General features: G+C 44.2%; 1 protein-coding gene, 1 non-coding gene and 1 pseudogene across 7 annotated transcripts in view; 1 reads left to right on the top strand and 2 right to left on the bottom strand.

Annotated features, from left to right (window-relative positions):
* Positions 1 to 16,044, bottom strand: part of Carmil1 (capping protein regulator and myosin 1 linker 1) — a 267,034-nt gene extending 250,990 nt beyond the window's left edge. For all 6 annotated transcript variants that reach the window (XM_052156906.1, XM_052156907.1, XM_052156909.1 and 3 more), the window contains exons 1-2: positions 15,916 to 16,044; positions 11,716 to 11,813 (exon numbers count right to left, since the gene is read on the bottom strand). In XM_052156906.1, the coding sequence (XP_052012866.1) occupies positions 11,716 to 11,813; positions 15,916 to 15,955 (138 nt within the window). In that variant the 5' untranslated portion in view covers positions 15,956 to 16,044. The remainder of the gene's footprint in view (positions 1 to 11,715; positions 11,814 to 15,915) is intronic.
* A 29,553-nt stretch (positions 16,045 to 45,597) lies between these two features.
* On the bottom strand, positions 45,598 to 45,729 carry LOC127665311 (small nucleolar RNA SNORA17). Its single transcript, XR_007973361.1, has one exon. It is a non-coding gene; the product is annotated as a small nucleolar RNA SNORA17 (small nucleolar RNA).
* Positions 45,730 to 49,618: 3,889 nt separating this feature from the next.
* Positions 49,619 to 50,055, top strand: LOC127665143 (60S ribosomal protein L27a-like; annotated as a pseudogene).
* Positions 50,056 to 72,089: the final 22,034 nt, after the last annotated feature.

Genomic DNA, 72,089 nt, shown 5'->3' with positions numbered 1-72,089 from the left:
CTTACTGGCTTGCTTCCTCTGGCTTGCTCAGCCTGCTCTCTTATAGAACCCAAGAGCACCAGCCCAAAGGTGGAACCACCCACAAGGGGCCCTCACCACTTGATCACTAATTGAGAAAATGCCCCACAGCTGGATCTCATGGAGGCATTTCCCCAACTGAAGCTCCTTTCTCTGTGATAACTCCAACCTGTGTCAAGTTGACACACAAAACTAGCCAGTACAATTGACCCCTTGTCAACTTGACACACAAACACATCACTATTAAGCCTCAACCCTTACTTTCTTATTCATCCCCAAGATCTAAATTACTTTAAAAGTCCCACAGTCTTTACATATTAAAAGTTCAATCACCTTAAAATGTCCAATAGCTTTAAAATTCAAAGTCTTTTAAAAATTCAAAGTCTCTCAACTGCGGGCTCCACTAAAATACTTTCTTCCTTCAAGAGGGAAACATATCAGGGCACAGTCACAACCAAAAGCAAAACTCAAACTCCAATGGTTCAATGTCTGGGATCCAACTCACGATCTTCTGGACTCCTCCAAGGGCTTGGGTCACTTCTTCAGCTCTGCCCTTTGTAGCACACAGCTTGTCTTCTAGGCTTCAGCTGCCTGTACTCCACTGCTGCTGCTGTTCTTGGTAGTTATCACATGGTACTGGCATCTCCAAAACGCTGCTATCTTCCACTGTAATTAGGCTTCACCAATAGCCTCTCATAGGCTCTCATCAGGGTGACAAACCTCTGAGCATGTCCTATGCAGGACCCCTTCAAGTCCTGGGCCATCAATTGCAACTGAGGATGCACCTTCACCAATGGCCTTCCGTGGCCTCTCACTGTGCCAAGAGCCTCAGCTGTTCTTCATGACCCCTTCATGCCTTCAAAACCAGTACCATCTGGGTGACTCTTACACAGTACCAAGTCCAGCTACAGCACAAAACACAACTGTGGCTATCTCTGGAACACACTCTCTGTGCTCTCAGAAAACACTTCCAAGAAGATTTCATCTCAGTGATGCTGGTCTCTTCTTAATCACCGCTAATTTCTTAGCTCCAGCTAACCAGCATCAATAGTCCCAGTAACACAAAGGTTTGCTTTAGCGGTTCTGGTATCTTGTTACTTACAGCTGATTTTTTAGCCCCAGCTAACCAAAACCACAGAATCGTCACAATCAAAACATGGCTACTTTAAGAGTCTTTAATCTTCCCTCTGAAATTTCACAAGCCAGGCCTCCATCTTCTGCACTGTTCGTAACATTGTCTTCCAAGCTCCTACAGAACTTTCCACAGCTTTTCTAGCTCAAAGTTCCAAAGTCCTTCCACAATCCTCCCCAAAACATGGTCAGGTTGTCACAGGAATACCCCACTACGCTGGTACCAATTTGTCTTAGTCAGGGTTTCTATTCCTGCACAAACATCATGACCAAGAAGCAAGTTGGGGAGGAAAGGGTTTATTGAGCTTACACTTCCACATTGCAGTTCATCACTAAAGAAAGTCAGGACTGGAACTCAAGCAGGTCAGGAAGCAGGAGCTGATGCAGAGGCCATGGAAGGATGTTTCTTACTGGCTTGCTTCCCCTGGCTTGCTCAGCCTGCTCTCTTATAGAACCCAAGAGCACCAGCCCAAAAGTGGCACCACCCACAAAGGGCCCTCCCCTCTTGATCACTAATTGAGAAAATGCCCCACAGCTGGATCTCATGGAGGCACTTCCTCAACTGAAGCTCCTTTCTCTGTGATAACTCCAGCCTGTGTCAAGTTGACACACAAAACTAGCCAGTACAGTGGGTTTTTTGTTATTCCAGATAAATTTGAGAATTGCTTTTTCTAACTCTGTGAAGAACTGAGTTGGGATTTTGATGGGGATTGCATTGAATCTGTACATTGCATTTGGCAAGATGGCCATTTTAACTATATTAATAAAAAGAAATTTTCTAAATCATGTCCCTTCTACACAAATCCATAAACTTACTAATTTTATTTTCTTTTAAACTGACATCCTGGAGGAAGAACTGATTGAGTGTGTGTGTGTGTGTGTGTGTGTGTGTGTGTGTTCGGGCACATGCATGTGTGCCATCCACCTAGTTTTTGAGACAAAAATCTCTTATCTTGGAACTCCCAAGACAGGCTATGCTAGCTGGACAGTAAGCTCCAAGGAATCCCAGCCTCCTGCCCAGTGCTGGGATTGTAAAGCATGCTTTTTTCCTTTACCTAGCTGGGCTCTAGGGACCCAACTCCACCCTCATGTTTCCAAGCGCCGCATTTCTCAGACTGAGCTCTCTTCCCAGCTTGTTTGGGTTTTGCTTTGTTTGTTTTCTGTTGTTTTTTTTATTTGTTTGTAGTTTGCTTTGTTGTCTGACTTTAAGCTGTTATGTAGACTAGCCTCCAGCTCAGAGACCCTCCTGCCTCTACCTCCAGAGCACTGAGATTAAAGGCCGCGTGCCCACCCCACCTGGATTCTGAGACAGGGTCTATAGCCGACACTGAACTCCATTTTGCGGCTACAATCCAGAGTCCATATTTGTTGGGTCATAGGCGTTAAAGCCCATGTAAATTCTCAAGTTCTACTAACAGACAAAAGCGTTTTAGAAAGAGGGCCTTTGAGTTAAACCTGGGGCACACAAGAAATTAAATTGTCTCCAAGAAATTAATTTTAAAAAAGCTAAAGGCTAGAAACATAGCAACATAGCTCAGTTGATAGGATGCTAACAGGTACATTGTACAAAACCCTGGGTTTTCTCTCCAGTACCATGTAAATGCAAGGGAGTAGCACATGACTGTAACCACTCTAACCCCAGCATTGGGGAGACAGAGCAGTTCAAAGTCATCTTCAGCTACCCAGTGAGCTCCAGGTTAGCCTGGACCACATTAGCCTGTCTCAATAAATTAAATAAAATCCCAGTCTTGGTCCCGACCTGGAATCCCTGCACTTCAAAGGCTGGGACGGGAAGATTGTGCCCAATCTGGATTACATTGAAATCCAAACCAGCCTTGAAAAGCCTCTCTCTCTCTCTCTCTCTCTCTCTCTCTTGAAAGAAAGAAAGAAAGAAAGAAAACAAAACATTGTTTCAGTTTCCAATGTACTTAAACAACAGATGTAAACAGTGTTTCCAAGGAATAGAAACTGAAGGTACACTCTCATAGTGTCTTCTTGTTTCCCGTGCAACTACCTAGAAATGGGAGTTCTCCCATTCACTCCATATTTTGGTGAGCTTTCCTGGCCCTAGCGCAGTACAAAGCCCCTTTCATACCCGAAGCTCCTCACTCCGAGGTTGCCCTCCTCCCAGCTACGTTATGCCAGTTCCCAGGGAGGCCGAATCCCAGAAGCTGGAAAAACAGTATCTGTGTAACAATGAAAAGTTACACCAAGCTGTACGGGTCCAGCAGCTTCCTAGCCCAAGGTCATTTGACTCTTGCAGGCGGTGCTAACTACAGCAGAAACTGGGCCACTTGCAGACTCGGGTAGAATGTGAATGCAGCTCAGGTACCAGTTCACCCATGGGCAGAGCTGCATCCTAGGAAAGTATAACAGCCCCCTCCCCTACCCAGAGAGGAGAGGAGAGGAGAGGAGAGGAGAGGAGAGGCAGCCGCCAGGTGGGTACTGACCACAATTTTGGGTTCAGGAAAATTCTGAAGCACTCAGACACAGCTTCTTTTATTTTGAATTTCCCAGAACTTGTGCCAGGATCCTTGGCAGCAAGGACATGCCTCCGACACCCACCCCTGAGGATCAGTTCAATGTGACTGCTGTTTTCTAAAGCTCGGCTTTCTAGAGCTGTGTAACTTCACCCAGGCACTTTGAAAATCACCTGTGTGCTGAATTGTAAGCGACCCTGAAAAGCTGAGACTCCCTGTGGTACACAAAAGGGGCTGTTCAAATTACAGGACAACTGCCCCACAGCCTTGCAGAGGATCTAACTAAACCCAAGGCCATGCCACTCCCAACGGCTCTCTTCCAGAGCCATTGCAGTCTAGAGACATTAGATGCAAATTCCAGTCAAGTATCAAGCAGATATTTGACAGCAGGACTAAAATGTCAATACCCATAGTCAAATCATTGAGGTGTTCAGCACCTACCCCTACCTCCATCCTGCTTACCCAAAGAAGGTCCAGAGATCAAAAGATGGCTATCCCAAACACCATCCAGGCAGCGGGACTCTCTCCAGATCAACCAAACAAGGCCTTGAAGTGTGATGCAGGAGCAGATACTCCAAGGATACTTCAAGGATACTGGCAGGAGGCAGAGAGACAGCAGTACAGTGCAGGTTCACTCTTCAGAAGCTGCCTACAGACTTGCAAAACATACTCTTAAAACACCACTGTTTTATGAGTCCTGTGGAAAATTATGTGATTTGTTGTTGTTGTTATTATTGTTGTTGTTATTGTTGTTGTTGTTTTAATGTGTAGTAACCGCTGGCAACCTGACACCACTGAACAGCACAGAGAGAACACTCATGGAAGACTGAGTGTAGCCCAGGTTAGGAGCTGAGGAACAGGAGGGCTAGAGGGCAGGGATGGGAAAATATTAGGCCAGTCAGCCACAAAAACCACACGGCCAGGTGTAGGAGATCAGCACCTTCCACACTGGATTGTGTCACAGACTTAACAATACAGAGCACGTTAAGCCAGCAGATGCTTGCAAAGTGTATCAGATATTCCATTTTTGAGGAAAAAAGTTAAACAGGTAGGAGTTTGTGATTTGAGTCAATGACAACATTGTGATGTAAATATTTCAGGGAAACAGGTCATCCAAAAGAACACCCTCAAGCCCAGCCACAGTGCTGTACCCCCTTAAATCCTACCACCCAAAAATGAAAGGGAATCAGATCTGTGAGGTGGAGGCTACCCTCCACATAGCAAGTTCTAGGCCAGTCAGGGCTACATCGTGAGATTCAGACTAAGAAAGAAAAAAGAAAAAACAAAAACAACAACAACAAAAAAAAAATCATAGGATTCAAGATTTTAAAGAGGCCAAAGGATCATCAAAACTGAAAGGAAGCTAGGCTACATAGTGAGACCTGGTCACACACCCTAAAGGAATTTAATTTAAATAAACAAACAAACAACTTAGACTTAATCTAAGTAACCTAATAAAGCCATTCAAAGAGGCAGGGTATTATGTTTCACAAGAATAATCCTAGCAGTCAGGTGCTGACTCAAGGGTTCCTAAGCCGTGGGCTGCGCAGAGCATGAGAGGAAGGAGGGAAGGGGAAAGGAAGGGAAAGACAGAAGAAAAAGATGCTAAGAAGATTCATAACTGGCAGGCCAAGTACAATGCGTTCAAGAACTCCAGGTTAACTTTTTAAAATGAAAGAAGGATTTTTAAGAGTTTAAGACAGGCAGTCAGTCCATACATGTGCATGAATCTCCTCAGCACTGAGACGAAGCTGAGGGCCATTCACACAGCAAGTTCAAGATTAGCCTGCACTAGATGAGACTCTAGGTCAAAAAAAAAAAGGGGGGGGTGAGAACAAAGAAAGAGAGGGAAGGAGGTGGGAAAGGGAGTCTCGCTCCTAATCCACCTCCTCTCACAACATGGATGGAAGAACAACGGCTTCAAGAAGAACTTCTAGCCCCAAATCAAACAGAAAACAGCCAAGTGGAGCCCTGTACTGGACCTTCCTCCTGCTCGAAGCCGCCAGGCTTGTCACGCTCATGGCTTCCCTGGAGAGCCTCAAGCAGGTGTGGCAGGAAGACCTCAGAGGGGCCCTGCTCCCTCCTCAGAGTAGTCTGGAGGGTTTATTTATTTACTTGATTTTGGTTCATTTGTTTGTTTTCATTTCAATCATCGTTCATTAGAGGGAAAAAAAGATCCAGAGCATTCTATCCAGAGCACACTGACGGCTGCCAACAAGCTGGAGAAACTGGATGGGTCACATGTAGCAAGTAGGATGACAAAATGGCAAGGCTGCCCTGGGAAAGATGGCCAGGTTCTAAGAGACATGCAAACCAGAAACTAGGATCCTAGGCTTTTACCACAAGAAATACACACAAACTGTTTACACAAAAACTGTCGATGGGCAGCTACGTCCTTTTCATTCCAAATAGCCCAACACTGGAAATAACCCAAGAGTCCATTCACTATGAACATATAAACGCACATTCCCAAGGAACAGTCGCCTGAAAAAAAGGGTAAGGCTGACACAGAGCCATGATGTAAGCTGCCTCAAGAAAAGCCCGCCTCAGATGGCTCGTGGTGCGCGATTATTCCTGTACAGTTTTTTTCGGTCTCGTTCTGTTCTGAGAATGGGCTTAAACTCTAGGCCACAGTCCTTCATGAGTCGAAGGGATTACAGACCTGAGCTATGATGCCCAACAACATAACATTCTTGAAATGACGATACCATAGAAAGATTAAAGGCCTTAGCACTGAGAAGCAGGAGAATCACTGGTTCAAATCCAGCTCCTCCACTATACAGCAAGTTTGAAGACAGCCTTGGTTACCAGGAGGTATACCTGTGGAAGGATACTTGTAGTTCATACAGTCAGTCAATATCCAAATCTCAGTTGTGATATTATAGCATCTTGCCAGCTGGTCACAGAAGGTAAAGAGACCACTGTACAGTTGTTCTAAGTATATAGATCTAGAATTCTCTAGAAGTGAAAATTTTAGTTCAGTTAGCAAATGATTGAACAAGAGTCTAAGACAGACAGGGTCACCTGCTAAAAACAATTCCTAAAGACCAAAGAGACATCTCTGCAAGAAAAGGACTGGCTCTCCATCACGGCCACAGAGACCTAGTTCCCACCAGGACACTTGTGCTGAAGGACTGTCCTCTAGAGGAACACTCAGAACGAAAGCTCAACTACTGCAGCCTTTACACTTCCAAAGCCCTGGCCTATCCCACCCCAGCGCCCCAGTTTGGGTTCTCTGACCAAGTCTGAAGCCCTGGTCTACTTTATTCTTTAAAAAGGACACAGGTATACTAATCCCTCTGGGGCTGAAGAGATGGGTCAGTATTGAAAAGCACTGGCTATTCTTCTAAAGGACACAAGTTCAGTTCCCAGCACCCACATGGCTGTTTATAATATAGTCTCTAACCCCAGTTCTTGGGGATCTAATGTCCTTTTCTAATCTCTTCAGGTACCAGTTATGCATGTGGTACACACACACACACATGCAGGAAAAATACTCATGCATATTAAAAGACAGCAAAAATAAAAATAATTTTAAAATATTTTTTTCAGAAAGAAGTACATTAATGTCCCTGAAAGTCCAAAGTTGAGACCGATTTACTGTTAACAAATTGATTGCCAAATATATAAGAGCACAGAACTGCTTTCTCCCAAGACACCACAGTCTGTTGCTTTTTAGCGGCACCATTAATAAGGTGCCACCAACTCTGAATAAACTCTCTTGGCCTTACAAACAAATCTCTGCCCCTCAGAGGAAGCGTCAGGTACCAGGATTTAAGATTAACATGTTTTTGTCAGTAACAAAAGAGAATGCAGGGCCCCTTGGTTAGTGGAGCACAATATAAAGTATTAGGTTTCACAGTGTGCCTGCCAGTTTTTAAATACATGTGCTTAATCCCCAAAGCGAAGCCTATGAATCACTAACAGTTACAGTGCGGGCTTCATTCAAGAAAGCAATTGCCTGACATTGTTCTAAAGCTGCTAAGCCTTTACCACTGGAGAAACCAAGTGAGGCTCCTGGAGAGCAAGTGGTGGGGGGGAAAAAACAGGGTGAAAGGAGACCTGTCTGACCAGTCCTGATTTTCCAGATAAGAGAGAGAGCTGCAAGGAATTTACCACCAGACAGAGGTTTCTCTGTGCTCACTATGGCTTCCAGACACTCCAGAACGGTTCCCTTCTGTCCAGACGGCTCTCCACTCTAGTTGACCACCACCATAGGATTCACCTCTTTTTGAGGGGTAGGTTCCTCCCTACCCCTTCTGTGCGCTCTCTATCCCCATTCATTCCCGCAGAGCCCATGTCAAAGCCACGTCTGGTTACTGTTTGTAGAGTTAGTATAGGTACTTCCTCCTATATCAGACTGACAGCTGAGAGCCTGTAGAGAGACTGACTACACTCGACTTGTCAGCCCATGTACTCAGCTGGGTCAACCAAGCAAAGTCAGACATCATGGTTCTTCTAAATTCCCAATTTCTCCTGCCAGTGAAGTTAGCTGCCGCCAAACAAACAAAGCTATTTTCCTGTTATCTCAAGCCCAAGCATGGAAAGCCTCTGTGTACAGAAGGCCTGGGTTCAGATCCCTGCTCTATCACGAACTCACCAGATGACCCAAAGCAAATCACTTCACTCTCTCCAAATCTCAATAGTCACATCTGAAAATCAGACACACAAAAAGTGCCCCTACCTTACAGGGTCGTGACAGGAATGGGAGGGAATGCTCAAAGAGCACACGGAGCGCAGTCCTCCAAGACAGGAGCCACTCTGCTCATGGAAAGAAAGATGAAGACAAACACCTACCCAAAGATAAAGGAGAAGCAGGACACTTTCAGTCAGCTGTGAGAGCTCACACCTATAATCTCACAGCTCAGAAGGCTGAGGCAGGAGGATTTCTAAAAGAACAGCCTGAACTATGGAGACCCTGAAGGAAGGGAAGGGAAGGGGAGGGAAAAGAAGGGAGGGGAAGGGAGGGGAAGGGAGGGGATGGGAGGGGAGGGGAGAGGAGGGGAGAGGGGGGAGGGGAGGGGGGAGGGGAGAGGAGGGGAGGGGAAGGAAGGGAAGGGAAGGGGAGGGGAGGGGAGAGGAGGGGAGAGAAGAAAAGGGAAGGGAAGGTAGGGAAGGGAAGGGGAGGGGAGGGGAGAGGAGGGGAGAGAAGGAAAGGGAAGGGAAGAGAAGGGAAGGGAAGAGAAGGGAAGGGGAAAAGGAAAAGGAAAAGGAAAAGGAAAGGAAAAGGAAAAGGGAAGGGAAGGAAAGGAAAGAAAAGGAAAAACAGAAGACAAAGGGGAGAAGAAAAATAAGCATATGAGGCTGGGGAGATGGCTTAGTGGGTAGTACTTGCTTTGCAAACATGAGGGCCTAAGTTCAAATCCCCAACATTCATATAAAAAGCCAGGCATAGCTGTAACCCCACTGATGTAAGGCAGAGACAGAGGAATCCTGGGAGCTAGCTGGTCAACCAGCCTAGCAGAAATAGAGAGCTTCAGGTTCAGGTAACAAGGTAGAGAACGACAGAAGAAGACACCCAATGTCACCTTTCTCATGGGGCACCCCCCCCCCACACACACACACACGTGCATGCACCACACATGCTCAAAGAACTACACATGAAGAATTAAACTCATTAATAACCTGTTTCAGGCGATGGTAATTAGCTCAATTTCTCTATGTTGAAAACTCCAAAAACCAAAATGTGAAAAGTTATTTCCTGGATTATCTTGCTCAAAGTTAAAAGCCAGTCAAAGAAACCCAGAGCTTAAGTAAATAACAGCAGAGAGTCCAGGCCAAGTTTCTGGAAATCACGAAGATCTCACATTTGGGGAGGTAAATAATTAAATCCAAATCCTTCCGTAAGTTGATTACAAGTCTCATGAACTCCAGGAGAGTCAAAAACCTTTCAAATGAAGGACTCACCATCACTAACTGGTATCATGATACCAAACACCATTCTTCAGGTCATTGGAGCAAATAAGAGTTAATGTTTATGGTCTATTCTACAGAAACAAAACTTCATATGGAAACTAGGAGTATAACTCAGTGATAAAGCATTTGTCCAACATGGGTCAAGTCCAGAGTCAAAGATACCAGGCTTTCTGTAGCTCAATGGTAGATGGGTTTGATTCCTACCACAGGAAGGAATGGATGGAGGGAACCAAAAAATAAAGTTACTTCAACATACAAAAGAACCACATAATAGCAACATAGCTTCTCTTTGCACTATTCCTAAAAGGTAACGCAAAAGTGGTTGAACACTCTTAAGAAAAACACAATTTAAAGGAATATTACTATTTAAAGCTAAGTAAAATGGGACAGCCTCATCAATCATTTTCACTATTAATAACCCAAACCATGTGTCTACAGGAGCACATTTCAGAGCAGGGCAAAGGTCACCTGAGTTTCCCCATCTGGATGCTACAGCCACGTGACTAGTGTAACAGAGAACTAGCAGCCATCAGTCAGCAGCACCATCCTCGTATCCACTGGAGACAACCACATATCCTGAGTCAATCACTTCCTAAGATTCCTAAAACAGGTATTATCAGAAAACCACTACGCTTTTGCAGCCAGTTCCACTGAAGAAATGGAATATTGGAAATATTTTCTTTCAATGTCATTCTGCTCCAGATTTGTTCTAAAATACATGAAGAAAAAAAAACTTTTGAAGGGGATAGATAAATTAGCAATAGAGTCAAAACACTAAAATTATTAGAGCTAAATGACAAACTCACAGGATTTCATAAAATGCTCTACTTTTGCCTGTTTGCAGTTTGTCGTGGCAAAATGATAGTGGAAAATGTTCTTCCCATCTCGGTGTGACAGCGCATGCCTACAGTCCAAGTTCACAAAGGCTTGAAGCATGGGATTTCTGCAAGGATGGAGCCAGCCAGGGTACAGTGGTGAGGTTCTCACAAAGAGAAAAAGAAAAAGAAAAAACCTTCACTGGGAGGTGGGAGGTATTTTTCCTTTACCTTTTTTAGAGATTTATTTTATGCATATGAGTGTTTTCTGCGCATGTGTTTATGCACACCACATACATGTCTGGTGTCTGCAGAAGCCAGAAGAAGGCATTCGAGCCCCTGGATGTGCAGTTACAGGTGGTTCTGAGCTGCCACATGGGCACCCAGGTTTTCTGCAAGAACAACATGCACTCTCAACTACCTAGCCATCTCTCCAGATCCTTTTTTCTTTATCTTTTTTGAGATGATGTCTCACATGGTGGTCTAGGCTGGGCTAGAACTCACTATGTGACCCAGGATGGCTACAAACTCAAGACAATCCTCCTGTCTCAGCTTCCCAAATGCTGGGATTATAGATGTGAGTCAGAACACCCAGCTTCGCGCTGGCACTTAAAGTTAGACCTATTATACTCTCAGCCAAAGAAAAAGTGATGAAATACCACAAATCGCTTTGCACCTCTTGGTACTAGTCAGCTGCTGGTGGCCCCTGTGCTAAGAGAGTCTAAATCTTCATCGCCTAGTAACTCCCTCTGACAAACGGCAGAGGTGAAGCACCAAGTCCAGCACGGAAGACACCACACTTGGAAACAAGTGATTCCTCTAAAACAAAACTTCATATGGAAACTAGGGGTATAACTCAGTTGGATTTGTCCAACATGGGTCAAACCCAGAGTCAGAAATACCAGGCTTTCTGTAGCTCAATGGTAGATGGGTTCGATTCCTACCACAGAAAGGAATGGATGGAGGGAATCATCTCTTCCTCTCCAGGGAAGGCAACAGGTGCACTGTTCACACACTCAAGTCATTAGCCTCCGGGTGGCTTAATATCTGTAACACCTGAGAACGTTTTGTTAACCCAGTGAGAGAAGGCTGTCTTACATCCTCCAAGAGACTGTAGAAACAAAGTCACACGCATGGCCCTGATGAACGTTACAACTTCCAACAAGGAAAGAATTCAGTGAATCTTGGAAATCTGTCCTCAGACATTCGAAGAAAAAGATGGAACACCAGGAGAAAGGCTGCATGAAAAACTGGTGGAGAGGGAAGAAGGGAGAAGACGCTTCGGCTCATGAATGAACGAACGAACGAACGAACGAACGCACGCACGTCTCTGAAAGGGTGACCGGGCCACTCACCAGAACTTTGTTCTCCACTCTGTCGCCCTTCACTTCTATCTTCACTTTCTTCTTCACGGAGATTTTGATCTTTCTGCCAATAACATCTTTGATGCTTTCTAAAGGAAAGAAAGGGTTTCATTATAGTCTGCTTTAGCAAGAAAAGGGGACATTAGGGTAGCGTAGGCATTTGGAGGACAACCTGTAGCTGGTTTTGATATCAGTCCTTTCTATTTTGCTTGATTGACAAGTCTGATAATTGTCAGCCATTAGAAGGTTGTTGCTTTGAGACAAGAGTCTGGGAACCAAATCCAAGTGCTCTGGACTGCAGAGCCATCTCTCCAGTTCTCGGTATTACAGCTTTGATAGCAGTGGGCTGGGGTGTAGCTCAGTGGTCAGGCACTTGCATATGATGCTGAAGGCACTGATAACAACCCTGCAGACTCCAGCCCCCATTGGGCTCAATGGCCCCTGCCTACAGTCCCAAATCCTTGATGGGAAGAGGCAGACAAACCACTTCAGTCTAGTAATCCAACACAAGCCTGTGTGATAAAACAAGACGCTGTCTCAAATATCATTTTCCTGTTTATTTATGTACTTGTTTATTTATCTATTTTTGAGAAATCTCAACCTTTATTTGACATTGGGATGAACCTGGAGGCTTCTGGGAGATAAAAATGTCCTGTCAAGTAACCAATCGGACACTGAGACTACCCCAAATGGTTTGGTCAGAAAAGCGCTCTCCCCAATCATCAAAACACAATAGCACATGGTGCCAAGGTCATGGAGAAAGAGGAATTAGAGAGGAAAGATTTCAAAGTTTGGAAGAAAAGAGTCGTCTTTCTTGTGGCTCTAATGAGCTGCCCAACCTAAACATGTCCGGAATCAACTTCATCTCATCTTCAGTGGCCACTATGAAAGCTGGGCCTTGCTTTTCCCCAACCCTCTGAGAGGATGAGGTGTTAAGTTTCCCAAAATCTAATTGCTGTACAGATCCGGAGCATCAAGACCCTTGGCCTCGCTCCCTAAGCCTGCCCCTGGCCCCCTTCACCACGGTAGTCTTTGTGAACAGGCAGCTTGAGTTCACCTCTCCAGGTTGAAAGGATTGTCATTTGAGCAAGAGCTTGCAGTGTGTAAATCTCACATTCCCCAGCTCCTTTTCTCAGTACACACACAAGGGTCTGTGTCTCCCTGGATTTATATAAGTCCAGGAGTTTCTATGTATTCCTTTTTCTGGGATGGCTTTGTCCTAGTCTCCTGATAATATCCAACTTATCCTTCAGATCTCAGCTCCCCTATTCTCGGTTTTCATAGCTCTGTACTCTGTATTATAACTATCTTGGCTTATTCGGGGATTCAGTAAATATGAACGGTCCTCCTATCTCCCTGTTCTCTATAGTGGTTTACCATCTAGCAAAAGCCACTAGAGATACCACTAAATGAATCTTCACACAACACACCCACTCACAGACAGTACAGGACGTGGGGATTTGGGACAGGAGAACTTTGAGCTGAAGAGGTCTTCAGAAAACAGACTTCTGATTTCCACAGTGGGGTCTCCAATACAGCCTGCTGAGGTGTAGAATTTTTACTCTGTATAATGTAGATAGCTCAGTATATAAAGACTAAAGTATACTATGCTTGTAGAAAAGGTGAGAGAGGGAAAGGCTGGGAAGAAAGTGCAGCTCGAGCAACAGCAAGCAGCAGACTGGGGACAGGTACACGCAGGGAGGCTGGGGACAGGTACACGCAGGGAGGCTGGGGACAGGTACACGCAGGGAGGCTGGGGACTGGGTGTTCTCTGTCCAGCTACCATCTCATCAGAACCTAAAGCAGCACGGACTCCCCCACTAATAGACTTGTGGGAAACAGATCTCTGAAATTCACTTGCTATATCCAAAAGATAAAAGTAGCTTCTGGGTGGTGATAAGAGGCATGTGACAAGTATTCTTCTGGGTGGTGATAAGAGGCATGTGACAAGTATTCTTGTTCTTAGCCTCTTTTTCCTTTTTTCTTTTTCTTTGTTTGTCTATCTGCTTGTTGTTTTTGAGACATAGGTCTCTCTGTGTAGTCTTGGATAGCCTGGAAGTCATTATGTAGACCAAGTTAGCCTTGAGCTCACAGAGATCTCTAGCTTCTGCCTCTCTAGTGCTAGGATTAAAAGCCTGGGCTACTGTACCCCTCGCCCCCCCCCCACACACACACCTTCTGTTTTCTGTATTTAAAACTGTCCCATAAAAGCCAAGGATGGCCCACACATGTAAACCAGCATTCAAGAGACTGAGGCAAGAGCAAGAGTGAGAACAGTTTAAGGCCAGCCTCATCTAGTGAGTTGGCAGCCTATCCTGGGCTATAAGAATCCCTGTCTTTAAAACAAAAACAAAAACCTTTATCAGAAAGATACACAGTTTACAGGCCTTAAAGGAGAAGTTCAGGAAAAGGCAATGAGGCCTTTGCAGTCTGCATTCTTTAACTAATCAGTAGAATGCTTGTGAGCTCCGAGAACTAGAAGCCACAGCAGGTGAATCCCCACCAATGCCTAACTAGACAACATAAAGGCCTAGAAAAATGCTATTAGACAAATTGCAGAAGGACAGTGAAGAGACACACCAAATGCTTAGCCAGAGTGGTCCTGCCAGCCACTGTCCTTCCAAAATCACCATTATACAATACAACACAAAGGTTCCTTTCAAAAGAGGGGTCAAATTCACCTTTTAAACATACTGAAGTACTGAGAACCGCTCATAAACAGCAGTCTTTTTATTTCACTTTTTACACTTTATCTGGAGTCCAGATCACCTGAACTTCAGGTCCCAAGACAATGAATGCTATATGATTTTCTAAAAATCCACTACCCTTGGAGGCATCTTTGGATCCTCCAGTGTTAGTTTCGTGTTCAGACAGGGTGTTGGAAACACCCAGAACCGGATGGGGCACTCGCTGATGTCTCAGAAAGATTCTTTGGACTAAGGAGAAGGCCTGGAACAAAATGGGGTGGGGGTGGGGGGAGGTCGCGAATACCTCACTCCTTTGTTTTTGTTTTTTTTTAATTGTGGTGGCAGCGGCGGCGGCGGTGCGTTTTCAATTCAACAAAAGTAAAGCTCCACACAAATCCAGCAACTGCTTCTTCCCGCCAAGTTTTACCTGCAGAGTGAGCAGCTTTGTGAGGGGACATACCAAGCCCTCTCAAGTATCAATGCTGTGCCAGGCAACAGAGGGGCAAATTCCAGGCTATGGTGAGTCGGTGAGAACTTTCCCTCACCCAGGGCACCCCGGGATCATCAAGTGTGTGCCCAGCATGGTGCCTGGGGGGAGGGGGATTCCAGTCACTGGAGCTCAAAGCATGCCCATAAAGTCATGTTCACCTTAGTGCAAGTCAAAAGGCACTCCACAGGAGCATGAGCGCTGGTTCCCAGCACTCCTAGTCTATTTGTCTTCTGCCATTTAACCTTCCCAGATAAAGCTAAGCTCTGAGACTTAAATTCCAAGCAATGCTCTCTCAGCCCTCAGCTCTAAAAGAAGACAACCCCCTCCCCCAACTACAGCCTCAAGCAAACCAGTCGCCCGGCACAGGGTACCCCCCCCCCCCCACACACACACACACGTTCCCAAAGAGACTGAAGGTGGTCGGTAGGTTAATCATTATTAAAATGAGGCTTTTATCATTAACCCCCTATTTCCTGGACTGAGAAGGCATCAGCAGGGTAACCCTCTAGCTTCCAGCTCAACCCTCAAAGCCACGCCTTGTCAGACTGGGTCCTGACGCTGGACGGGCGCCTCCATCCCTGAAGCGGTCAGTGAGAGGGGCAGCGCCAAACGGGAATTTCCTGGAGGGTGCCTGAGGGGACCTATAATGCGGTCACCAGGCATCCTCTTGCTAGGCTTTCCCGGACTTTCCAGAGTTTGGGACCGCAGGATTGGCCACTGGAAGAGACGCCCCTCCAGCTCCATCTTCCGCCCACCTGACTCACCTGGTGGGGCAGAGCAGGGAGATCTGCGTGGAGCCCGCCAGGGCTCGAGATTCCTCCCCACTCCTTCTCTCTCTGCACCTAGCTTCTGCGGCCATCTGGCCAGCAAACTTCTAGGAGCCCCCCAGCGACCCTGCCCCACGCCACTTGCGCAGGAGAGCGCGGAGACTGCGGGAGGACAGAGGTGGGAAGGGAGGCGGAAAGGAGGTGTGCGCAGAGGAAGATGGCCAGTCGGCCACCGCGCCAGGCTTACCCATTAACTCCCGGGGAACATCGGAGCTCTCGTCGGTCATGGTTGCCCACTGGGCGCGGGGAGATCCTGGGTCCCACACTCTGACTCTCGGCCCCGCGCCCTTCCCCAGACCCTTTAATGTTTCCGCGAGGAAGCCGCAGCTTGCAAGGAAATAGTGGGCCGGCCGGAGCAGCGGGGCGTTGATCCAAGGTTGCCGCGCGCCCGCAGGACCAAAAAAAAAAAAAAAATCCTAAGAGTTGCAAATCCGAGCTGGCTCTGTGGCCGCCGCTACATGCCGCCTTCTCGGCTCGCAGCTCCAGGGGCCGAACGCAAGGCGGCTGCAGCACCGGCTTCTCCACGGACGGGCGCCGCGCAGCCCGGCCTCTGCGCCGCACCTTGGGCGTAGGTGAAGCGGAAGGCGAGGGTTGGGCCGCCCGGCTGGTCTCGGCCTCCTGCGGGCTGGGCTGGGCAGGGGCGGGCCGGCTCGGCTCTCCTCCTTCCCCTTCTCCCGCTCCTCCTCCTCTCCTTCACCCTCTCCTGCTCCTCCTCCTGGTCCCCCTGCGTCTCCTCCCCGCCTCGCGAGAGCGGCCTCCGCACGGGTCCCCGGCCGGCCTCCGGGCCTGGGCGCACGGTGCCCGGCGCGGGGCACAGCCCGGGGACCGATGCGGTGCTCCGCTGCGGTGGCTGCTGCCTTGACTGCTGCGGCGGCGCAGGGCTCGGCGCCCCTCCTCGCAGCCTCGCTCCGGTGCGGCAGACGCTTGCGTCTGGAGAGGAACAGACCGAGCAGTTGAGAGAGCCCGAGAGCCATCTACTGGCTGCCAGCGTGGAAGGCCCGGGCTGCGCCGGGGGTTTATCCCCCAAATCCCGTCAGGCCAATGTACCCTGAGGCCCAGAGCTGCAGAGCCCCCTGCACGGAAGCTAGTGATTCCTGAGATCCTATCGTGCACTTCTGGATTTCAGGCCCCGCTGAGCGCTGTGTCCTCGCACCCTCATTATTAATTCCCCATCTATGTTGATTAAGAGCTACATGCAATCAATAGACAACCGTAAGATGAAAAAACAGGGCCTCTTTGGAAAATGCCTTCTGATGGCGAGCGATCCTGACTCCTTAAGCTTGGGGTAAATCAGACAACTAGACATGGTTCCCAAAAACTGGAATATTCCGACTGCTAAATATAATTCTACCTGACCTAACCCATCCACCTACCCAGAGGAAAGGACCTCAGATTCTGGAGTACTTCTGTGCACTTCCATCAGCCACAGAGAATGCCCCAGACTGACCAATCAGATTCCTGCTTTAAAGGGCTAAAAAGAGGAAGAGAGGAGAAGAAGGGAAATTGCTGCCGTTTAGCAATTTAATTTGTGTTATCCTCGTTGTGTTGGTTGGTTGGTTGGTTGGTTGGTTGGTTGGTTGGTTGGTTGGTTTTTGAGACAGAATCTCACTATGTGACCCAAGTTTGCCTGGAACTTGCTGTCTATACCAAGCTTGTCCAGTCTACAAAGCAAAGCTCTGCCTCCAATTCTTTCAGGATTGTTTAGTCTGTTGTTGGTTTGGTTTGGTTTGGTTTGGTTTGGTTTGGTTTGGTTTGGTTTGGTTTGGTTTTCTTTCTTTTTTTTAAGTGTCTCAGTGGCAGCCTAGGCCACAGTCTTCCTGCTTCAGCATCCAGGGTGCCAGGACTCGTGTTGTGTGCTGTGAGGCTGAGATGGTACTCTGGTTTGGACCTAGCTTTTCTAAGAACAATGTTTAGTTTTACTCTGCCCGTTTCCTCTGGAGTGTTGTTGGCGGGGCTCTTTCCTTGGGAAGACTGTAAACAAACACCCTCCTTACAGGGCTCCAACCACAGGCTTCCATTTCATCAAAGTCCATCTTGAAGAACCAGTGTGGTTACTCGACACAGAACACGGTTGAGGGGGTTCCATACAGGAGTGTGGGTGATCCTAAAGCAGTCACATACCCTTACACGGATGAAGATTTCCTCACAGCTATACAAATGGAGCCCCACTTTCAGCTGGGAATCCACATTTTATATACCCTAGCACTTCCAAGACTACAAGGCCACAGGCAATTAGAGCCAAATCTCATCCCACTGTCTCAGACGTGTACAAGAAAGCAGCTGGAATCTCAAAGTAAGATACTACTGGCTCTCCCAACCCTTCCTTCAACAGTCAACAGATTTCTTACATGTAATTGACCACTTTTCTTATGAAAATAGTGGGGTTTTTGCTGGGAAAGTACCTCTACAACAGATATTCTGCTGATGGCTGCCTCTTCCCACCTGGTTCACACCACTCCATCCTTGAATCAGGCAGCAAGACTCAATTTTTTTGTAATTTACTATTACTGTGTGTGCACATAGAGGCCAGCTGGAGGTTTGTGGAGGTCAGAGGACAACCCGTGGCATCAGTTTGATATCTCTATGGGTTCGTCCCAGAGATCAAACTCGGGTTTTCTGACAAAGGCCTTTACCAGTTGAGCCATCTCCCAGTCCCTGAGACTACTCTCTCCAAGACTCTCTCCAGTTGTCTGCTTCTTACTGTTTGTGTATCTTCTCGATAAAATTTCTTCAGGGCTTTTCAGATCTCCGAGACTTCTAAAACTAAAACATACTTATAACCACATACATACAAGGGCCTCTCTTTCTTCATGTGTCTTTGTCTAATTTTACTATTTAACCTTTAATCCTGGATAGGGGTAGGTGAAGGGAGAGTTGGTGGTTTCCTAACTGAACAGTAGGCACTGAAGGCAGGAAATGTAGGAAATATCTATGTGGGATATTCAATCTGGGGATTGAACCCAGGGCCTCTGGCACACTGCCGGAGGAGGCTCTGCGTTGGTGACCAGGGTGATGCAGATGACCAATAAACATCAGTGAACTTGAGCTTTCTACCTCAGACCGTTAACTCAGATAATAAAGTTGGCCATTTATTTAAATGACATATTTCCTCAATATATTCTACCTGCAGTAGGTGGAAATTACTACTCAAAACAGCCTCTCAAATACCTGTGGTATAACAGGCTTTTTTCTGGGACATACAAGTGAAATTTCAAAAGTAGCCCAGAAGGCTCCACACAATAGGGAGCTTGTGAAAATAAGAACAAAGACCGTTGTCCCTTTGGCCTGAGAGGTGCAAGGGGACGTGAAGGCTGAGTGGCAATCCTGCAGTACAGGACTCCTCCACTTTTTTATTTTGTTGATATTTTTGTGTTTAATAACATTTTTTTTGAGATTTCTTGTGTGTGTGTGTGTGTGTGTGTGTGTGTGAATGTATATATACTAGTGCACCAGTTGTGTGCAATGCCTGAAGAAGCCACAGAAGGTGTAAGACACCCAGCCACTGGTGCTGGATTTCTGGAGGGTTGTAAGCCTTCATGTAGGTGCTGGTGTATGAACTGTAGTACTACTACGTAAGAGTATCTACCTAGTGTTCTTAACTGATAAGTCACATTTGCACCCTTTTGGTGCTTTGAGACAAGGTGTTCCTGGTCTCAAAATTTACTTTGTAGCCAAGCGTGACCTTAAATTCTCAATCTCCCTGTCTACTTCTTGAATACTGAATTTATAGTCAAACACCATCCTGCCTGGTTCTATGGTGTTGAGGCTAGAACTCAAGGCTTCTACCTCTTAGGCAAGCATACCACCATCAAAGCCACATTCACAGGCCCCTAAACTTTGTTTTTCATTTTCTGAGATAGAGTCTTACTCTGTAGGCCAATTTAACCTGGAACTCATTATCTAGCCAAAGCTAGGCCTCATGGTAATCTTTCTCATGGTAATCTTTCTATCTCCACGTGCCCCCTGCTCTGGTTACAGGCAGAAGATACCCGGTCCAGCTCTGTGCTTGAACGTTTCAAAAATGATGTGTAGCCCATGCTAGCTTCAGACTCACGGTAGTTCTCCTCCAGAAGTCCCCTACGCTGGTCTGATAGAAGTGTGCCATCACATCCTGCATCCCCCTCTTTCCCATGCTGTACACTGACCCCAGATCTTTGTTTGCTGCACAAGTGCCCCTTCACGGGACATCAACCGCATCTCACTTTAAGATGTTAAACACAGTACGGGAAGTTTACCACATAATGGATGACAAGATTAATTTTGGGAAATGGTGTGTGTGTTATTTTAAATTCAAACATTAGCATCTGTGTCACTATAGCATATTTTTGCTTTTCATTATGATGAGAAAATACAATCTGAATAAAGTAGCTGCCAAAAGTCTGTAATGCATTTTATCGTGTCTTGCGATCATTTAGACCGATTTTTGTCTAGTGATCAAGCCTGTGGTGACAAAACAAACCACAATGGGGAGATCACCATGCTAACAGAACGCCAACTTAGCCAAGCTACTCTTTGATCTTGCCTAAGACGGTGAGAACCAATAGCATTTCCATAAAAAACTGTGGGGGGTGGGGCACCATGGGCTCCAAGGACTGAAGTCAGGTCATCCAGAGTGGCAGCAGACACCTGCATCCATGGACTCATCTCATCACCCCAGTGTGGTGGTTTGCATATGCTTGGCCCAGGAAGTGGCACTAATTGGAGGTGTGGACTTGTTGGAGGAAGTGTGTCACTGTGGGCATGGGCATTAAGACCCTCATCCTAGCTGCCTGGAAGCCAGTCTTCTACTCTCTGCCTTTGGATAAAGATGTAGAACTCTCAGCTCCTCCTGCGCCATGCCTGCCTGGACACTGCCATGCTCCCACCTTGATGATAATAGACTAATCCTCTGATCCCGTAAGCCATCCCCAATTAAATGTTGTCCTTATAAGAGTTGCCTTGGTCATGGTGTCTGTTTACAGCAGTGAAATCCTAACTAAGACACCCAGTTAACAGCATTTCACTTTCCGTGTAATTATGTGTATTTGTTTGTTTCCACCACTGAGGAAGCAAAGCAGACGGTGGCCAGGATTGGAAAGTGTCCTACCACTGAACTGTATCTCTGCCCCGGACCTTTTAATGATTGTAAGACAAATCTCCCACCCAAGAAACTACCATGCGTCAAGGGTCCTTCATAAAGAAGTATATAAAAAGGGACTGGGAGCCCACACCTATAATACTAATATTTGCAACACAACCCAGGAAGAGTTCAAAGCCAGATTTAACACTTAGTTCCAGGCCAGTGTTGGTTAGAATGAGACTCTCTCCTAAGATGAAATAAAAAGATAAAAATGTTCTCGGTGAGTTAATGGAGACCTTTCAAAAGTGTGTGGGGCCAGCCAACAGGGTAGCTAAGTGATGAGCCCTTGGCTGCCCCATGTCTAAAGGCCCGATTGAATCCCCAGCACAACCAAAAGAAAGAAAGAAAAAAAAAAAAGCCTGTGATTCGAACTAATTTGGAATGCCTTTAAGTTAAAGACTCAGTTTCCACACTGGGCTGTGGTTCAGCTTACAGAGTGCTTGCATAGCGTGCCCAGAGCCCCAGGGTTGGTCCGAAGCACCACATTCACTGGGCATGGTGGCACAAGCCTGGTCTGTAATTGAAGCACTCAGAAGGTGGGGACAGTAGCGTTCTAGCTCATTCTTAGGTATATAGCACATTCTAGGGTAGCATGGGCTACATGAATCAGGGTAGGGACAAATAGGAGGAGAGGAAAAGAAAGAAAAGGAAAGGGAAGAGAAAAACAGGAGGATACAGCTTCTTGTTTACTTAACATGGGAGACAGTGGGAGGTGAAGTCCTTTAAACAACACCCTTCAAAGTATTAATAAGTGAAATTATATAAAATCTGCCTTTTGCTTAGACAGTCCATGGGAGGGGCTGGGGTCATCTGAATAAGGATGTTGATGAAACCCCACAGCTAGGGTTGGTTTTCACTGTAGCTGGGTCTTGGACTCATGCATGTTCTTTTCCTTTTCTTGCTTGCACTTGACAGTTCCCTGACAATACTAACAAAACTACTAGTAGGGCTGGAGAGATGGCTTAGTGGTTAGGAACACTGGCTGCTCTTCTAGTTCTGCTCTCCTGAGTTCAGTTCCCAGCAACCACATTACAGATGACTGACAACCATCTGTAATGGGATCTGATGCCTTCTTCTGTTGTGTCAGAGACAGCATACTCATTAGATAGATAGATAGATAGATAGATAGATAGATAGATAGATAGATAGATAGAGATATACCAACAACAACAAAACACACATACTAAGTAGCAGCTCTCACTGAGCAGGAGGAAAACCAGCTCAGATGGCACTTCAATGGCCGTCATAGTGGTGTGACACAAAGAAGCCCTTCCTTATCGTAAGGGTAATGAAATGAGATACACTCCATAATTGTTGAAGACGATTAACATTGTGCTTCTTAGCCCCACTCCCAATACACATGCTCACCTTATCATTACATCTACACCACTGACAAGGCATGAGGGAGATGACCGTTTGGCACAGCTAGAAACTCGTAGGCAATTTGGTTCCATATAATAAACCTATCTGTATTATGGTATATTGAAAAATTTAGATTTGTAGAGAGACTTTTTCAAAGCCAGGATGCTCTTAAGAGTCAAATTTGAGTAGAGAACTTTAGATTTCCAGACCAGGGTTTGCTTCTCTACAGTATTTGTTCCCCTTCACTGAGTTCCTGGGCTTGACTCCCAGGGAAGTGTGGAGGTGACTGGGCTTGGCTCTGTAACTGGACGTTTAGAGCAGAAGTCTGGGCTCTGGCGTTTGCTCAATCTTGGCGTCAGTCCCAATGTACCAATAAAAGAGACCAGGCATGATGAAAAGCAAAGAAAGGAGATTAAATATGACCACGCTGGGAAGACAGGTCAATGGAGCCCAGTGACTTGGGGTACCCTAATCCTAACCCTACCCCACCACACCCTACACCCCACTCCACCCCACCCCACCCGTACTCCCACCCCAACTCACCTCCACACAGGGAGGCACTCCAGTGTAACCAAAAGTGCATCTCTACCTTCACTTCCTGTCTGTCTCCTTATTACAGCTCAGCTCAATCTTCTGCTGGGCGCTGTCTGCCTAACCTCTTATGCTTTTCAAAGCATAAGTCCTCTTGAGTCACCCTCGATTCCAAATCAAACAGGTCTAATTTGTGACATCTCTGTGACAAGGAATTAAAGCTAACTCCTAGCAGAGGACCTGCAGCACACATCATCCTCAAGATGAACACAATTCTCAAAACCCTGAAAGTCTGCTTTAAGACCTGGCTATACCACGCTTTAGCATATGACCAGAAAGATCCCACATCCATCTCTATATGTACTCAGCCACGTTCACTGCTTGCTTCCCTGCTCACAGTAGCTAGGAAATGGAAATAACCAAAGTGCCCTCAGCAGATAATGAGTGACTCCTGAGCATATACCCTGAGATGCTGTTCAGACATAAAGAAAAGTGAAATCATGAAAATTGCAGGTAAATGGGTGGAACGGGGACATATTATATTAAACCCAGTAAAACAGATGCCACATTCTCCTTCCTATTTGTGGTTACTAGCTCCAAATCTTCAAATATGCATATATAACCCCAGAAGACAGGAAAGTAAAATGGAACCATTGCAGAGTCTCAGGAAGCCAGAAAAGAATGCTGGATCCTCTCAAACTAGACTTACAGATGATCAGTCGCCTGGTAGGGATGCTGGGAGACAAACCCAGGTCCTCTTCCGGAGCGACAGGAGCTGTTAACAGCGGAACTGTCCCTCCAGCCCACATCAGTTCCTCTATCCATTCACCTGCTTGTGTATTGTAATTAGAGATAACATCTCCGTAGCCCAGCCTGGCCTAGAACTCACTCTGTCGTCAAGGATGACCTGGATTCTATGATCTTCCACCACCTAGGATTGCAGGTGTGTGACATCATGCTCAGGTGTGGTGGCACCCGGGATTTAATCTGGGACTTCTTTGTGCATTCTCGGCAAGCACTCTACCAGCCGAGCTGCATTCTCAGCTCCTCTTTCTCTATTTAAATAAACCTAAAGTTCAAGCCAGGTCTGGCGGCTCACCCTTGCAATATCAACACTCAAGAGACAGACAGAAAGAGTGCTTGAGTTCAAGACTGCCCTGTCTCAAAAAGACCAACATAGGGGCGGCAGGAGACATAGCTCAGCCTGTAAGTAAGTTATGCTCTTGTAGAGGTCCTGAGTTCACTTCCTGTCACCCACATCAGGCACACACCTACTTAAATGTCTAGCTCCTGGCCTCTGCAGACATCTGTACACATGTGCACACACACATACAAATCTTTTTATAAGACCAAGCCAAAGAAATAAACGTAACCTGCACGCTGATGACTCTGAAAATATCAGTTCTTCTTCCCAATGTAGCAACTTAGACTAGCTCTGGCTCTGCCTCTCCTTCCCTCCCTCTTTCTCTCTGTGTCATATCGCCTGGGATGGCTTTGTGTAACTCACTATGTAGCTAAGGATTATCTTTCTTTTAGCAGACGAGGCAGTTTATTAACTCTGAAAGCCTTTGTTCTAATGCTTCTTGTTGGCAACTGCCACCCGTCTTGCAGTCCTACCCAGATCTCTCTGTTCCTGAGGTGTTAGTTTGTAGCCCCCATCTTGGTTCTTTCAACCATTTTCAGCAACTCCAATATTTAGAGGAACCCTTGGGCCACACTCTTGGAGCCTCTACCGAAGTCTCTGTACCTAATGCTGTTTTTCTACCTGCCTCGATCTTGGTCATGACAACAACCCAGGCCCTGGTGGTACATGGGCTGTTTTGTGGAAGCACTCATGTGTAGAAACAATTATCATCGTAGGAAGCAAGCTTAACTGTGTCCATCCACTTCGGGGACTTTTTGAGGAAATCTGCTGGAGCCCTGAGGATTGATGTCCTTTCCAGTAACGCCAGCCATGCAGTGGTTTTTAGCTACCAGCCAGAGGACAGGACCAAGAATGATCAGCTGATCTTCCTGACTCTACTTCCCAAGTGCCAAGATTGCAGGCACCCCCATTGTGCTCAATCCGGACCATACTGGAGATTAAACCCAGGGCACTGGGCATGCTCAGTAAGCACACTGCTAACTTAGCTGCAGCCCAGAACCCCGATTTTCCGTATCAGTGGCTTTTCCTATTTCTGTATCAAGTATTCAACAAGATGCACCTTAAGAGAAAGAGTGTTGGTTTGAAGTTGGAAGTTACTGTCCATCTTGATGGGGAAGGCATGGAGGCAGGAATGTGACGTGGATAGTCATGGTATGTTGCTATTTAGGGAGTAGAAAATGGACAGGGAGTGGGGTTGGTCTATAAAACATCAAGTGACCAACTGGATCAACTTCCTCCCATAAAGCTCTACTTCCTAAAGTGTCCATGGCCTTCTAAAACAGTGTCATCAGCTGGAGATCAGCTGTTCAAACACTTGAACCTGTTAGGGACATTTCACATTCAAAACACAACAATTACAGAACTCGAGAACAACCTCAGGGTGAGATGGCAGCAGGACTCTAGGCTGGGCTAGATAAGAATCTGTCTCAAAAACTGAAAAAGAAAAACCCCAGGAACTAGAGCCATAAGTTATCTCTGAGTCCTGAGCCGGAAGCGGGTGTGAAGGCGTGAGGGGGTAAAGCTTATGGCAACACAGACTGGTTATTCAGTTCCTCGGCACCTCACACTGTCCCCTGCTGTTCATAGTTGCCTAACTTTGGGGGTGAACTCTAAAATGTTCTAACCCCAAAACGCCTAGTCAGAAGCAGGTGAGGTAAAGGCAAGAGGTTACACCACGTAAGGGGCAGGCTGGAAGAGCTGCTCTCCTGAGGGCTGGAGCATGGCTAAGTGGTTAAGACTGCCTGATGCTTTTCCAGAGGTCTGGCAGCGTACAGCTGCTTGAAACTCCAGGCCTCTCTAGCCTGGAGAGCTCCTCTTGATGCAGCCACCTGCACTCACGTGCACACACGCTCACTCGCAGATGCCCACAACTAAAAATAACCACGAAGTGCATTTGCTGAAGAGCACACGGTGACTTGAGCAGGGCGAGAGCCTGGGAGCTCTGCTTCTCTCTGGCTCCTCCCAGTCTCCAGTGAGCTGCTCCACTCTGCACAATTTGGGCCAATCACTCAAGCAAGTGTCTGTCCTCCTAACCGCCTCACCCCCCTCCCAGGGCACAAAATTAGCCACTGACATAAATCTGCAGTTAGCAAGAACAGTAAAAGCTGGCTGGGCAGGACCCCACCCCAGAGGAGGGAAGAGGACAATTATCTCAGGGGTGAGGTTGCACTGGGGCAGATATAATCACCTCCTCAGAACCAGCTTGACCTGAGCGCTGTGGGATCTTCTGAAACACCGGAGTGGAGACAGAGATGAAGCCAACCACGCCCCGACCAGGGCTCCAGACTCAGGAACACCTCTTGTCCTCCTGCCCTCCTCCTTCCTTTGCTTAAACACAAAGTGTGCGCACAACAAAGATCAACCCTAGTCGATGCCCCCTCTTCCCCTCATCTGTTCTTCTTCAACATGTGAATAAATCTCTCTGTTTTCTACCATGACTGTCTCTTTAATTGGCTGTCAGAATATGTGGCCCATTCAGCCTGCGAGGGCTTCAGTACCCAGAGCTTCTGCCCTAAAACTCCCAATTATGATACCATATGCAAAGGGCAGGGATTCAGAGAAATCTACTTCCAAATATAGACCCATACACCTCCAATGAGTGGTCGAGAATCAGCAACAAGGTTTATAACCTGAGACAGTGACTAAAGGACTCCTCCGGTAAGTTTTCCAGATGGGATTTCATGTAGCCCAAGCTCTTTAAGGAACCAAGGATGACCTGGAACTTGAATCCTCCCACATCCACGGGTTGCATGCCACCCTGCGCGGGGTTTACGGAGTGCTTCATATATGCAGCCAAGCATTCTTCAGAGCTTCATCCCCAGAACTTCTCCGCTAGGTTATTAATCATCCTTAAATGATTTTTACTTTTGTCTGTGGCACTGTGAATAAAGTCCACAGAAGAAAATACATGCCTACACAGAAGATTCTGCCAGGCTGACTAACTAGAGCTTCCTGAGTGTGGAGTGTTAGAACACTGTAGCTCTAAAGCAAAACTTATATTGAGCCATCACTAATCCCCTTAACAATCATTTATTACCTCCTTTCTGTACCAGACTTAACTTCCTTTTGACTGTTGGATAAAATATTAGGACTATTTTCTTAGCAGACTACTAGCTTCCACCAACCCCCAAACTAACATCACTAGATAATGTCATCTAGATGTAAAATTTATATAGCAAAGACACGTCCTCTTTGCTGTTACCCACCTTACTGCTGTTCCTACCAAAGCATCTGCTAAACAGTATGTTATGACTTTTTGTTCTTGTTCTCTGACTGCAGAAGTTCATATAACCATTTCTATGATCTGAAACCACCCAAGTCCTTGTTTCCAGGCCATGGTTTATTGTATTTGGCTCAGAATAAACTCTCTCTTACTCTGCTTGAGGGGATAACAATGTTTCACATCAACAGCTTTGACATCTGGGGACTGGCCAACAAAAAACCACCTGCTCCCCTCTGTTGACTCCTTGGCAAGTGCTGATCCTAGGTGTGGAACTTCAGAGCTACATGGCTATGCCTCGTTATGACGCACGTGCATCCAGGCAGACGTCCATGGAGACCTCTATCATGACATTCAGAGAGGACAACCAATCCCAGCAGGGGGCATGGGGTGAAGACACACAGAAGTGCAGAGAGCCTAAGAGTTTGTGGAGCAAAAGGAAGCTTCAAAGAGCTGGGTTGGGGAGAAGGGTGGGTCTGTCTGTGACAGATCAGAGATCAGTTCTCTCTCCCATCAAACATAGAAAACTAGTCATCAGAATTGGTGGCTCATGCCTGGAATTCTAGCACTCCAAAGGCTAAGGCAATAGAATTGTTCAGTTCAAGGTTCAGCCTAGGCTGCATGAAATCTTATCAAAACAAAAAAGAAAGGAAGCATACACACACACACACACACACACACACACACACACACTTGCTGAATGACTGCATACAGTTGTTTGTTGTGTCTATCACAGCCACAGAAAAGTTTCCAGTCATTTTCATTACTAAATGAAAAAACATTATTTTTATGCTTTTCTTTTAACTTAATAATTTTAAAATTTTAATTAAAATATAATTACACAATTCCCGCTCTCCCTCTCCTGCTCTTTCTTCTCTCCAATCCCTCAATAAAACCCTCTTTCAAATTTATGGCCTCTGTCTTTGGTTATACCACACACACACACACACACACACACACACACACACACACACACATACACACACAGAGAGAGAGAGAGAGAGAGAGAGAGAGAGAGAGAATCTGCAGGTTCAGCCTAGTGTTACTCAGATATATATGATTATATGATTTCGAGGTCTGACAACTTGATGCTGTGCAACCAATTAGGGAGCTCACACTTGAGGAAGATTAACTCTCCTCTCTGCAGTCCTTACATGCCTGTAGCTCTTTGTCTAGGGGTGGGATCCCATTAGATTTCCCTCACTCACTTTAGCACGACCATTGGTGTCATTGCTTAGGTCTTTGGACAGCCATATTGTTGAGGTATCATAAATTGTAAGGTACCAATGAAGACTGCTCAGATGGTTAAGCCAATACAAAGTCATTATTAGCTGGCCAGAGACTATACTGTTCAGGATCCCAGTGTAGCACTGAACCTTTCTCAGGGTGATCTTTTAAGCACAAGCCCCATATCCTGGGTTGGTGCATTTCGCTTAGCAAGAACAGTTAGCCACAAACAGAACTTCAGAAGACAACAAGCAAGTTTAGTGCTTTTGGGTACTTCCCCAGAACTATGGACTTTGATGGATTAAGTTTCTGTTTCATCTTGGCAGGTAGTACTGTCTACATGCCAAGTTTTATGGCCTGAGCAGTATTCTACAATGGAGTCGGTTGTACTCAGATCTGGGGCTCTGCAACACATGGATGCAGCATCCCTGTCCTTTCTAGGAGAAGACCCCATCTCAGGGCTGATTTCCTGGTCCTCTGCCTCTTCCAAGCATCCTGGCCCCTCTTCTGTGGTGTTCTCTGAGCCTTAGGTACAGAAGTTGTGTTGTAGATGTGTCCATTGAGGCAAGGCACCCCTGGGACAGTAGTTCTCTGCATTTTGATCACATGCGATTTCTGTGATGGTGTCTACCTGCTGCACAAAGAAGCTTCTTTGATGAGGGGAGGAGCCCTGTTTACCAGGTAACTGGAGCTGGGGAGCTGTGTTTGTTTTCGCTAGTCACTATCTGTGTGTTCTGTTTAACAGTTATGCTCCTACTCTGAGGGAAGGTATGGGCATCTTTACAGCAATGCTAAGAAATAGGTCTAGTGCCAGGCACACGGATGAGCAATCTTGCTCCTAGCACTTGGGATGCAGAAGCAGGTGGATTTTAGTGAGTTCCATGCCAGTCAGGGCTACACAGTGAGAGCCTGTTTAAAGAAACAAAAACTAACTAAATAAAAGGAATAAAGTCAACCTTAAACTAACCTGGCAGTAGTTTAGAAACAAAAAATCTTTTCAAATTTCCTGACTTAAACAAATCTAGTCACATGACAACTTTTTTACATTTATGTGTGTGTGTGTGTGTGTGTGTGTGTGTGTGTGTGTGCTTGTGTGCCACAACATTACCGCAGCAGTCAGAGGGCAGCTTCTGGGGATTGGTTCCCTTGACCAGGTAGGTCCTGGGGCTCAGACTCTGATCATCAGCCTTGGCAGCAAGGATGCTTACCTGCTGATCTGCATCTTGCTGAGTGAGAAGTTACCCTCAGAGCTGATACCTGAGACTCGTAAGACTCAGATGCTATCAGCAGTGTGTGCGAGTTTTCTTCCTCTTCATTTTTGATCATATGAACAATTATTAAAACGAGGCCATCGTTACAACAACCGATGTCTCCCATCATCATCAGTTCAGGCTGTGGCGATTTCTGTGCAAAAGCAATCTTTGCTGGGCTGGGGATGGAACTCAGTTGGTGCCGTGCTTGCCTAGCATGGAGGAAGGCCTGTGTTCGATCCCAGAACCTCCTGCAATCCTGGGACTGAGGAGGTGAAGGCGAGAGGGTAAGAAAGTCAGTATCATCCTTTCCTACAAAGCTTCTCTCTTGTTACCAGGGAGATGCTTGGTTGGCATCCCAGTTGGAACTGGTTTGCCTCTTTAACAGAATGCTTGGGATTCCTCTGACATCATCCACCCCTTAAAGTTTATATTTACTCCCGTGACGGAATCACTGTTTTCCCCGCCTCTCACCTCTGATTGTGTCCTCTATTCCCTCCACCCCCAATCTTTACAGGAAGTGAGCTAAGTTCACTCTGAGGCTTTCAAATTCTGGTTCGATTTAACTGAGTCATTTGGTAGTCCAACTGTGTTCTTTTTTTGTCCAAGAAACAATGAACTTGAGTCAAACCTAGTTTTCTAGTGGCTTCATGATTCTCTGGCTGTGTGACTACAAGCTTCATTTACAAGCCAGATACCCCCTGATCAACAGGACCACGGAGGATCCTGGAAGACCTTGGGTTAATGAGGGAGTGACAGCCTGAGTACTTCCAAATGTCCCGTGGAAAAAGCAAGCACTCCAATTCATTTCCAGCTCCTCCCCTTCTCCCACACGGTTGCCTAACGGCTTATGTAGGGACCTGTCACATTGGCTTTCTTGTGGTAGAAGTTGCTGGTGTCCTGCCAAGCAGTCTCCTTTCAGCGTCTGATTTGATTTCTTTTTTTGGCAGATTGACATTTTGTAAAATGTCAGGAGATCAGTATCAGTCATGCTAAATATTATGTCCTATCTGTGAGCCCGTTCCTTGTGATGAGAACTTTTGAGGCAATGACTCTCTCATCCCCAAGGCACTTGTAATTACACTTATAATTATGTTTCAGATGTGGAACTGTCACCCCCAAAACGTCCCTTGGACACATGAGCACTAATAAAGTAGTTTTGAGGACAGGTTCAGGGAAACAGAGGCAAGTGTTAATCCAAATTGCCACCATCTACTACTGCCATCTGCTGGTCTAACTGCTTACCTGCTGATCCGCATCTTGCTGAGTGAGGAGTAGCTGCACTCAAGCGGGTGCTGTGTGCAAAGATGAAGGCTAATGCCATGGGCGGGGATTGACTGCCAGAGGCTTCGTAGGCGCTCACTATTTGGAAAATGGACAAATAGAGATTTTGACAGCTTGAGAATGGGGGATCTCCCTGTGTTTCCCAGAAGAGTTTTGAACTCTTATATTCAGGGGGCCATCATGCTTTTAACATCCCACACAACAAGAGAATTTGTTGTTTGGAAACAGTCTTACTTTATAGCCTAGGCTGGCCTCAGACTTTTGCTGCTCCTCTTGCCTCAGCTTTTGAAGTGCTAGGATAGCAGGTGTGCGACAACACACACAGCTCTCACAAGTCTCCAAAGAATACTGGGACCTTTCCAGACAGAGCCATGCTTCTGTCTAAGGTCTGCCCGAGGTCTGTCTGCTTCATCAGCTGTGCTGCTCGCTCTGAACCCACAAGCACCCAATCACCGCTCACTGATGTAATGTGGTGTAAAGTTGAGAGCCCCACATACATAACATAGTTCATTTTTTAGTGTCTGTATATGCATATGTGCATGTGGCACATACATGGATCAGATGCCTATGCATGTCACGGTCAGAGGAAGATGTCAAGTGTCTCCTGTGTTGCTTTCCAGTTTGGTTTTGGAGACAGGAGCCCTCACTGAAGCTGGAGTTCATCCACCAGCCCAACTGGCTGGCCAAGGAGCCCTTAGAGGACTCGTGTTCACCTTATATTTGGTTGTGCAGCAGTTTCCTCTGAAATACAAACATCCTGCAGGGAAGCTCTTACAGTGGAAGGACTCGGTGGAAAGGAGCTTCAGGAAATTCCCGAGACGGACTAGATTCACTAGCCTCCACCCCACCAGAGTAAGCAACAAAATCTGAGAGTCCCTCTGGGAGTAGCCCAACAGAGCAGCGAAGATGCAGACAAGCCAAGCTGTAAAGAAGACCCTCAGATGACAGACCAGCTGCCCAGAGGAAGTGGAAACCGGCTGAGGTGCCTGGATGAAGCTTCGACCATCGGAGGCATTCTGGAGCCACTCTGGAACCTGTTGAACTGCCCACAGTGCGTTCCATTTTCTTGGCTCTGTTATCTGTCGCCCATGATGAGATGGGCTTGGGTGATGCAGCTGTCTTTGAGGCATTTCGGCTTATGTAAGTAACATCTCACCCACATTCTTGTGAGTAACCCCCATAAACCTCATGGATTCACCAAGTTGGACTTTGGTGGCATCCGGACTTTGGTCTGTCCTGGATTCTGTGAGATGAGGAGACGTGCACTGCCATCTCCCCCAGGAAAGTTTTGTCACACAGCATGTGGCAGCTTTTGACAGGGACATTGAGATCTGAACTCCAAGCCTCGCTGGCTTTGATTCCCAGCACCTCCATGCTGGCCCATTAGGAACAAGCCTAATTGAAGGGGACCTGACACCTCCTTCTGGCCTCCATAGGTACCAAGTGTGCACATGGCATGCAGGCACACACGCAGGCAGCAAGCATATAAAATACATATTCTTTTAAAATGAACTCTGGTTCTCATGCCTGCATAGCAGATGCTTTACCCACTGAGATACATCCCTGACTCCATAGGGGGAAAATGGTTTTAGAGGTGGTTTTCAGAGAGGCTCATATCCTCAAACCCTGATTCAAAAGCAATTTTGAATTTGCTGATTTGAGAGCAATATCCAGGATATAGAACCCCTTTGTTTCCATGCAGAACTTCTGAGAGTGCCTAGCATGCTGCCATGCAAAAGAAATTATGTGAGGAATGATCCGTCCAGTGCATTAGTCTGCTCAGGCTGTCAGTACAAAACACTCTGGCAGCGTAAACAATAAAGACCCTGTCCTGATTGGTTTTGTTTTTTGTTTTGTTTTTCCTTAAATTTGACACAAGGAAGGGTCATCTGAAAAGAGGAAGTCACAGTTGGGGAATTTCTCCCTAAGACTGGCCTGTGGACAAGGCTTTTGGGCATTTTCTTTATTGATGGTTGATGCAGAGGGGCCCAGCTCACTGTGGGTGGGGCCATCCTTGGACAGGTGATACTGGGTTCTATAAGAAAGCAGGCTGAGCCGGGCAGTGGTGGCACACGCCTGTAATCCCAGCACTCTGAGAGGCAGAGGCAGGCGGATTTCTGAGTTTGAGGCCAGCCTGGTCTACAGAGTGAGTTCCAGGACAGCCAGGGCTACACAGAGAAACCCTGTCTCGGGGGGGGGGGGGGGGGGGGAAGAAAAAAAAAGAAAGAAAGCAGGCTGAGCAAGTCACCACGAGGAGTAAGCCAGTAAGCAGTACTCTTCCATGGCCTCTTCTTCAGTTCCTTGAGTTTCTGCCCTGGTTCTCTCAGTGACCTGAGAGTTGAAAGCTGAAATAAACCCTTTCCTCTGTAAACTGGGTCATGGTGTTTTATGACAGCAATGACTCTAAGACAGATCTGTTTGCTTACAGTTCTAGAAACAACAAGCTGGCGTTCTATAGTGGGTGGTACAGGATGGGGAGGGGGATCCTCATAGTCGTGCTAATCCTACTGGATGAGGACCCCGTATTCATAGCTGGAAACAAGGAAGGGTGACTTCCAGCCAGAAGGGAAGTCTCAGATGCTGTCTGATAACAGTCTTAACCTTGGGGGCTAGGAAAGCTAGGGGTCTGTTACTATTTCCCAAGAACTTTTTGCTGATTATCTTAGGGCAGATAAAAAGTGGACAATCAATGACTATTAAAGGCATTACAGGGCTCAGCAGTTAAGAGAACCTACTTTTCTTTCAAAGGTCGTGAGTTCAAATCCCAGCAACCATATGATGGCTCACAACCATCCATAATGAGATCTGTTGGCCTCTTCTGGGTGTCTGAGGACAGCTACAGTGAGGGAGCCGGGCCAGAGCGAGAAGAAAGTGTCTGAAGACAGCTACAGTGTACTTACATTTTTTTTAAAAGGCGTTCCAGAGAGCTCAAGATAATCTTGGCTCAGAATGTATAACATTTCAACTCTCCACAGTCACAAAGTTCTTGAGTTCTATTTATTTTATTTGTTTGTCTGTAATATTTATTTATTTATTTATTTAATTTATCTATTTTATGCCTGCATTCAGGGCTGTGTACCACTCGCATGCCTGGTAACCATGAAGGGCAGAAGAAGATATACGATCCTTATAGGAATTTGATGTGTGTGTCACTATAATTTGTTGCCAACACTAATGTCATTTCTACTTACGTCTACATAGTTGTGATAATGTCTTGATTGAACTTTTATTTTCATTTTTTTAATTTTCTATATTCTTTGTTTACATTCCAAATGATTTTCCCTTTTCCGGTTCCCCCCTCCCCATAAGTCCCATAAGCCCTCTTCCCTCTGCCCATTCTCCTATCAACCCCCTCCTACTTCTCTGTCCTGGTATTCCCCTACAATGCTGGATCAAGGCTCTCCAGGACCAGGGCTCTCTCCTTCCTTCTTCTTGGGAATGATTTGATATGTGAATTGTGTCTTGGGTATTCAGAGCTTCTGGGCTAATATCCACTTATCAGTGACTGTATTCCATGTGTGTTCTTTTGTGAATGAGTTACCTCACTTAGGAAGATATTTTCCAGTTCCACCCATTTGCCTAAGAATTTCATGAACTCATTGTTTTTAATTGCTGAGTAGTATTCCATTGTGTAAATATACCACATTTTCTGTATCCATTCCTCCATTGAGGGACATCTGGGTTCTTTCCAGCTTCTGGCTATTATAAATAAGCCTGCTATGAACAGAGTGAAGCATGTGTCCTTATTGCATGCCCAGGAATCCTCTAAATATATGCCCAGGAGGGGTATAGCAGGATCCTCTGGAAGTGTCATGCCCAATTTTCTGAGGAACCGCCAGACTGATTTCCAGAGTGGTTGTACCAACTTATAACCTCACCAGCAGTGGAGAAATGTTCCTCTTTCTCCACATCCTCGCCAACACGTGCTGTCTCCTGAGTTTTTAATCTTAGCCATTTTGACTGGTGTGAGGTCAAATATCAGGGTTGTTTTGATTTGAATTTCCCTAATGACTAATGATGCTGAACGTTTCTTTAGGTGCTTCTCAGCCATTCAAAGTTCTTCAGGTGAAAATTCATTGTTTAGCACTGTACCCCATTTTTAATAGGGTTATTTGGTTCTCTAGAGTCTAACTTCTTGAGTTCTTTGTATATATTGGATATTAGTCCTCTGTCGGCTGTAGGGTTGGTGAAGATCTTTTCCCAATTTGTTGGTTGCCATTTTGTCCGATTGACAGTGTCCTTTGCCTTACAGAAACTTTGTAATTTTATGAGGTCCCATTTGTCAATTCTTGATCTTAGAGCATATGCTATTGGTGATCTGTTCAGGAACTTTTTCCCTGTGCCCATGTCCTCCATGGTCTTCCTCAGTTTCTTTTCTATTAGTTTCAGTGTGTCTGGTTTTATGTGGAGGTCCTTGATCCACTTGGAGTTGAGCTTAGTACAAGGAGATAAGAATGGATCAATTCTCATTCTTCTGCATGCTGACCTCCAGTTGAACCAGCACCAATTGTTGAAAAGGCTATCTTTTTTCCACTGGATGTTTTCCCGCTCCTTTGTCAAAGATCAAGTGACCATAGGTGTGTGGGTTCATTTCTGGGTCTTCAATACTATTCCATTCATCTACCTGCCTGTCGATTGTACCAATATCATGCGGTTTTTAACACTATTGCTCTGTCGTACTGCTTTGTTGTCAACACCAATGTCATTTCTACTTACGTCTACACAGTTGTGATAATGTCTTGATTGAACTTTTAAAATATTTTATTTTATTTTTATATTTTGCCTGTATGTATGTCTGTATATCTATCACATGTGTCTGGCTCCCTGAGAAGGCCAAAAGAAGGCGTTTGATCCCCCGAAACTAGTGTATCAGACACTTGTGAGCTGTCACATGGGTGCCAAGACCCAAACCCTGGTCCTGTGGAAGAGCAGCCAGTGCTCTTATTGGTGAGTCATTTCTCTGGCCCCTTCATTCACGTTTTAAAACTAATTAATGAATCAGCTCCTTAATCAAGGATGCTTACCAGTAATCTATACCTTCCCGCCTGACTTATTTCATTTAAAAGCTATGCATATTAGTGAAGTGAACCATAGTATTTCTTTTTCTCATTCCTTTTGCTGTGCCGGGAATTGCTTGTGTGCACTAAGCAAACCCCCTGCCATGGCTCTACAGCCCCAGTCCTGGTTTTAGTTTCAACTTTGAGGCAGGGTCTCACTAAATTGCGGAAGCTGGCTTTGATTCCCTGTAGCCCACATGGCCTTAGGTGGCTGGAGGTCCATACAGGATTGGGGCACTGGGCCTGGCCTTTTGATTTTATTTTTAACTTTTGGGTGTTTTGGGGGGGAGGGTGGGCAGAATCTTGATATGTATGCAGCTCAGGCTGGCCTCAGATTTGTGGTAATTCAACTGCTATTGGCTCCTAAGTGCTAGGGACAGTGATGCTGGCACTTCTGGCCAAGCTGTTATGTTATCTATGAAGACAATGTGTACCAGTCACAACATGGTAATCGGCACCCCTTTGTTGTTTCTTTAGGTTTGAAACCCGCAGGCTCCTCTTTTCTAGCTTTTCATGAGAAGGCTTAGAAGTTCAAGGTGCTTGCTACCAAAGTTTGAGGTGCTTGTCACCAAGCCTGATGACCCCAATTCAATCCCTGGACCCACACCATAGAAGAAAGGAACTGACTCCTGCAAGTTTTTATCTGGCCTACACACACACACACACACACACACACACACACACACACACACGCATGCACACACAAATGAATAATAAAAATATTAAAATAGATTGTTCTATATTATAATCGCTTGCTACGATAAAACACTAGAATGTATTCCTCTTACTAACTAAATTTTGGTCCCTCTTGCCCATCGTCTCTGTGAATCGTGTCCCTGTGTTACACAGGTTTCTCTCCATTTTCATCTTCTCAAAGTAAAGAATTCAGTCAAGAGACAGAATTTAAGCATCCATTTATTATATAAGCAAAGCACAGCAGAAATTGCAGCAGGCTATCTCAAAGAGGGTGGGGGCAGCACAGTGCATTCTGTGTATAGGATTTTAAAGACGCTCTTTAAGTATTTGTCAGATGGGTAGCCTCTTCATGGAGTAAGGTGACCTGTTTTCCCTTCCAAATCTCCACGGTCCAGATCTCTCCTTGGGAGTATTTCTTCCCAAGGTCTTTTGAAGACGTAGACCCTTTGTTAGTGCACACATGTGGGAGAATGCCCTAGAATCTTTGCTTTTGATACAGTGGGAACAATTTATCCACAGCCCCAAGGGCATTTTACCACCAAAAACAAAAAACAAAAAACAAAAAAACCCCATGACCTTCTGACTGTCAGGAGACACAGTCAACCAAGATCAGCTGCAGCTTGTCTCTCTCATATCTGACCCTTACGAGATGTTCAAGGTCCCGTGACTGATCTTGTGGCTCTGTCCGTTAAGTTTTGTTGTTCACACTTAGGACATTCTGCTATCTGTAGCTGAGATTTTACAGCAAAGGCGGCTGTTAGGGTTTAACAATAGACTAGCAGTCTGCCCAAGCAGGAGAGAGGACTGAAGCCATCATCAGGACTCTCTTCTCCCATCTTCCAATCTCTTCCTTTCATACCCACAAATAACTCAGACTCCACTCTGTCCTTTAGATCAGTGGGTTTAGTTTCCACATGAGAAGCATCCACAGTTTATGTAGCTAATGTTTCCAAATGATGGGGCAGAAGAGGGTGACTGTGGTCATGCTTAAGGGCTGCTGCCTTTTAGTAAGGCCTTCTTAACATAGCCGCACATCTAGATTGAGTGTTGCATTGGAAGACACAAGCACATGTGATTAATATATTAAATAAGTGTTGGGGTCCATTTGTTTTGAGATAGGTCTCACTCTGTAGTCCAGATTGGCCTTAACGTTGAAGCAACCCTCCTTTCTCAGTCTCCAGAGTGCTGGGATAGCGGGCCTCAGCTATGACCTCCAGCTAATGGAAATTCTTGTGTCCCAGGACTCTTTTATGTCACATCAACTGCTTCCAAATAAAGAATGGTTACCAGGCCATTGGAAAAGGTTTGGAAAAGGAAGGTCAGTCCACCGGCAGGAGGACCTCCTGAGCTAGAAGCGAGCTGCATCTTGTGTTTTCCTTTCTGAGATGGAAAATTCATGTTTTGACCATCTCTCATCTCAAAGGGAAAATGCAATTGAAGTCTCAGTACTAGAGGTGTAACAGGGCACCGGACTCAACGGACTCCATGGTATAAGTACCATTCAAGCTGCACAACACAGCACATAGACAGTATCATCTGCTAAAAGTAAAACAAAGGCCTAATCCATCAAAGCCCATAGTTCTGGGAAAATCTCTAAATGTACTAACCCTGACTTTTGGCTTCTGAAGTTCTGCTTCTGGTTAACTGTTCTTGTCAACTGAAGTATGTCAACCCAGAACATGATCTTTGTGCTAAAGAGCTTACCCAGAGAAAGGCTTGGTTCTGCGCTGGGATCCTAAACACTCAGTGCGGTTGCCGGCAGGCTGATAAAGACTTTCTACTGACTTAAACCCATATCTGAGAAGTCTTCTCTGGTGGATGCCCCACAACAAGAAGCTCCTGTGAGAATCCCACACAGATGTTCTCTTGCTTACTGCATACCTTTTAACAGGGAATTTGAAAAGAGCCCAATACTTGCTGTATAATTAAAAAAAAAACAACTGCCTTTTTTGAAATAACGATGATAAGTACAGTTTATAAAACCCACTCTCTAAACAGGCCAAACGTTATGCTTATGGAGATATTTCCAATAAAGGTGATGGATGAGGCCAAAGATTCTTTTCTTTATATGTTCTGCCCCACAGAACCTTGCAGACTATGACATTCATTCATAGGGAGGACATATACAAAGACTATAAATAGGAGACATGCATTTCAAGAAAAACCTCAGTTGGAGTTAAGTAGATTGAAAATGGTCTTGGTTTTATGACTATATGGAAATAGTTTCTCCAGGGCTGGAGTGAGGGGCTGGGTCTGAAGTGTGGGGCTGGGGGCTGAGAGAAGCAGGCTGATGTGTCAGCATACAAGATAAAATAGAGGACACATGTAAGAGGCCCTCCTTTTCTCCTGGGGAGAGAAAGCGAGCATACAACCTCCATTCTGAGGGGGATGGCGTGGTGAGTAACCACAGATTCTGGGAGGAAAGCCTTTATGGGAGAGGCCAGGGTCTGGAAACGGGGAGGCGGGGATCAGAGGCATGTCCTTGTCTGGGCTGCAGGGTTGGTATTCTGAAACCATCTAGCCTCAGGGTCTGAGAAGTGGCTCCACACCTCGGTGAGGGATGAACAGAGCTAGAATTGCAGAGTGCACTTTCCTGTGGGATCCCAGGCAGCAGCAAAGCCAGTTAGGTCGCAGGGCATGGTGGCATACACCTGTCATGTTAGCATCTGGGAACTAATGTAGGAGGATCAGGAGTTCCAGGTCATCTTTGACTATAGAGTGAGTCTGAATTCAGTGTGGGCTACATGAGACCCTATCTCAAAAAATAAATGATTAAAATATCCAGGCAAAGAGGCACATGTCCTTGATCCTAGCATTTGAGAGACAGAGGTGGGTAGATTTCTGTATGTTTCAGGCTAACCTGCTCTATATAAAAAGTTACAGGCAAGCTAGGGCTACACAGTGAGACCCTGTTTAAAAAACCAACTGAATAAAATAAATTAAAAAACCAAACCAGAACAAAAAGACCAACTAATCCTCCAAACGTGGATGAGAAAGAGGAACACGTGAAGGTCTTAAAATGAAAGTTACAGGGCTCAGTGGCTAAGAGCACTTGTTCTCTTGTAGAAGACCTGGGTTCGATTCCTAGCACTCATATGGTGGCTTGGAAATGCCTGTAACTGCAGTTCCAGGGGATCCAACCAGGAGGCAGATGGAGCGTGCCAACAAAACATAAAAAGTAAAATAAGGAAATCTAAAAAAATGAAGGTAGCAGTCCTAGCTGGAAGGCACCTGCCTTGTCTACAGATAATACGAAAGGGTCAGGAGTGTTCCTGAATCAGGTCAAGTGCTGAAGTCCCACACTGTAAAGACTGAGTGAAGGCCTAGGTGGATATGTATTGATGACAGAGGCACGATCATGCTAAGGACTCCATGCCTCAGCTCTATGGAAGTGACAAAGCCTTCCAGGTAAGACTCAGAGGGATGGTAAAGCCTTCCGAATGTTGACAGTGTGTGCAGAAAATGTCCACCCACCCACACTGTTTACAGCCTGTAGACTGTTCCTCTATAGAGGAGCTCCTTCCATGATGAGCTGAACCTGTCTTCATGTTCAGCTGTATATACTACACCCCTTGTTTATCTGTATTCAGTAACCCTACCTCTGTATATAATAAACGTACTAAGCTTTTGGGATGCTATGGCTTTTCCATCAACAAGCTTAGAACACCCAACCACAGCTTCTCTATATCTTTGTGCCTGTCATTTCTTCATTCTTTCATTTCCCCTAGTCAGGGGTCAGGACCCCACATTGTACAAGGATATAGCACCACAAATAACTGATGGCTTTAGACACTAGCTGTTTGCTAAGAAGCTGAGAAGGAAAACTAAGATGGGTCTCTGCTATAGTCATTGATGTCAGGGTCAACATCAGGAGCTCAAGCAGGTCAGGTCAGCATGTCTGATGAGGAGGCTCACCAAGGCTGTATATTCTGTAATATACAAATCTCAAAACAAAATTTTAGTATAATCAAGATAACTTTTTTGTTTGATTCTCTGGAATCTAGTTCTTCAGAGGGGTCTCCCTTTGTCATATCTGGTCCATCTCACCCTGGAAGGTGTATAGACACTAATCACCTTTTCTTTTTTTTTAATATTTTTATTTTTTATATTCTTTGTTTACATTCCAAATGATTTCCACCTTCCCAGATCCCCCCTCCCCATATGTCCCATAAACCCTCTTCTCTCCACCCATTCTCCAATCACCTCCCTCCTTTTTCTCTGTCCTTATATTCCCCTCCAAAGCTACATCAATACTTTCCAGGATCAGGACCCTCTCCATACATCTTCATGGGAGTCATTTGTTATGCGATTTGTGCCTTGGGTATTCAGAGCTTAAATGCAAAGACAGCAGGGCAGTGGTGGCGCACGCCTGTAATCCCAGCACTCTGGGAGGCAGAGGCAGGCGGATTTCTGAGTTTGAGGCCAGCCTGGTCTACAGAGGACAGCCAGGGCTATACAGAGAAACCCTGTCTCAAAAAAACCAAATCCATAAAACCAAAGAAAGAAAGAAAGAAAGAAAGAAAGAAAGAAAGAAAGAAAGAAAGAAAGAAAGAAAAGAAAAGAAAAGAAAAGAAAGAAGGAAGGAAAGAAAGAAAGAAAAAGAAAAAAGAAAAAAAAGAAAAAGAAATGCAAAGACAAAAACTTTCTCCCAGATCAGCATATCCTTGAGCCAGTATCCAGAAAAAACTTTATTTCCTCTCCCAGAGGCATAATATAACCATAAAACTCAAAATCACAACCATTTTGAAAATTAAAACAGTCTAAAACAAATGAAGTGAACTAAAATCCTGTATGTGCCTGTTCTTAGGCCCTTTCTATTTTGCCATGCACGCAGGATGATAACCCAGAATTTCCTTGGAGCCCATGTTAGAGAATATGAGTAGTTACTTTGCAGACCTTATTATACCATCTTTAAAACAACTGATTCACACTTCTATGTATACCTGCTTATAAGCAGGCAACTAGTCAAACCAGGATTTAAACCCCAAATTCCTGTGGAGCCCACATTAGACAGAATTTGTATCTCCTGTCAGACTTAGAACAATATACCTTTATACCATCTTTAAAGCAATTAATTCAAACTTTCATTAATATCTGCCTATAGGAAGCAGGTGGTTTTACTTGATAAGCTCTCTGACTAGAGCAGCCATCTTGTTATTCCATCTATCTGTTGAGTTCTTTACCTGGAGCCACAGATATTTATTAATTAATACCTGTTCATAGCAGATAATTATCACTGCCTTCTCTGCTTGGAGTCAGTGACTAATTTTCCCTATCCTAGTTCTGAACTGCAGGTGAATTTCCCCACATGACTCAGACAGAATCTGTATATAAATGTATCCTAATAGCAAATAATTCCAATTTTATAGATTCACAGTTCAATTAATCTCTGCCCCAAGATGTAGGCAACTTCTATTCTCCAGCTCTCTGAATCAAAGCAGCCATCTTGTCTCTATCCACAGAAGGGGACCTCAGAGCCCTCTTTCTTTGTTTCAAGGTTCTGTGCTTGAGTCTACGTGACTCATCCCAGCGCCACCTCCTCTCACTTAGAAAATAAAACTCTAACTCTCAGGCTAATGATCTTAAATATCTAGTGGATTCTTGCCCAATGCGTTGGTTCGCCACCTGTTGCAGGAGATTTCCCACAACACATCCATGTTTCCCACAACACAACCATGTTTCCTACAACACAACCATGTTTCCCCCTCTTTTACCTAGCACCTCCAGCCAGGCTCACCTCCCAGAGTTTCTAGGCCTGCCCCTATACAACACCACTTGCTGGAGACCACGTATTCAACTATGGTAGTCTGTGCGGCCTTTCACATCCATACTATATCAGGAGAATGACAATCATTCCTTTCCAAGGGATGATCAAACTCACATAGAAAGTCTATCTTTTCTTATTATGCTTGACTATATGAACCACTTTGAGCACCATGGGTCTAAAGAATAGATGTGAAATATTGTATTTCAAGAAAATACGACAGAAGAACTGATTAAAAATGCATGGATCCTCTTATAGTATATAAAAGTATGTCTAGTACTTCTTACAGCATATAAAACCTAAACATGACAAAAGTCCCAAATAAGGGCTGATTTATATTCAGAAGTACCTGGTCCCCCAGTCAGGTGAACTGTGGCATTAGGAAACACAGTTTCTACATTTTCCTGCAAACGTCCATCTAGGGAAGGATTGATTTTCCCATTAGAATGTAACATAGACATTGTGTAGATGGTGATGTTCACTGTGGCTAATAAAAAGATGACTGTATTTCACTCAAACTGGCCAATTATGATAAATGGCCACAGGACACACTTCAGTTGCAATCTCAGTAGCTCAGCATGTCGATTATTTGTGCTTGTCAAGGAGCTCGTTTACCTTGTATGAAATGAATATAAAGTGGGATATGGTGGCTCACACATACATTCTCAGAATCCAGGAGTTTGGGCAAGAAGATCACTATGAGGTTGAGGCCAATCAGGGCTACATAGTGAGTTCTAAGCCAATCTAGGCTACAGTCAAGGACTCTGTCTCAAAAAACCAAAACAGGAACCGTGAAATTATTTATATAAATGTGGTTTTGAATCATTACATGAATGCCTGGATCTTCTCTCTCAATCACCCTCTTTCCTAGGTGTGCTAGGTAAATACTCTACCTATGATCTGTAGTGTCAGCCCAGGTTCTTCCTTTGAACTGCAGTTTGTCCCCCTTAGCCTCTCTATTCCTTTAGCTTCAATGTGGTCTCAAAATTGGTTTCCATTCTCTTCCCTCTATTTCCCTCCTTCCTCCTGCTTCCTCCTTTTCTTTATTTCTTTATTTATTAGTTTTTGGTTCTTTGTGAACTTCCCATCATTCACCCCTCTCCCACTACTCTTTCCTCCACTTGTACCTGCCCTCCACCCTTCAACCTTCTCCCCAGTAGAGAAAGAAAATCTCATTGTGGAAGCTGTAGTGTGTCACAGTATACCCTTTTGTCCATACTCCTTTGCTTGCAGATATTCATTGCCCCAAATTTATTGGCGGCCAGACCATTTAACAGTTTGGGCAAGCCGGCTGATTCCACGTAAGTCTTCTGGTGGTCCTTGGTTCTACTGCTCAGGCAGCTGGGTGGGTCACCTGCTTAATTCAGGGATTCTTAGACTTGGAGCAACAATGAACTTAGCCTTCACTCTGAGCTTCTCCACCCTAGGTGGAGCAGGATCCTGAGTAGCACAGGAATCCATGCTCAACATAGGCAGGGAGAAGTTCACCTTGACCAATGTCAAGTACACTCTTAACACTCCACCCTAGGATAAAAGTTCCTGCTGTAATCTACTTCTCTATTATGCCCTAACATCAGATTCCTGCCCGAAGCCCTTGTCCTTGGTTAATGTCAAGTTCCTACCATGTGGCTTGACACCCCAATATGGCTCTGTACATGGTATGAGGCCTCTTGCTTCTGCTACTCTATCAATACTGGAACCTCAGTGTGAGTCCTGTAGGATATCCCGTTGTCCTGTATCATGGAGATCCTGTAGTTTTGGATCTGTAGGACTGGCCCTTCATACCATGGCCTTCATTGGTTGAGTAGATGTTGGCATAGGCCAATTCAAAGCCCTGGATCTTGCTTGGCATGAGAGGTATCCAAGCTGGTCAGCCCACAAGCTCTCCCACTCTCCCACTCTCCCACTTTCAGGGTGGCTCATCAGGAACCCCTGTAACAGGAACAGCTCTACCCTGCTGCCCAGGTGAGGTGTGGGGCCTGCTCTCCTGAGTATTACAGATGGTGAGAGACATGGCCAGTTCTGCCATAGATGGTGAAATATGAAAGAGGGAGGAGAGCACCTCTCCCTCATCTGCATCTGTGCCAACACCCAGCGGAGAAGAAGCAGGGCTAGATCTCCTGGGCTCATGCCCTCGGACCTGCTCACCTGTAACACCTACATCCAGGGCCAGCTCTATTATGCTGCCCAGACAGGGTATAGAGACAGGCTCTCCTGAGAGCCGTAGCAGGTGAGGAGCAGGGCCAGCTCTCCTGCTCTCATGACCCCAGGGCTAGCTCTCCTGCCTGCAATAGGTAGCAAGGAGAGAGGTTGAGGGAGGGCATTTCTTCCTCATCCATGATACAACATGGAATGTGACAAGTGGTAGGGACAGTTCTCCCAAGCTCGTATCTTGAGTTGGCTCATCCATAACTCCCATGAAGTGCTAGGCCGGTCCTCCTGAGTATTGCATCTTGCTACGGGCAAGGTCAGCTCTCCTGTTCTCTGTGCCTTCAGGGACAGCTCTCCAATGATGCCAAGATGAGAGGTGGGGCCAGTTCTGCACAGCCCTCAGATAGCAACATATCCCTGAGCAGCCCAGACAAGAGATATCTGCCTGGCCTATTGTGGTAACAGACCTCTCTTGCTAAGGGCCATGGACCCAGACATGATTCCCAGTGGCAGCACAGGCCAGGACCCCACTACTCTCCAGTCTCCAGCTCTGCCTCTTTTTATTGTGCCCATGTCCTTCCATTTCTCTTTCTCTTCCATTCCCCCCCACACACTTACTTGCTCCTCTTAATGGTGCCTGGGGTCTCTGAATGTCTGGGATTGTCTCAGGAATGCTGCGTCCCACTCATGCATTATGGCTCTGGGCACGGGGTCATGCTGGGCAGGAGTCATCTCAGGCATGATCTGCTCCCCGAACCCCAGCCTGTGCACTAAACTGGTGATCATCTCCGGCTAGATTCCTGTCTGAGCCCCATGGCATTGATCTGGTGGTCATCTCTGGCTTGCTTTTAGCCCAGCCTAACGGAGTGCCCCCATGCAAAGGTCATCTGTCTCAGGCTCACTCCTATCTGGGACCTGAGGTTTGTTATGGGGTTCTTCTAGTTTCCAACTTGCTCTCAGGTCTGCAAGGCTTGAGACTGATGCCATTTCAGGCTAGCTTCCTGTCTGGGCCCCTTGGTGCCAGTCTGGTTGTCATCTCAGGCTCACACATTTTTTTTTCAGGGAATCTAAGGTTACTCATCATTTAACTCTCCACAGGCCATAATACTGAGTGTAGACATAACCTCTCTCCTCTCTGTCAACAACTGATACACATGTGACACAGCAGCCAGACCTCCAACACCTCTATGGGCAGGCTACTTTTGTTTATTTTATGGAAGGGTCTTACCTTACAGCCATAGCAAGTTTGAAACTTATTATGTCAATCAGGCCGGCCTGGAACTAATATAAACTTTCATGCCTCTGCCTCTGCCTCTGCCTCTGCCTCTGCCTCTGCCTCTGCCTCTGCCTCTGCCTCTGCCTCTGCCTCTGCCTCTGCCTCTGCCTCTGCCTCCTGAGTGCTGGGATTAAAGACATGTTACACCTGACTTTATTTTTGCTTTTGGAGGCAGCATCTCACTGCTCAGCCTTGATTGGCCTGTATTTACTATGTAGTTCAGGCTGGCTTGGATTTTATAGCAATCTTTCTGTCTCTCCCTCTTGAATGACTTGATCACAGATCTGCATGACCATATGTTGCCAAAACATTCTTAATATTCTGAATAATTATGGCCCTTTTTATCTCATGTTTGTTTTGAAGGAGACCTCATGTAGCCATGGCTAGCATCGAGGTCCCACTACTTCTGCCTCTATAACCTGAGAGCTGGAGTTAGAGAGGCACAGCCACTGTGTAGGGCTTCTCACAGGCATTTCTAACCTCGGGTCTGCTTTTATTTCCTTTGTTCATCTTCTAACACAATCGACTGTGTGTCATTTGTCAAATTCAATTTCACAGTGACGTTTCCCTCTATTCCAGAACATAAGAATCACTCTGGGTACTGCCTAAGACTCAGCCCAACAGTGTGTCATATCCCATCAGCCCTAATACCAAGCAGTGGGAAGAGGAAGAACTGTAAGATAGGCTTCCTGGGATACTGGAAAGGCCTGTCATCACCTGGAGAATGTTGCCTTGGTGATAACTGGTGTAGAAAAGATGCTTTAAGAGCAGGAAGTACCCTGTCTTCATTTTGGCTTCTATTGCTGTGAACAGACACCATGACCACAGCTATTCTTATAAAGGAAAACATTTAATTGAGACTGGCTTACAGCTTCAGAAGTTTAGTACGCTATTGCCATGGTGAGAAACATGGCAGCATACAGGCAGACATGGTGCTGGAGAAGGAGCTGAGAGTTCTGTATCCTGAGCTTCAGGAAGAAGTAAAAGCCCAACTAGGCCTAGCTTGAGTATATGAGACCTCAAAGCCCGCCCCACAGTGACATACTTCTGGTAACAAGGCCATACTTCCCAATAGCACCAATCCCTATGGGCCAAGCATTCAAACACCTGAATCTATGGGAGCCACTTCAATTCAAACCACCTCACACCCTATGCTGGCTGATACAGGGTAGAATTGCCTGGGCAAAGGAAACCTCATCTGAGGAACTACATCCATCAGATTAGCCAGTAGGCAAGGCAGTGGGAAATTTTCTTATTATGGATTGATGCTGATAGGTCCAGGTCATTGTGGGTAGTACCACCCCTGGGCTTGTCCTGGGTTGTATAAGAAGGTAGGCTGACAAACACTATGTAACAAGACACCGACACTAGACATGAGAAGCTCTCTTTTGAGTTGTTTGCTAGTCATGGTTGTGCAAAAACAACATGCAGCTGATTGTTGGCCTTTGATTGCCCCATGGCCAGGCATGGTCATGCAGGTCTGTGACATTTCAGGAGGGAGAGGCAGAAAGATTGCCTTTGGTTTTTCTAGGTGGAAGGTTAAGTCCCTATTGCTAAAGTCCCTATTGCTTCAGAAACTGGGCCCAGAAGACCCTCAACTGGAACTACTTAAATGCCTCCTCCTTAATGCCTAGCTTTTATGGCACAAAAAGTCACCATATAAGTTTCTAAAGGAGCAAAGCAACAGCAGTCCTAATCAACTATGTATGATGCCTATCAACTAACTACAAGACCTGACTATCCTGGCTGCTCAATTTCCTACATTACAGCTCAGGACTGACACCCAGTGGCTTGTGAGAATAAAGCACTCCAAATGCATTTCAACTCTGCAGGGATGGAAGAAGTATTTACTTCCTTGTTAATGAAAGTTGTAAAACTTCCTATTCAGAAATGAAAAGAAGAATTCCCCTTCTGGTGAATCAGGAAGCCTTCTACCATTAACCCACATCCTCAGTCCAGCCTTCTCAGAGAGCTGGGTTCAGTCACTAATTTCTGCTAACCTGGACAGCCCTGAAAACATACATACAAGCAACATTATGTATGTGAATACATATATATGAATATATATGATATATTATATTCCTAAGTATAACATACTTGGTTATATGCACATATATATGCATATACATGTATGTGTGTAACAGCAGTTAATGGAAAAGAGGCTAAGAATGTGCAAGAGAGCAAGGAGAGGTATATGGAAGGATTTGAAGGGAGGAAAGAGAAGGGAGAAATGTGTGATTATACTGTATCAAAAGTATTCTGGTTATTACAGAATTGAGGACTATGGACCAGTGGAAAATTTCCAGTTGTGCTGTTGTAACTGATTTTTTTTAATTCAGATAGAATTTTCATTGTCTGGTCCTTGGTCCACAGACATTTAGGTTGTTTCCATTTTCTAGTGATTGTGAATCCTATTGAACATAAATGAGCAGGTGTCTGTGGAGTAGGATGTCTGTACTTTGGGCATGTGCTAAGGATGCATGTGGTAGATTTATTTTTAGTTTTTTGAGAATTCTTCTCAGTAATTTTCAAAGTGGCTGTACCAAATTTGCAATTTCACCCACAGTGAATTAGGGTTCCTGAGGGTTTTAAATATATATATTTATATATATTTTTAAAATGCACACATACACACACACACACACACACACACACATTAGTTTTACATTTATATATTTTGTTGTATATGTGGCCTGCACGGTGGCCCAGCAAGCAAAGGCACTTGCTAACCAAGCCTAACGATTTGATTCAAATGCCAGGACTCGCACTTAGAAAGAGAGAAATGACTCTCACAAGTTGTCTTCTGGCCACCACACTTATGCCATGGCACAAGCATCCGTCCATATGAATAAGTAACTTTAATGCAATTGTTTTAAAAATAAAGTTCAAGGCCAGATTCTGTCTACAAAGTGTAAATACATTTGAAAAATCACGTGTTCAGAAAATGCTTCCTTGTTGTATTCTATAGTTCCCTGAAGCTACTATGAACTGGGTTGCTGGAACAGAAGCTGACGGATAGATGGGGAAGGGGTGAAAAGAATGAGGCCAGGATGATAGTTTACTGATCAAGGACCCAACTTTAATGGCGGTCAGACCTTTTAACAGTTTGGGCAAGCCCCACCCCCAGACTCCGGGCTGAGTTCCGGGTAAGTCTTCTGGTAGTCCTTGACTCTACTGCTCAGGCAGCTGGGTGGGTCACCTGCTTAATTCAGGGATTTGTAGACCTGGAGGAACAATGAACTTAACCTTCACTCTGAGCTTCTCCACCCTAGGTGAAGCAGGATCAATCCGTGTTCAACAGTGGCAGGGAGAAATTCACCTTGACCAATGTCAAGTACACTCTTAGCACTCCACCCTAGGATAAAAATTCCTGCTGTAACCTCCTTCCCTATTATGCCCTAACAGTCAGATTCCTGCCCGAAGCCAGGAATTGTCCTTGGCCAATGTCAAGTTCCTACCATGTGGCATGACACTCCAATATGGCTCTGTACACTTCCTCTAGTGCAGTGATGTGTAGTCTACTGCCCACCAATGGTGGCAATGCCAGGTTTGCTTCAGTTGTCAGGTGCCTGCACTTGCAAACTTCATTTCATTAAGAATTATGTGCGCAGTGGTGGCGCACACCTTTAATCCCAGCACTTGGGAGGCAGAGGCAGGCAAATTTCTGAGTTTGTGGTTAGCATGGTCTACAGAGTTAGTTCCAGGACAGTCAGGACTACAAAGAGAAGCTCTGTCTCAAACAACAACAACAACAACAACAACAACAACAAAAGAGTTATATGTGGCTCTCTCTCTTTCCTGCCGCTGCCATGCCATCCAGACTGACGAAGACCTCAAAACTCCAGGGCCATGTGAGCCACTGCTACTGCCACATCAGTAAGCACCGCACGCGCCCGAGGAATGCAGAAAGCATGCATCACCACAGGATCAACTTCGACAAATATAATCAGCTACTTTGGGAAAGTTGGCATGGGGCATAACCACTTGAAGAGGAACCAGAACTTCTGGCCAACTGTCAACCTGGAAAGATTATGGACGTTGGTCAGTGAGCAGATATGGGTCAACGCAGCAAATAAACAAGCCTGGAGCTGCTCCCATCATTGATGCTGTTAGATCATGCTACTACAGAGTTCTGGGGAGGGAAAAGCTCCCTAAGCAATCTGTCACTGTGAAGGCCAAATTCTTCAGCAGAAGAGCTGAAGAGAAGATTAAAGGTGTTGGAGGTGCCTGTGTCCTGGTGGCTTAAAGCTACCCAGGAGGTTAATTAAATGCTAATATTTTCGATAAAATTAGAGAATTACAAGTGTATGGCCTGCATGTAATTTTTGTGTCCCACATGTATGCCTAGTACTTGAAAAGGATGGAAGATGGTGCCATATCCCCTAGAACTTGAGTTACTGATGATTGTGAGCTACCATGTGGTAAGGGGACTAGAACCTGGGTGCTGTAGAAGAGCAGCCAGTGTTCTTAACTGTTGAACCATCTCTCCACTACCCCTGGTCAATGAAAAATGTATGAAAGCGTCTAACTCTGTTGCTCAAGCTAATCTTAAACTGATCAAATGACTCTCCCGCCTCAGCCTACTTAGAGGCTGGAATGACAGACTCCTTCTTACAGAACCTGATTCTGTAAACATTATTAACCTATCATCGAGATAAAAACAAAGCAAACAAAACAAAACAAAAAACAGTGTTTGTTTTGGAACAACAGTATAAACACAGACACCAGAGCCTCCTTGTGGACTTAAAAAATCTACATTTATTTACATTGTGTTCATAGTGTGTGGATGCACACATGACATGGTACACATATGAAGGTCAGAGGACAACTTGTATGAGTTCTTCTTTCACATGTAGATACAGCAGGTCCAACTCTAGTCTTTGGGCTTGGCAGAAAGTCCCTTAATCTACTGAATAGTTTCATTGGCACCTTGTGAACTCTTGATGTAGAGTTTTCATTATTTTCCATTCTGCAGCCTTAGCATCCAAACCAAGGGAAGCATCATGGTTGGAAGCAGAGGCTCCACTGAGCACCATGTTGGGAGGTTCTGGTGTTTCACAGACAGAGAAGAGTCTGATGTCATTTGAACATCACTTATGCTACCTAGTTCAGAGGTTTAATTTAAAACTCATTAAACTGGGCCTGGTAGCTCTGGTGTGTAATCCAAGTTACCCAGGAGACTGAGACAGGAGGATCATGATGTGTTTGTGCCTGGACAAGGCCTGAAGAGAGCAAGTTCAAAGCTAGTGTCTTAGGGTTACCATTGCTGTGACCAAGAGTTCCAAGGCAGCTCATATAAAGGACAACATTCAATTGGGGCTGGCTTACAGGTTCAGGTGTTCAGTCCATAATCATCAAGGCGACATCCATGTAACCCATACAGGTAAGCATGAGTTTGGAGGAGCTGAGAATTCTACATATTGATCTGAACACTACTGGAAGAAGATTGTCTTCCAGGCAGCTAGGAGAAGGGTCTCAAAGCCCACCCCCAAGTGACACATTTCCTCCCACAAGGCCACAACTCTTTATAGTGCCACTCCCTGGGCTGAGCATATTCAAGTCACCACATTCCATTCCCTGGCCCCCATAGGCTTGTTCAAATACATGAGTCTATAGAGACCATGCCTAGCCACAGGATAATACAAAATACATTTAGTCCTACGTCAAAAATCCCCACAGTATATCACAGCTTCACCAATGTTTAAAAGTCCAAAGTTCAAAATCTCTTGAGGTTCATCTAATCACCTCACTGCAATCCCCTATAAAATTAAAAAGCAGATCACATACCTCCAACATCACAGGATATGTATTACCATTCTAAAAATGTCATAGTGCAGAAATGTTGGACCAAAGCAAAACCAAAACTCTAAACTCTGCTTCTCCATGTCTGATGTGAAAGCACTCATCAGATCTCTCTTTTCATCTTTGTTGACTGCTGTCAACAGATCTGACCTTCAACAGCAACAAACTTCATTCTCTGGGCTGGTTTTACTCCCGGTTAACTGCTTTCTGCAGCAGGTATCCCACAGCTCTGACATCTCTAACTTGGGGTATCCAAGGCAACTTCAACTTTACAGCTCCTTGTTCTAGTGTCTGGGATCCTCACATGATCTTCTGGCTTCCTCCAAAGGATTGGCGTCTCTTTTGTCCTCTGTAGCACTCTAGGCTCTGGTTGACTCCTCTTCATTGTTGATGCTGTTCTTTCTGATCATCTCCGATTCTCTGGAGTCTTCCACGGTAACCAGCCTTCACCAACAGCTTCTCATAGCTTCATGGTGCCAAGACTCAACTTCTTTCCAAGACCTCTTTGGTCCTGGGCCATCAACTGAAGCTGAGGCTGTATCATCACCAATGGCCTTCACTGGCCTCTCACAGTGCCAAGTATCAGCTGATCACTATCACCCTATTCATGACTTCAAAGGCAGTACCACCTGAATGATTCTTAAACATTCCCAAGTCCAGGTGCAGCACAAGGCACAACCTTGGCTAGCACTGGAACACAACTTCCTTTGTGCTCTCAGAAAACACTGTAGCATTGTCTTCCAGGTAGCTAGGAGAAGGGTCTAAAAGCCTACCTCCAAAGTGGCACACTTCTTCCCACAAGGTCACATCTCCTAATAGTGTCACTTCCTGGGCCAAGCATATTCAAACCACCATAGCTAGCCTGGACAATTTAGGGAAATCCTGTTGAAAGGAAGGAAGGAAGGAAGGAAGGAAGGAAAAGAAAGAAAGGAAGGAAAAGAAAGAAAGGAAGGAAGAAAGGAAGGAAGGAAGGAAGGAAGGAAGGAAGGAAGGAAGGAAGGAAGGAAGGAAGGAAGGAAGGAAGGAAGAAACAAAGAAACAAAGAAAGAGAAAATAAGCAGTGAGCTGGGGTAGAACACTTGACTATTATGTACCCTAGGTTGGATCCTCAGTAAAGAATCAAACAACAAAACAAAACAAAACAAGAAGGAACAAAATCCAGACCAAATGTTCTTTTATCTGGGTGAGGTAGTACACAGTCATAATCTCAGTACCAAAGAGGCAAAGGAAGAGGCCAGTCCTGGGTCAGCTGGAATATAAAGTGAGACACTGTCTCCTAACACAAGTAAGCAAACAAAGTAGCCATCTTTCATTTGGGAACTAGTTGGAAGACATCTATGAACCTTGTCTGTGAAGACATCTGTGACATTGTGGTGAATTGCATTGGAACTGCACAGCTGTTGAGACAGGGTCTCATGATGGTCCATTTTCAAGACAGAAGTACCCTGAATCAGCTCTGGTCTATCTAGAGATGAACAGGAAGCACTGGGCACCTACTGGTGCCTGATAGTCTAGCTGCTCCACTCAAACTAGAAATTTAGAATAGAAATTGACTGTCAAGCTTGTTTGACAATCTTCAGACACGACAAATTTCATGAACTCAGAAAACCTGAAAATGGAGTTTGACATGCAGAGATAACACTCACTCCCACAGTCCTTGTTAAGAAATAGACAACATGAGCGCATACATGAAGGATCCAACCAAGAACAGATAGAGAAGGCTTTTGACACACCAAAAATCCATAGATAAGACAATGCACCTTGAGGATCTTGGTGGTTAAAGGTCTGGCTGGAGGCAATGAAAGGGCGGGCTCAGTTGGAGCTGCAGAGAGTGGGTTGTGTTTACTGTCTTTGCTCTCTCCTTGACTCTGTGCTTTTTTCTTGACTTTGGCTGCCACTGTTCCTGCTGATGTGGTTCTGAGGATTCCCAGCTTATGTGGAGGGGCCAGGATTGCTGCTGCTGGAGACCTGGACACACAAGCAAAGGAAGGTAACAAGAAAAGAGGATTGGGCTAAGTGTGAATCTCATCCATTATGCTAATAGATAAGATGTGTTCTGGAAGGAACTTCCCTTTGCTGTGTATATCTCCAGTCTTCCAAACCAGTGCCAGGGCTTTGCCTCCATGCCTGTCTCATTACTATTATTGCACAGGGTCTCCCTGTGCAGCCAGACTGGCCTAGAACTCACAGCCATCTTCTGGTGGGAACCCCCAAGTCTTAGGATTACAGGCTTGGGTTGTGCCTAACAAAGCCATGACTGTTATGTGAAAAGAATTTCACCCTGCAGAAAATATCAGGCTAAGTCAGGTAGGTGACCCATGCATCAGGAAACTGCCACTTCCCATTTGGCAAGATGTTTTTGCCCATTACTGCCTTCTTGAATCTTTATAAAATGCTTCTTTCAGTGGGTACAGTATCTGCAACAGGGTAGAAATAGCTAGATTCATAGCTGCATCATAGAACCTGGAAGGGAACCTTATTTAGAATGAGTTTGTTAGTAGATGTCACTAGTAGAGCGTCTGTTTGTTCTCTGGATACTATTGTTGGGAGAAAGAGCAGCTGTCTTGTGTTCACAGCTTCTCACATGGGAAATATGAAAGGTAATGTTTACTATGTTTCTGTTAATACTCTGTTCCTTCATTTGAAAGAGATCTTTAATCACTCTAATATAACCTAGCCTACCATTCTTTCCTTCCTTCCTTCTTTCCTTCCTTCCTTCTGTCTTTCCTTCCTTCCTTCCTTCCTTCCTTCCTTCCTTCCTTCCTTCCTTCCTTCCTTCCTTCCTTCCTTCCTTCCTTCCTTCCTATCTTTACTAGACATGGTTTCATGTAGCCTAAACTGGTCTCAAATTCATTAAGTAGCCAAGAATGACCTTGAACTTTTGATCTGCTATCATCTCCTGAAAGCTGGGATTGCCGGTTTAGACTAGAGATTGAACCCAGAGCTCTTGTGTGTGCTAGGCAAACACTCTTGCATCTGGGGTACCTCTTTAGCACATTTTCTTTTCTTTATTTTATTTTCTTCTTCCTCTCTGTCTCTCCCCTCTTTCTTTTCTTTTCTTTTCTTTCTTTCTTTTTTTTTTGGGGGGGGGGTGTGCAGCGAACTTTATTGATGGTATTCAAGAGAGTGGGGAGGGCTCCCTAGGCCTTCCTGTTACTATGGGGTCTGGGATGGAAACTGAGGGAGCTGCCCAGTGTTGGAGAGTGAGCTGGGACAGGGACTCCTCAGCCCTGAGGGCCTCTCTCTTGCTCTCTTGCTGGTGTGGGTGGGCCAGGGCTTCTTACTCCTTGGAGGCCACGTAGGCCATGAGGTCCACCACCCTGTTGCTGTAGCCATACTCATTGTCATACTAGGTAATGAGCTTTACAAAGTTGTCATTGAGAGCAATGTCAGCCCCAGCATCAAAGGTAGAAGAGTGGGAGTTGCTGTTAAAGTTGCAGGAGACAACCTGGTCTTCTGCCCTTTGGTGGGAACTCATACGCCTACTTCACCACCTTCTTGATGTCATCATGCGTAACTGGTTTCTCCAGGTGGAATGTTAGATCCATAACGATACACTGGGGGTAGGACACACAGAAGGCCATGCTAGTGAGCTTACCATTCAGCTCTGGGATGACCTTGCCCACAGCCTTGGCAGCACCAATGGATGCAGGGATGATGTTCTGGGCAGCTCCACGGCCATCACGCCACAGCTTCCCAGAGGGGCCATTGCCTTCTGAGTGGCAGTGATGGGATGGACGGTGGTCATGAGCCCTTCCACGATGCCAAAGTTGTTTATATCTTCTTCTTCCTTACAAGGATTTCTTGTGACTTAGGCTGAGCTCCAACTGACTTTATGACCTTGAGCTACTAAAAATGTTTTCACTTACATTTTAAAAGTTTATTTTGTGTTTATTTTATATATGTCACAGCACATGTGTAGAGGGAACAGGACAACTTTTGGGAATCAGTTCTCTTCTTTCACCTTATGGGTCCTGGGGATTAAATTCAGGTCATCAATTGGGCCTGACAGCAAGTTCTTTTAGCCACTGAGCCATCTCTATGACCTGTAACCTGGGGATTCTTTAGTGACAGAGTCCTGAGAGGGAGGTGCCAAGGGACCAGAGATAAAGAAGATAGAAGAAGTGGACTCAGGAGGTTTTACATATGCTATGTCTTATGCCAAGGAAGCTTATTAAGAAGTATAGCATCTTATATACTATTTATGGGGAGAAATGGGATGAACCCAGCAGAACCTGTCATACAATAGACCTGACCTCTATAAACAGAGCTTCTGGAAAATGCTGATGCATGCCTTAGCAGGCTGCTGGATTGTGGAGGTGTGGCTTCTCCAAGTTCTTTCTGGAGACCTAATTCAAATGGCTTGGTGGATATGACACACCTGAGTTGATGCCAGCGAGGTGGATGAAGCTCTTCTCTGTTCCAGTAGCACGCCTTCTGATGTTCAACACTGCAGGCAGAATCCCCAGGGAAGCTCACTCTAAGGAGATGGAAAAGCTGTAGCCTGTGGAATGTGCTGGCTCACATCTATAATCCCACCACTCAGGAGGCTGAGGCTTGGGAGTGGCTGCTAGTTTGTGGCTAGCCTGGGTTCCATAGTGAATTTCAGATGTAAGAAATTTGTCTTAAACTGGTTTAAAAATTGACCCTGCTTCTGCTCATAAGCCCTGCCTCTGGTCATTTATTTCCATTGGTTAGATTAGCTTAGACTTTTTAACCACCTGTAATCAGCTTTCCTGAAATGTTGACTCATCACTGAGTTTGAGACCATGTACACTCAAATTCCTCATCAATGTTTAAACCTCATCACCTTATACTTCCCTTCTGTTCTTTCTCAACTGCTTTCCAAGTTAGCCCATCAGGACTGGACTGTGAGGCAGGACCACAGTCAGTCAGGAAGAGCTTTCAATAGGGATAAAAGACAGAAGCCATGCTGACTGTGTGTGTTTACTCCTATGGTTTTTGGACCATACAGCCTTCCACCCGGAAGTTTTTAAGGCTGTAACAGATGACGCAGTCCTCTACTTTATAATATTGAACACATTTCTAATGCAGGCTGTTCAGGGCTAGAGTGAGACCCCATGTCATCTCCAAGTCTGAAATGGAATTTTCCCATGCTGGTCTTCTGCATGCTCTGCTTATAACTATGGTAAATTCCATTTGGGCTAGTTGGGGAAAATCCTAAGGCAATATTGAAAATAATATTTTTTACTTTTTTCTGTTATCTGAGGCAAAGAATATAGACTGTATATTGACTCAGCTTCTTTTTTTCCCATGTGGGTATACATACCTGTATATGCAAGTGTGCTCAAGTGTGTGTGTGTGGTGGGGAGGGCAGAGGACAATATCTTTAGGCACCTTTCATCTTCTTGTCCAAGACAGAATCTTTCATTAGCCTGGGGCTCTGAAGAGAGGATAGACAAGCTGGCCAGTGTGCTCCTGGGGCTCTTCCTGTCTCATATCCCATTCCGCCATCACTGGGATTATAAGAATGGGCCACTGCTCAGGCTTTATACCTGGATTCTGGTAAAGCAAGACCTCTATGTCCGTGACTTGGGGGTTTTACCAGCTGAGACTTCTCCCCAGCCCATGTCCATTTTCTCTCTTTCCTTTTATTGAGGTAGATTTTTCTCACATAATATGTCCTTATTGTGGCTCTCACCCCTATCCTGCTCCTAGCTCCTCACCACCTTTCTGCCTCTCCTTAGAAAACAAATAAGCTTCTGTGGGTAATAATAAAATATAATAAGATGAAATGAAAACTAACACATTGGAATTGGATAGCACAAACTGAATGAAAAGAGCCCAAGAGAAGCCACAAGAATCAGACAGCCACTCATTCACACACTCTGGAATCCCATAAAAACTCTAAGCTGGAAACAATTATATGTATATGTGTGTATATATATATTGGACCTTTAGGGTAAAAGGGGAGAAAATATAAAATAATAAGATGAAAACAAAAATAAGATGAAAGTAGATTTAAAGTGGATAGGGGTTGAGGAGCCCTAACATGATACTACGAGACACAGAACCTCCAAAGATGTTGAGTTCATTTTCTTTTGACCATCTACTGCTGGACATGCAGAGTACACTTAAGAGAAGTTTGTTTCCCCAGTGAGACTCCCTTGGAGGAAAGTAAGTTTTCATTTGCAAGTGGTTATCAATTGGAAATAGCTTCTGAGTTATGAACAGGGGCCTGTGTTCACTTCTCCTTTCAAGCTCTAGGATCCTTTGTTGGGGCAGACCCACAGGCCAATGCTGCCTCAGTTCATGAGTTCATATGTGCCGTAATCATGCTGATTTAAAGGGCCTTTCTTCCTTCCTTGATATCTTTCATCCTTGTGATTCCTATAGTCTTTCTGCTCCCTCCTTAGCAGGGTTCTCTGAGCCCCACAGGAAGGGATTTGATGGAGATATTCCATGTAAGGTTTAGTGTTCCAACATCTCTAACTCTCTGCATATTATCTGGCTGTGAGTCTCTGTATTTGTTCCCATCTGCTACAGGAGGAAGCTTCTCTGATGATGGCTGAATAAGGCACTGATCTATGAGTTTAGCAGAATGTCATTAGGGGTCATTTTACTGCTCATTTTTTTTTAAAGAATAGTAGTATTTGGTTTTGCCCAAATACTCCAAATCTCTGAGCTACTTGGTTTCAAGTTCTTGGTCACTCAAGTAGTGTCAGGTATGGATTCCACCTCTTGCAGTGGGCTTTCAGTCAAATAAGATATTGGTTGTTCATTCCCACAAACTTGGTGCTGTGATTGCACTAGCATATCTTGTAGGCAACACCATTGTAGACAAAAGGGTTTGCAACTGGGCTGATGTTTATGTTTCTTCTTTGGTAACATGCAGGGTACATTTCTGTACCAAAGACACTAACTAGCACATTGGGATGAAGACTATGTAGGCACCAGCTCAACTTCTCTATAGTCCACGAATCCATGTAGATGTTGTCTTCAGCAATGGGACCTTGTCCTCAGATTGTGGAGAGCCACTTTAGCCTTGGCAACAGCTTGAGTTGTTTCGGGATTCCCATGGAACACTCTTGTCAACAAATCAATTAGATGTAACCCAATCCTATTACCAGAAGGTTCATTTAGTGACAAAAGCTGTCCAGTTGGGGTTCCCTCACCTCATTATTTGGCAATTTCATTTAGATTATATTCATACATATATATGTTTTAGAAAACTTCTACTATATTAGGTTCCCATATTACCCCTCAGATGCTCGTAATTTTAGCTGTCTCTTCCTATATTCCATCCTTTCCCCCCCTGTTTCTTCCTCCTCTCCATTTGATCCTCCCATTCCAGTCCCCACATCTATCCATAACTAACTATTTCACTTTCTTAGGGAGATCTACTCTCTCTCCTCAGTCCCATACTTAACATTCGTGGTTCTATAGATTGTAGCTTGGTTATTATTGAATTAGGAACTAATATCCACATATATGCCATATTTGTTGTTCTGGATCCTGGGATACCTCACTCAAAATTATTTTTTTCTAGTTCTATCTGTTTATCTGTAATTTTCATGATTTGATTTTATTTAATGGCTCATTGATATTCAATTATATAATGGTATTAGTTTTTTATCCATACTCCTGTTAAGGGGGGACATCTAGGGTGTTTCCAATTTTTGGCTATTATGAATAAAGCAGACATGAACATAGTTGAGCAAGTGCTTTGTGAATGTATTAAGCATCCTTTGGGTGTATGCCCAAGAATGGTATATCTGGATCTTGAGGTAGATCAATCCCATCTTCCTGAGGAACTACCACACTGATTTTCATGAAGGCTATGCATGTTTACATTTTCATCATCAGTAGAAGAGTGTTCTACATCCTTGCCAGCATGAGCTGCCACTTGTTTTATTGATCTTAGCCATTCAGATGGATGTAAGATGAAAGCTTAAAGGAGTGTTGGTTTACATTTCCCTGATGGCTAAGAATTTTAGACATTTCAAGTGTTTCTCAGCTATTTGAGTTTCCTCTTTTGAGATTTTTTTTTTGTTTAGATCTGTACACCACTTTTTAATTAAGCTATTTGTTTTCTTGATATGTAGGGTTTTTAAAAAAATGTTCCTATATTTTGAATATTAGCCCTCTATTAAATGTGTAGTTTGTAAAACATTTCCCATTTTGTAGACTGCCATTTTGTCTAAATGATGGTGTCCTTTGCTGTGAAGAATCTTTTCAGGTTCATGAGATCCAATTTATTAATTGTTGTTGATCTTAGTGACTACGCTAATAATTCAGAAAGTCTTTTTTTCTGTGCCAAAGAGTTCAAGGCTATTTCCCACTTTCTCTTCTGTCAATCTCAGTGTATTTAGTTTTATGTTGAAGTCTTTGATTCATTTCGAGTTGGATATTGTGTGAGGTGACAGGTATGGATCTATTTGGATCTTCTAGATGCAACTGTCCAGTTTAACTAGCAACATTTGTTGAAGATGCTCATTAGTTTTTTAACCCAGTGTGTATTTCTGGGTTTCTTTAGCAAAAACCAGATGCCTACATGTGAACACATGAATTCTTTAATAGCACAAGTTGTCTTTGAGAAGTCTTTGAGTTTCAGTGTAGACTTTCTAAGTACTATGGTGTAGTAGCAACTTGATTTCCCTTTAGTAATCTGAATCCATAATTCCAGTGTCTAGACATTGTCTTTTTGTGCTCTTCACTTCAGTGGGAGGAGGCAACCCAATAGTTGCTGTTGGTACTACTGCCCTCCAAGCAGCAGAACTCAGCATCATGAAAGAGATGAAGAATCCTGAAACTGCTTGATAAGAAAATGAGCAGAATTATCCTCCCCTAGCAAGCCAGACTGGCAGGAGGAATGACATCATACATTGACTGTCATGTAAGTTTGTGAGTGGCTGCCTGTGAGAACATTTTCTTCTAGACTATTATATTCTCACTGGTACATTTATAACTTAAGTTTTGATTAGCCCATTCCTAGCCTGTTAGATGGGATCCCCTTGTTTTCTAGGACATGGGTAAATACAGTGAAACTGAGCAGGCATAGTGGCACACACCTCTAATACTAGCAGTTGGGATAATTGAGAGTTCAAAGTGATTCTTGGCTACATAGCACATTGGAGGCTGGACCAAAGTATGTGAAATCCTGTTGCAAAACTGTACTGATCAAAACCAGTGCACTCCAAAGGGATGTTCTCTGCTCCTTTTGCTATGAAGCAAAAATTTATGGACTACCATGAAGATTGTATTACCAGTGTGTCACTGAAAAAAATATCTGACAGAGGAAGGGTTTATTGGGGTTCATCCTTTGAGGGTACAGTCCATCATGATGGTGAACGTATGGTGGCAAAACCATGATGCAGCTGATTGCATCGTACCTAGAGAGAGGGGAAGGGATGGTGGTACTCAGATCACTTTTATTCAGCTCAGAACCTCAGTCCATGATAATCCAATCCACCTTCAGGATAAGTCTTTCGTTGCAGTTAAACATCTCTGGGGATGCACACACACACACACACACACACACACACATACATATACACACACACACACAGTGGTATGTTTCCTAGATGACTGTAGATCCATTGAGTTGACAATGATGAGGAAGCAACACAAGATAGTGGTACTGTGTGATATGTTCTGACTCTGAGAGCAGATCCAAATTTGGACTAGAATTAATTTTGATGAGGAAGAAATACTTCCCTGTCTGTGGTACAAGTGCCCACTATAGTCTGGGATGCCAGTAGGTAGCAATGGTTCTGTACTAAGGACTCAAAGCTGACCTCTGTCCTTGGCATATGGATTATCTGGTCATTCTTTGAGGAGGTGAGTCATGCTAGTCACCTTAGCCATTAGTACCCCTTTGCATTTAAGGAAGAAAAACTGATGGAAAAAATGGCCTCTTGTCCATCAGTAGTGGTTATCTTTTGGGGAGTGAATTAGTTATTTATTTTGCCTCTGTAATTAATAACTCAATAGCACAAGGGTCTATTTTGGTTCCAGGTTTGAGGTTTACCGTAACAGGAAAGGCAAAATGGCAAGATTGGCTTTGGCAAGGGTTGCAGGTAGAGCTTGATACAGCTGTGTGCCCACATCTGGGCAAATCAGGAAGTGGAGAGTTGGGTGGACTTCTGCTCAGTTCCTTTTCTCCTCTTCAATTTTAGCATATCTCCAGCCCATGGGGTGGAGCCATCCACATTCAGGGTAGGTCTTCTCCTCTCAGTAATCTTTGGACAAGCTCTCCCAATGTTCCCAGAAGTAAATCTCTTGGGGGAATATTCTAAACGCAGTCAAGCTGACAACAAAGATGAGTCACTTAGGATCCAGATACACACAGTCTGTGACTTTCCTAATACTGTTCTCCATCCAAGAGTAGATGTGCTCCTACTTATGTCAGAAATAAGACAAGCACACCAGCAATCACCACCATTTCTGCCAACAAAATAGAGAGATTAATGACTAGTGTAGCGAGGCCCCAAAAAGGGGAGAGCAAGTGTCTCCTCTCCACAGTGTTGCTTGATCTCTGAAGACTTGAACCTGTCTGCCAGAGCCATCTGTGAGAAAAGGAAGGGTGAAGCCTTTCCCACTTCCTGAATTCCCATCTGTCAATGCTCATGAAGTGCTAACCTCTCCTCCTTTTGTGTCGTTTGTGTGAGTGTTGCTGAGCCAATACTCAGGCCACAGAGGCACCATCAGGTGACACCTGAATGAGGTTGGGCAAAGAAGTCAGAAGTGCTGAAGAAGAGCTCCCAGCGTAGAGTGTACACTGGGACAGGGGCTACGCCTTAGTGGCAGTGAACTTGCTTATCACCAGCAAGGCCCTAGTCTCAATCCCTAGCACTGCAAAAAAGCATTATTGCTGAACATCTGTAAGAGAGAATACCATCTAATTTGCATAAATATGGTTATTTATATAGAAAATCAAAGGGATATCACAATGTAAAGTAATTGCAGCAACCTTTCCAGATTGAAAAATATGTGAGTCCACACTGTTTCTGCAAGCTCTTTAGAAAAGGCATTAGAGCTGGGCCATGGTGGTGCATACCTTTAATCCCAGCATTCAGGAGACAGAGGCAGGCAGATCTCTGTGAGCTCAGGGCCAGCCTGTCTACAGAGTGAGTCCTAGGAAAGCCAAGGCTATACTGAGAAAACAAAGGGGAGAGAGAGGGAGTAGGGAGGAAGAGAAAAGGAAGGAAAAGAAAAAATTCCTGTCTGAAACAAAGATGTTAAAATAAGATAAAATACAATGGAGACTTAGAGTTGTTTGCAGTGTTGTTTTCTCTGTTCTCTTTGTGTAGTACATTATTTTTTGTTATTTATGTATATGGAGGAGTACATGTATGCTTGTACATTCAGGTACCTTTGCAGCATCAAATCACTTGGAGCTGGAGTTATAGGCATTTGTGAGCTGCCAGACATGGGTACTGGAACCTAAATTTGGTTCTCATGAGATAACAGCATCTTAGCCACTGAGCCATCTTTCCCTAATATCCATAAAAACAGCTTCAAATTAGGAATTTTTAAAAGGTTTATCTTATTTTTACTTATGCATATATGTATATCTCTGTGGGTTATGTGCATAAGTCCAAGGAGGCCAGAAGCTTTGGGCTCCCCTGGATCTGGAATCACAGGTGACAGTAAGCTCCCAACCTGAATGCTGGGAACTGAACTCCAGTCTTCTGTAAAAGCAGTATACACCGTTAACTACTAAGTGCTCTTTCCTACTTAGTGCTCTCTCCAGCCATATTAAACCATTTTTTTAAAGGAGTTAAGCTAGAATTTAATATGAATCAATCAGGACCCTTGTCCTGACCAGTGGAACAGTCAGCAGGGTCCTGGAACCACCTAGGGGAATTGCGAGAGACAAGACAGACACAAAAGAACCGGACAGCAAGTCTAAATCCCGATAAAGCTGTCAATCTTTAATTTTCACACAAAGCATTATAAAGGCAAGTAAGCAGGTGTGGGGAGGAGTGAAGAGGGAAAGTCATTGTATTCGGGGAACAATCTCAGGAGGCTAGCATCATATCTCAGGAACAGTTTCTCAGAATTGTCTCTCGGGGTCTCAGCTAAGATTTGGCAGGTGCAGTAGGAACTTGGCATCATATTTCGATCATGAGGAGGTGAAGTGGAAAGGAGTTGCTATGGTAGCCTAACCACAGGTGAGCTTCATTTGTTCGATCCCACTCAGGTGAGCTCTGTACATAGTGACCATCTAGTTTACTTGGCTAATCTTTAAACTAGTACATTTCCTTCTAAAAGCAGCCTAGAGAAAGTAAGCTGGAGGTCTTCTTCCATTTCCTTCTTCAGAGTCTTGAAGTTCTTGTCATACAGATCTTTCACATGTTTGGTAAGATTCACCCCAAGGTACTTTATACTGTTTGTGGCTATTGTGAAGGGGGTCAGTTCCCTAATTTCTTTCTCAGCCTGCTTATTATCCTTTGAGCATAGGAAGGCTACTGATTTGCTTGAGTTGATTTTATAACCTGCCACTTTACTGAAGTTGTTTATCAGCTGTAGGAGTTCTTTAGTGGAGTTTTTTTGGGTCACTTAGGTAGACTATCATATCATCTGCAAATAATGGTAGTTTGACTTCTTCCTTTCCAATTTGTATCCCTTTGACCTCCTTATGTTGTTGAATTGCCCGAGCTAGTACCTCAAGTACAATATTGAAAAGATAAGGAGAAAGGGGGCAGCCCTGTCTAGTCCCTGATTTTAGTGGGATTGCTTCAAGTTTCTCTCCATTTAGTTTGATGCTGGCTACCGGTTTGCTGTATATTGCTTTTACTATGTTTAGGTATGGGCCTTGAATTCTTGTTCTTTCCAAGACTTTAAGCATGAAAGGATGCTGAATTTTGTCAAATGCTTTTTCAGCATCCAATGAAATGACCATGTGTTTTTTTTTTCTTTGAGTTTGCTTATGTAGTGGATTGCATTGAAGGGTTTCCATATATTGAACCAACCCTGCATCCCTGGAATAAAGCCTACTTGATCATGGTGGATGATCGTTTTTATGTGTTCTTGAATTCAGTTGGCAAGAATTTTATTGAGTATTTTTGCATCCTCTATGTTCATAGCAGTCCTATTTATAATAGCCAGAAGCTGGAAAGAACCCAGGTATCCCTCAACAGAAGAATGGATGCAAAAAATGTGGTATATATACACAATGGAGTACTATTCAGCCATTAGAAACAATGAATTCATGAATTTCTTAGGCAACTGGATGGAACTGGAGAACATCATACTGGTTACTAGTGAGGTAACCCAGTCTCAAAAGATTAATCATGGTATGCACTCACTAATAAGTGGATATTAGCCTGGAAAACTGGAATACCCAAAACATAATCCACACATCAAATGAGGTACAAGAAGAACGGAGGAGTGGCCCGTGGTTCTGGAAAGTCTCAGTGTAGCAATATAAGGCAAAACCAGAACAGGGAAGTGGGAAGGGATGGGTGGGAGAATAGGGGGAGGAAAGGGGGCTTATGTGACTTTCGGGGAGTAGGGGACCAGAAAAGGGGAAATTATTTGAAATATAAATAAAAAATATATGGAATGAAATAAAAAAAGAGATTAAATATTTACCACAACAATGATAAGTTAAAATATATTTTTTTGTTTGTTGCTATGTTTCTCTCTATAACTCTGGCAAGTCTGGACCTCACTATGTAGCCCAGATGGCCTTGAACTCATGGTCATCTTTTGGAGGTTGGTCTGTTGCTATGTATACAAATGTTAAATTTTGATCCCCAAGATCTGGTCGCCATCCAGACAAGTTCATTCTCACATACATTGGCCTTTTTTGTGTAAAACTTCCTCCCCAATTTAAAGCTGATAAAAAGGCTATAGCCTGTGATTGGGCAGTAGAGAGAGAAAGGTGAGACTTGAGGATTGAGAGAGGGGTCTCAGGAGAGACCAGGGGGGGTGGGCAAGGAGAATAGGACAGAGGGAGAAGGAGGGGGCCTCCATGACGCCAGATGGGTCATGAGCATGTCGTCAGGAGAAATGCACCCTGAATACAGGCTGATGGAGAGAAGCAGCCTGGGCAAGACTCAAACAGCAAGTGATAAGGGGCATATGGCTTAGATATAGGTAAGAATAGCATAGATCCTACCCAATGTAGGCTTACAGCTTGTGAATAAACACCAGGTTTGTTTCTTTTATATGGGCTAGCTAGAATAAATAGTTCATTCATATGTGGTGCCATGTAACACAACTTTTTAATTTCATATTCAGTTATTAGACAGAGTCCTGGGTGAAAGATGGTTTTCTAGCCAAGAGTGGAGAACTGAAGGTGAATGCATTTCAGAGGCATGGCTCCATTAAGAGAAGATGCTGCCTTGCAGCAAAGCTGGCAGGGTGTATCAAGCAGAGGTCGCACTATGGGCTCTTGCAGGTTGGAGTCGGGGTGCACTTCCTGGCATGCAGAGGGATTGAACACCACCCACTGGGCCCCTCAGCCTTCAGGCTGCAGCCAGTGGGAAACCCAAATATGCCTTCGGACAAAGCCTGCAATTGTGCAGAGGCCTAGAGGGAGGTAAGTCTTGGCATAGGCTGGCAAACATCAGCCCAACCCAGGTGGCACATGGGCCCCAGATGACTGCAGAAACACATGCCAGTCTAAGACCACAAGCCACAGTCAGGCTGAGGGCTAGACTGAGCTGAAGGGGTGGAGTTAACTGCCATAGGCACTTGTTGGTCTGAGGAGCCAACAGTTACAGAAGGGCTAAAGGAACCTTTTACCAAAGCTACAATGGGACTAAAAACCCCAAACTTCTAAACTATTATCAAATTTTATAGGAAGAAATATTTCATTTAAACAATAAAAGGGTAAAGTCTCCAAAGAAAGAAGGGGGTTATTTGTTAATGTTTGGTTGTTTGCTATGTATTGCAATGCTAAATACTAGCTCCCCAAGGTCTGGTTGCCCCTAGGGATATCCTCACATACACCAAGTGATGCTATGTAACCTTGCTCATTAGTTCAAAACTATTGTTTTAATAAAGATGCTTATAGCCTGTAGCTGGGCAGAAGAGAGTTAGAGATTGACTACCTCAGGCTTGAGGTCTGAGGCAGAGACCACAAGAGGAGAGAGGAAGTAGAAAGAGAAGACACCATGAGGAAAAGAATCATGAGAAATGGCTACAAGGGCTGGCCATGCAGAGTAAGAGCAGCCCCAGCAGAACACGGCAAGTCATATCCAGGGTGATTGGCAGGGAAGTAGACAGAATAGCATAGAGGGTAGATATTTGTTCACCTCAAGTGCTCTAAAGGCTGATTAGAAATATAAAAGCTTTATGTCTTTTATTTGGAAACTGAATGATCAAAAATCAGGTAGAAACCTCCAATTGAGATCAAATATTTACCAAAACAGTTATAAGTTAAAAAATATTTTTCCATGTTAAAAATGGAAAAAGATGTAATGTCATAGTACATCTGAATTACATATAATTTTTCTATACTTAGCATAAAATAGTTATTTTTCAATAATGATTACAATTTTATATATCCGTTTTAAGAGGGATTAATAGAAGGAAGACTTAGACAAGAAGATTAAAAAATGGAATGCTAGGTTAGAGAATATAGAACAGTGATTAGAGGACCTGGAAACTACAAAAATATCAAAAAACAAATAAAAACAAAACAAAACAAAACAAAAAAACTAGTTCTAAATGAAAAGGATCCACAAATGCTTAAGGAGATTATAGAATGGTAGCCCATATTGATGCTAGATAAACGAGTTCCAGTTATAAACCAACCTTGTCAGACCAAATAGTATATTTATATTGTCAAGGACCAATTACTAAATGAAAGTCTATATGCTGAGTTTAAAATACAAATCCTGTTTAATAAAGACACCTTGAGAGCAATGTCATACAATAGATGATATGTTTCATTTTGTAAAGTTTGAAGAATTAAGATGTCTACATGCATTCATACACTGTTATTAATATGCACTGAGAATTCCAATGGACTTTTGCTTTAAATTATAAAAAGAGTGAATATGAGAGTGCACATTTATTAGACACGATGGTTATCTTAAAGATGCTTTATTAGACTGAAGCTGGTGATGCTTTGACATATGTATTCATTAGAATACAAAAATTTTTTAGACATTATGGTAAAAATACCTGTTACAGTTATGGCTTACAATCCTACAGGTCAGACAATGGACCTGTAGAGAGATATATCAGGACTGGAGGAAGAAATTACTGACTAACTCAGCCTGTTTATATTAAAGGATGTCTTGACCTCAAAATGGAGGACAGGAAGTGCATTGCATTGGGGAAGAGATTTTGCATTTGTCTCAACAAGAAAAAGAAAAGCTACATTTTCCATCCAAACTGATAAAAATCAGATATGAAAGTGGAAGATGCCCCTGAAGATCTTAGCTGCAGACAGGGGAAGGAAATCAAGAAGACAAAACAGGACACATGAAGTAGACACTTCTGATTACTTTGAAAAGCCCATTATGTCAAATGATGTTTTTCTAGGGCACACACATGAAAGAATGTTTTGCTAAAGCAGACATGTGAAAGAATATTTAGCTGAAGCAGACACAGGTGACAGGATATTTTGCTATAACAGGCACATGAATGAAGGCATAGTGTTTAGAAAGAATATGAGTATGATCCTACAGACAGTGGGAGTGGGAGTATTGGTTTGCCTTGTTTCACTTTGCTAGTCTTCACTGACAACATGCATGTATTGATTCATCTTACATTGTGTGGCTGAGCTTTGCTTGTGGTGACTTCATAGAGAGAAATTCTCATGAGGTTCCTGGGGTTTCTTGCTACTTCCGCAGACTCAAGTGGGTTGGTGAGCCTCGAGGTTTCTTCTGGATTGAAATCGCCCTTGTTGACTCATGTGTGGTATTTACTGAGTGGACTGGACTACAGTCGCTGATTCATGTTTGGTGTTTGCTAGTGGATAGGACTGAGAACAATGAAAATTGGAATTGCCCCAAAGAACTATTTCTAAACAAGTCTACTTCCCCTGTATTCTAATAACCTTTCTTTTCCACATAACTGGTGTTTGGTGAGCTAGAGAGGGAGGTTGAACCTTTATTAAAGTAGGTTGAGAAAAATATATGCCTACAGAGAGGTAACATCATTTGCTGATCCCTCCATATGGGAACAGCTTTGAGACTGACATATAAAAATGTCTCCAGCCAGAACCTCAGTTAAGCATAGGTGATACACTTTTGGCTACAAAATCCTCATCACTTATTACTTGTCATTCTTTCAATTGGCATGGATAGAAATTCACATTGCAGTTTGGTTATACAGTCCAAACTTGTAGCCATTTAGCCACCACAAAGAACTGGGTGCATCTAGAAGAAGAGCTGGGTATGGAATAGGATGGGTAGGTGAGAGAAATAATGAGCCAAGACAAAGGTTCTGATCAAGGCTCAAAGTTTAATGTTCTGCTCTGAATATATAGGGGTGGGGGGAACCAAGGAACCATCCCCTGTTTTTGGCTGCATCCTGTTGCTTTATTTCAGCTGGATTCTGTTGCAAAACAGATCTCAGTAGGCAGTCAGCTTCTGCTGGAAGCTGCAGATGTGGCAAGACAGGAGACGTCCATCTAGGCTGGAAGACTCTACCCAGGTTGACAGAAGATAGATTGTGGCAAACGATTAATGTCTGTTTAGCCCGCTCAAGGCTGGAGAAAGGGCACAACTGCTCCTTTTTTTATTTTTTAAAGATGAGCTTGCTGGGACGCACAAGGTTTACTCATACTCCATGATCCAGTCTGGGAAGTATGGTGCCTGGCTTACGTCTGAGTCTCTATCACTCCTTCTTATCCATCTCTGAGAACATGAGCAGCTTGTTTGTGTTTATTTAAACAAACAGTCTTTTTTTAGTGTTTGTTATGAACAAACAGGGCCTTTTGGCACTTGCCTCGGTCTTAGGTTGATAAGAGCTCAAGAATCCCAGTTGCACGTCTCTGGATACTGGCCTTCGTTAGCACACCTTCCCCCCCCCCCTATACAAACCAAATCCACGAAGGACATATGAATATGCACTCAATAGGGTTGAATAACTGCTGGGGTGAATAACTGAGCTTTGCTGAAGGCTATCCTGTGTGAAGACAACCAATCTGCTTAAGATACAAAGTGAAAAGTTAAGAGCAAACAGGATTAAGGTTGTCTGTGGGGGATGTCCCAGGTATTCAACTCAGTTGAAATTAGCAATGATTAGACACAAAGTCTGGCCACCAGTGTAAGGGAGGTGACTTTGAGAATTGATAGAATACATTTACTTCTCCCATAGGAGTGGAGACTACGCCCCAAGTTAACTCAGCTGGCTCTGCCTGATAGAGATTTTGAGCTGTCTTCATAATTGGAATCATAATTACTAGAAGGCTCAGGATTTATGTCCATTTGATGGACAAATCTTTCAGTCAGCCATAGGGCTCTATCTTTGTGTGTGTGTGTGTGAAAACACAGACAGAAACTTGCTCCCATATTAAAACAGGGTCATGCCATATGCCAGTAAGTGTATCTTTTACCTAGGCATGAGTATGACTAGTCGTAGGATGCTATAGACACTCAGCAAAGAGTTCCTTGGCATCCAAATTTTAAAAATAGAAAGCATGATTTAACTAATGTGCACAGGGATATAATTCTGTCCTTTTTGATTTTAAGAAGATATTGTTTTAAAGTTCCACAGTATCTTCCCCTTGAGAATTATAAGGAATCCCAGTAATATGGGTAGCATTAAATTGTTGACAAAATATATCGAATGCTTGACTGTAATAGCCAGTTCCATTATCTGTTGTAATCTAATTTGCAACACCAAGCTTAGAAAAATAAAGCAGGCAATGACTAATTACATTTTTAGTTGCTTCACCTCTTAAAGCAATTGCAACTAGAAAGCCTGAAGAGGTATCAATAGTCACATAAGCATATTTTAGTTTTCTAAAACCAGAAATATGAGTATCTATTTGCAATAATTGACTAAGTATAAGTCCTTGAGAATTAACACCATTATGTGGTATAGGCAGAAAATGAAGACACTGAGAACAAGTCTTTACAATTTGATGTGGATATTTTCTAGAAATATAAAATTATTGTCTCAAGCCATTACTATTTTGATAATGCAAAGAATGAGATTGTATGGCCAATTGTTCCTATATAAGGTCTGGGATACAAATCTGCTGTAGCATTGCCTTAAGGTGTCTGTCCAGGCAATCCAGGATGAGCTGTTAAATGCCCAAAAACAGTCCTTTAAAGAACAGTACTTTCTCTTAACTTGAATTGTATTTGCATAAATAATTGCAAAATTTGAGAATTAGTGGTATCTAAAAAAGGAACAATTTCAAGCAATTGTAAGCCCTAAGATATATATATATAGGCTATCAGTATACAAAGCTTTATATATATATATATATATATATATATATATATATATATATATATATATATATATATATATATATATTTATATATAGGCTATCAGTATACAAAGCTTTATTTTTCAACATTTTAAAAACAGTGGCTATAGCACTTAATTCAATTATCTGTGCTAAAATAGAGGAAAACTCATGAGAATAAACATGTGATCCAATTACATATACTTCTCTCCCATAAAAGGGCTGTTTATAAATATAGTAGATGCATTCTTTATGGGATGCATGCATAAATTTATAAGAAATACAAAAGCATGCATGGAAGAAAATTAACAACTTGTCTTCTGGATAATGATTATCAATTTTGCCTAAAAAGTTTTGCCTTGCAATACTCCAAATATCAGTATTCTGCAATAACCAATTTAATTGCTGTTTGAAACAAAGAACAAATGTTTCATCAGGTTCTTAAGACATTATTTTAAAAATACTTTCAAAATTCTATCCTATAATTCTTTATTAACACTGCAACAGCTTCATAATAGGGTGTTAAAACTTTACTTGGAGTGGTTGATCTCTCCCCATATGCAGGGAAACCCCAGCATGCTGAATTAAATAAATTTCCTCTTGCTTTTGCATTGATTCCCGTTTCCACATTGTTCACTCAGGGGTCTCTGATAAGTTAAGACTCGCCAGAGTGTACCATTTGGTGCGTTGGCCAGAAATCTGACCTCCTTTGGGGACATACTAGAGTAGTAAATCAGAGGTCTCAAGCAGAGATGCCAGAAACCCCTCATAGCTTCCAGACTGGCGACTGTATCTATGTATAGAGACATCGGGGATAGATGCTAGAACCTTCCTGGTGCTGCTAGCTACTCCCACAGCCCTCAAGATAGATGGTATTGCTGCCTGGGTGCACGCCTCCCATTTGAAACCTGTAGATGACCCGCTCCCCAGAGATCCCCATTGGATGGTACAGAAGATGGACAATCTGTTCAATCTTGAGATCCCTTGACCTTGATCATGACTGCCTGGTGGTACGTTTGGATTCTGGGTCCTTTCCTCATCCTATGTGCCCATCTGCCAAACCTGTTACATCACTCACTGTCTCCCTTATGCTGGGCTGCTGATGGCAGGGGCAGCCACCAGGACTT

This window comes from Apodemus sylvaticus, chromosome 14 (assembly GCF_947179515.1).
Source record: "Apodemus sylvaticus chromosome 14, mApoSyl1.1, whole genome shotgun sequence".
Lineage (NCBI taxonomy): Eukaryota > Metazoa > Chordata > Mammalia > Rodentia > Muridae > Apodemus > Apodemus sylvaticus.
This window is presented reverse-complemented; position numbering and strand designations above follow the sequence as displayed.